The 72089-nt window shown below is 38.6% G+C and overlaps 3 protein-coding genes and 2 pseudogenes across 3 annotated transcripts; 2 read left to right on the forward strand and 3 right to left on the reverse strand.

Moving 5' to 3' along the window:
* Positions 1-893: 893 nt before the first annotated feature.
* On the forward strand, positions 894-41417 carry LOC147544239 (lysine-specific demethylase JMJ26-like; annotated as a pseudogene).
* A 625-nt stretch (positions 41418-42042) lies between these two features.
* Positions 42043-42987, forward strand: LOC147544240 (uncharacterized). Its single transcript, XM_086635663.1, has one exon. The coding sequence runs from the start codon at positions 42043-42045 to the stop codon at positions 42985-42987; it is 945 nt and encodes a 314-aa protein (XP_086491789.1).
* Positions 42988-47092: 4105 nt separating this feature from the next.
* LOC147544241 (DNA-directed RNA polymerase II subunit RPB7 pseudogene) lies at positions 47093-47632 on the reverse strand (annotated as a pseudogene).
* A 5307-nt stretch (positions 47633-52939) lies between these two features.
* On the reverse strand, positions 52940-57678 carry LOC147544242 (DEAD-box ATP-dependent RNA helicase 52-like). The gene is made up of 6 exons (XM_086637201.1): positions 56847-57678; positions 56677-56760; positions 55477-55723; positions 54471-54661; positions 54139-54252; positions 52940-53796 (listed from the first exon to the last, which is right to left on the reverse strand). Exons 1-6 carry the CDS (start codon positions 57003-57005, stop codon positions 53284-53286), a joined length of 1308 nt encoding a protein of 435 aa, XP_086493327.1. The 5' UTR covers positions 57006-57678; the 3' UTR covers positions 52940-53283.
* An 8341-nt stretch (positions 57679-66019) lies between these two features.
* On the reverse strand, positions 66020-68274 carry LOC147544243 (uncharacterized). Its single transcript, XM_086635664.1, has 4 exons — positions 67878-68274; positions 67500-67817; positions 66311-66827; positions 66020-66212 (listed from the first exon to the last, which is right to left on the reverse strand). The coding sequence occupies exons 1-4, from the start codon at positions 68272-68274 to the stop codon at positions 66020-66022; spliced, it is 1425 nt and encodes a 474-aa protein (XP_086491790.1).
* Between the last annotated feature and the right edge of the window lie 3815 nt (positions 68275-72089).

Genomic DNA, 72089 nt, shown 5'->3' on the forward strand with positions numbered 1-72089 from the left:
ATATTTATAGATATACAATAGACCCTAATTAAGGTTGTTACTTGATTTACAAGACACAATTTAAACAATACTAAGAAACCATATATTATGAGATATAGAGAATTATCTTAGAAATCCACAAGATTATGGAATCACTAAACTATGGAAAGAGGATATGAGATTCTCTCTTATCCTAGTAAATCAGTATATCCAATATCCTCAATTACTTCCAACCGAGTACTACGAACTGAAACCAGGTGTAGAAGTGGATTCAAGTAAGAGGTAGACTAGGATGCAATCTAACTTGGATTAAACCAAACCAACTAAACAAGTTCAAAATTCTCAAACACATAGCTTTGTGAGGTGCCACTAGTACCCGTTTACCCAAAAGATTCATTCAATTAATAATGTTGTAGAAGCTCTAGAGGATGCTACAGGAGAACTGAGGACTGCTATCTGGAAGAACTATTACCTTCTAGGACGGTATTTGTATATCGTTCGCCCTTAATGTCCTACGTAATATGTTGTTAGAGTATGTTCTGTTCTTAAAAGTTGTTGCATTAACGGTTATATCTCGCGTCAGAATGTGGATCCTCTTCCTTGCTTGTGATCTTACATGTACAGTTTGACATGAACAATCTTAGAAACCTCATCCACAGTCGGTAGGTACAATCTAAAAGCCAATTTATTTGTGATTTATTTTATTTTTCTCAGTTGTGTTGGCAAATCTCCATCCGCTCACAGCAAACATTGTACTGAAATTGTAAACATCAGTTGTAACAGTTTGATAATGCTGTTGTACTGTAATCTAAAATTTATTAATGGATAATAGGTACCCTCGTATATCTATTGAGGAAATTTCGAAGGCTTGCCCATTTTGCAATAGAAATTGCAATTGCGAAGCATGCTTGCAGATGAACTTCAGCGTCAAGGTTGGCATCGAAGGGGGTGATAATGATGTTGTTTTCCCGACAGACGAATTGCGTTGCTGTAGCTCTGTCGAGAATGGTCATGGGTGCAACAACCGGATCCTTAAGGGACAGAGCCTCTGCCAATATCACTACATTATAACGCTTGGTAACAAATCACAGGTTTCTTCTGAGATGTGCTATATGAAACCTTCCGGTGGAAGTAAGATGAAAGAGCAGTGGAAGTCCAAAAGCAAGAGCAGGAATGATGATGAAGACGATGGTTATGAAGATGTTAATAACGGGAATGATGATTATGATGATGACGATGATGAGTGGAAAGAAAAGGGAAAATCTAAGTTTGTTGTTTGGAAGTCCTTGAGGTGTCACCAGTGCCAGAAGAGCGATAAAGAGAAAGTTGTTCAGTGCGAGAAATGTAAAAGGAATCGATATTGCTTGCAGTGCATAACGCGTTGGTAAATGTCTTCCACAAATTCGAACTTCCATTACTTTTTCTGTTTTATGATCTCATAATATTTTTGCCTCTGTTCTTCTTGACTTTATTACAACCTATAAGTAGATGAAAGATTAAGTAATTTAGCTTAAATCGTATTTGGGCGTACTTGCTTAGTTGTTGTTGCGCAGCTTGCGCCTTAGTTTTAACGAAACTTGGAAATTTAGTTACTCTTCAACTCTGATGATTGCCTTTGACCATGAAAACTTATTACAGCTTTCATAGCAAAGGGGTCGTTACTTGTGTTACTTGTTATCTGAGGATTGTGACCTCACTAGATATGGATATTATCCATAGTTGCTCTTGTACCATATTAAATATTGATGTTTTAGAAGCTTAATAGGTAATATTCGAGGAAACTCGATTATACACTAACTTGAAATACTTAATAGGAGATATATGTACCTTTAATATCTTAAATAAGTGAAGTAATCTCTTTATCTTGGAACTTGATGTTGTAGAATCTAGGATATCTTGGAGACCTTGGATGTTAGTCTGTAAGAATGTCAACAAAATACTTGTGCTTGTGTATTTGTGTTGCATTTACTTTTGTGTGGAGTGTGGTGAAGCTCTTTTATAAATTTTAATAAATATAACAATCGTTTATTTTTTGAAAATTTTATATTTCACTGTATCATAGAAGGCTCTTACTGAATAGTTTGATCTAATTTTGAGGGCCGACAGAACCTATTCCGTCATCTCCAAGCATGAAAACCTGGAATTTGTAAATAGTATCCCTTAATATTAATTCAAATTGTTAAAAAATAGAACAATCAATATTTTTGGCAAACAAACAGTGTGCAAAAATGTTTAAAAATTGTAGAATGTTGTCTTGGGGGGTCCTCGAGTGTTGACTCAGTTTGTCAAATTTGAAGATTAATCGTTCTTTTTGAAATTTAAGAACACTTTGAAGTTAGAGAAGCTCCCAGAAATGTGGGTGGCACTTTCTCCTTCCGGACAGTTAAGCCAGTAGAACGTTGTTTATGATAAACAGCATTGACTTCCATTTTCATGCAGACGCGACTCTTTTCGTTAAGATGTAGTGTGATTTCTAAAATCTTTCCAGTGGAGTGCAGCAAACTGAGACCTGTTACAGTATGAGAGATTGACTACTGTGGAATCTAACTTAGTTAACCTTCTGGCTGCAGTTTATATCGATCAGTCCTACTGTCTTGGATTATGTGTTAGTTGTATCTTATGTTCTTAAAAGTTGTTGGATGATGGTGATTGAACTAATATCTGGCATTGAACTGGGGGGTCCACTTTCCTTGCTTGTAATTTTACTTGTACTGTTTTACTTGGATAAATCCTAGGTTTTTTTAGCCAAAGTTGGTAATAATCATCTAAAAGGCAATACATTATGAATTTATTCAATTTTTCTCAGTTATGTCGCCTATCTCCATCCTGGTCTAGCAGACGGCGTACTTAATTATAAACGTAGGTGGTAGCAGTTTGACTAGTGTTGGGTTACCATAATCTAAAAATTTCTTCGTGGAATTTGCATCGAATATAGGTACCCTGGTGTATCTACTGAGGCCGTTTCAAAGGCTTGCCCATTTTGCAGTGGAAATTGCAATTGCAAAGCATGCTTGCGTATGAACTTCAGCTTTGAGGTTGGCTTGTTTTTTGTGACACTTCAAAACTTTTTTACTGGTCAAATTATGTGACATTTTCACCTTACTAATGATAATTTCTCCCTTGCTCTTGATTCATTTGTTGGATTGGAAGACCTCAGCGCTGCAGATGAAGGTAGGTGAAAAGGTTAACTACTCTAAACATATTCTAAAAGCTCTTCTTCCAAACCTGAAACAAATTGCCGCAGAACAAATCCTAGAAAAGGAGATCGAGGCTAGGATTCAAGGTACTTTGATTAACCTTCAGTGCCAGTAAACGCTAAATTTTCTTTAAGATCATACTTTCCGCTGAGAAACAAATTGCATTTCCATACCATTAGAAACACCACAGGAGGACAAAAAGGATCATCTGATCAAGGATGATATTAATGAATTAAATCAATTGCCAACTGGTCTTAGAATGCCAAGTCACAAAAGTACATAATATGAGTGTATTAGATATGTCTTCATAAGATGCATCCCATGATAGTCAGATAGTGCACCGAAGCACCGAGCTATGATTGTTTAATTTTCCTTTTTCTGGCTTGACATTTTGTTTGGACAGATTTACCACTTCCAAAGGTGAAGGTAAAGGAGAAAGTTTGTTTTGCTGATGAGCGTGTTTACTGGTACATACATATTTTTAATGACATTGTTTTTGTTCCTTTCAAACTATTCAAAGACTGAAGTACCATATTGGTTCTCGCAGCAACTACTGCAAAACATCTATTTCTGACTTCCATAGAAGCTGTGCGAACTGTTCTTATGATCTCTGCCTTACCTGTTGTCGGGAGATTCGTGATGGTTCCCTAAAAGCCTGGACAGAGGAGGTATCCATGAAATATATCAACAGAGACAAACCTAATTTGTTTGGTGGAAAGCCTTTATCATTGTCGTCAGGGTTGAAACATGGTTCAGACTCTTCAGAGCCATCTCTTGATAAAAGCTCTCATAATAATGTGCAGCTGAAATCTTGCTGGAAATTGATGAAAAATGGTAGCGTCCGTTGTCCGCCTAAGGAAATGAATGGTTGTGGTTCCAATCTTCTACAGCTGAAGCACATATTTCCTGAAAATTGGGTGTTGGAGTTGGAAAAGAGAGCAGAAGAAATAGCAACAAGATACAACTTCTCTTATATTCCTGTGACTCCTACTGAAAAGTGCTGTTTCAACTCAATTGGCGAGATCGGCTTTGACAGAAATAACTTGCGGAGAGCTGCTTCTCGAGAAAATTGTGACGACGATTATCTCTACTGCCCAACAGCTGAAATCCAACAGGAGGACCTGGACCACTTCCAAAAGCATTGGCTTAAAGGTGAACCGGTGATTGTACGTGTTATAACTAAAAGTCGCGGAAGCTATCGAACCTATCCTAGAAATTGATCCGATTATGAAGATTAATCGAAAAACTAAGCCAAAATCAAATATGCGAACAGAATTTAACGAGGTTCGGCTTTAAAGCCTACGTCCTCGGGCGAACAAGAAATCTTTATTGAAGGATAGATGAAGACGAATAACACAACCCGCAAGTTCGTCCCAAGATGGTACCGTATAGAATTTAACCTTCTATACTAGATCTTCGACGACCGAGAAATTTAACACCGCTCAAAACTATGAACAAAAAGTTTCTCTCACTCTTGCTCTCTCTCTAGCTCTCTAAAGAAGAGTTGTTGTTGCTTGTGTTGATGATTGGTTACAAAGCACTCAACCCCCTTTTTATATTATTATACGCCGGTGGAAAAATTGGAAACCAAAACCTAAATTGAAACCGCCATAAGCATAAACCGCCCCATAAGCCTAAACTGCCAATTTCAATTTGAAATTTTAAGTAACTTCCAAAATTTAGCAGTTCTCACCAAACCGCCTAACACCACCAACCGCCTCTCACAATTCTCCACCTCGTACACAATTTGAAATACTTCAAATTTTGGACGAACACCAGGATACTCCTTGTAAGATATATCTGCTTCTTGTAACTTCATCCGACTGCACCATATGACCATGGTTGCCTACGTACCCTTTTACAGGATCAAGCCTACCGTAGTTCTACCAACCCTTCACATAAAGATTACCTTGCTGCCATTACGCCCTTTCGGGCAACTTAACACGAGCCGATTTGTAGCAATTCCAGGCAATGCTGAAACTTGCTACATGTCACCACTTTAGTCAACATGTCCGCGGGATTCTCATCTGTGTGTACCTTCATGAGAGAAACATCACCTTCCTCTATGACATCTCGTACAAAGTGATACCTGACATCGATATGCTTAGTACGAGCATGATGGACCTGATTCTTCGCCAAGTGGATCGCACTTTGACTATCACACCATACATCCACGCACTCCTGCTTAATCCCTAGATCATCCAGAAGACCCCACAACCACAATGCTTCCTTCACATCCTCGGCCATAGCCATATACTCGGCCTCCGTAGTAGATAACGCAACTGTAGATTGTAACATCGATCGCCAACTAACTGGAGCACCATGTACCCTAAATACATAACCAGTAGTAGATCGTCTTCTATCTAGATCGCTAGCATAATCCGAGTCAACATAACTGCTTACCTGACATGTGTCTCCACCAAAGCACAAACTCGTATCAACGGTACCCTTCAAGTACCTCAAGACCCACTTCACAGCTTCCCAATGTGTCTTCCCCGGGTTTGCCATAAACCTACTAACCACACTGACGGCTTGTGAAATATCCGGACGAGTACACACCATAGCGTACATCAAACTGCCAACTGCACTAGCATACGGTACACGATCCATATGATCTTCTCCACCGTAGTAGTGGGAGATTGTTTTCCCGAGAGCCTGATCTGTGGTGCCAAAGGTGTTGACACCGCCTTCGCATTCTGCATCCCGAACCGAGAAACTACTCGTTCGATGTAACCTTTCTGATTCAAGTACAGTTTCTTACTTGACCACTCTCTCTTAATCTCCATTCCCAGTATCTTCTTTGCAGCGCCCATGTCTTTCATCTCAAACTCTTGACTGAGTTGAGATTTTAACTTATTTATCTCCACCATGCTTCGAGAAGCAATAAGCATGTCATCCACATACAAAAGGAGATAAATAAAGTCACCTTCGCGAAGCTTCTTGATGTATACACAACAATCATAGTCACTTCTGCGAAAACCATGCTTTAGCATGAAAAAATCAAATCGTTTGTACCATTGGCGAGGGGATTGTTTCAATCCGTAAAGAGATTTCCTCAAACGACATACTTGATTTTCTTTGCCCTCAACCCTGTATCCCTCAGGTTGAGCCATATAAATTTCTTCTTCCAAATCACCGTGCAAGAAGGCGGTTTTAACATCGAGTTGTTCCAGCTCAAGATCCCTCTGAGCAACAATACTCAATAGCACCCGAATAGAAGTATGCTTCACGACCGGTGAGAAAATCTCATTGTAGTCGACCCCTTCTTTCTGTGCATAACCCTTGGCCACTAGTCTTGCCTTATACCTTGTACCCTTGATTTCGGAAGAATCCTCTTTCTTCTTGTACACCCATTTACAACCAATAACAGACTTACCTTCGGGCAATGGGACAACCTCCCATGTCTTGTTCTTGTGAAGAGACTCCATCTCTTCTTGCATAGCAACCAACCAACTCTCTCTTTCCTCCGCGGTAATAGCTTGTTTGAAGGTGACCGGCTCGTCGTCTTCCACCGAGAGTGCATATTCAACCAGACTTGCCTGCCCATAATGCCTAAGAGGTTTGTCTGACCCTAACCTCTGTACCGGCTTATATAACCGTTTCGGCCTAGTGTGTACCGAAACATCCTGCTGTTGTTGTTGTAAAACTTGTGTACCTTCCCCTTGAACCTCCTCATGATCGGGTTCATCAATTTCCTCATCCTGAGTATTATCCTGATGCTCCACCTGATCATGATTCCTAGAAACCCGTTGGTCTTCGATTTCTACTTCCACTACTTGAGCTTTAGTAGACCCAACATCACCACAACTAGGCACCGTAGCTTTCGCCATAGCTACAATAGATGACTCATCAAACACCACATCTCTGCTGATTACAAACTTCTTGTCTTCCGTACACCATAATCGATAACCCTTGACTCCTGTAGCATATCCTAAGAAAATTGCCTTCTTTGCTCTATTGTCAAGTTTGTTACCTTTAACATGGTAATAGGCCGTACAACCGAAAACCTTAAGTCTCCCGTAATCTGCATGTTCACCTGACCACACCTCGTAAGGTATGCCGCCATCTAAAGAAGAATGTGGAGACCTGTTCACAATATAACAAGCTGTAGCAACAGATTCTGCCCACCATTCTACGCCTAATCCCGAATTGGAGCGCATACATCTAGCCTTCTCAAGTAGTGTACGGTTCAATCTCTCTGCGACTCCATTCTGCTGAGGTGTGTTTACTACTGTCCAGTGCCTCACAATGCCTTCCTGATTACAAAACTCCTTGAATGCCCCATCCGTGTACTCGGTCCCATTATCCGACCTTAACGTCTTCAGCTTTCGACCAGTTTTGTTCTCAACCATTGCTTTCCACACCAGGAACGTGTTGAATTCTTATGCTTCAGAAAATAAAGCCAGACAAATCTCGAATGATCATCAACGAATGTAACAAAATACCTGGAACCACCCTTGGAAGGTAACTTTGCCGGTCCCCAGACATCGGTGTGTACGTAGTCTAACACCTCTTTGCTCCTGTGCTTGCTTGTAAAGAACGTCACCCTGTGTGCCTTCCCGAACACACAATGCTCACAAAACTCCATGCAAGGCTTCTTCATGTCCTTCAACAAGCCTTTCCCGCACATCAAAGATAGACCCTTTTCTGACATATGCCCAAGGCGCATATGCCAAAGCCTCGTACTAGCCGTTGGATCCCTTCCACTGATTCCTACTGCTACATCTCCCGTAATTGTTGTCCCCAAAAGTTTGTATAAATTACCGTAACGAGTACCTCTCATTACCACCAAAGAACCCTTAACGACTTTTATGGAGCCATTCTCTATAATTGTCTTACAGCCGTTCCGCTCCAACACACCAAGGGAAATTAGATTTTTCCGCAAATCGGGTATGTGTCTTACGTCCGTCAATGTTCTCACCACTCCATCGTGCATCTTGATCCGTATTGTTCCGAGTCCCACAGTTTTACATATACTATCATCACCCAGTATAACTGTACCACCATCTATACTCCTATAGGTAGTAAACCACTCCCTATTTGGGCACATATGGTGTGACGCCCCTGAATCAAGCATCCACTTATCGAAGATCTTCTCAGACACCTCTGTCACCGAGAAACATTCGTCCGCCTCTTCTGACACATATCCCGCCTCTTGCATCTCTTGTTTCTCCTTGTAGCCTTCGTTCTTTTGCTTCAACTTTCTCTTTGGACAAGCCGCTTTAAAGTGGCCAAACTCACCACAACTAAAGCACGTTTTCTTGAAAGAGCCTCTAGATTTCCCGCCCTTTCCCTTTCCCCTTTCATTACTCCTCCCCCTCGTTACAAACAACCCTTGTGCTTGATCCTTGTCTACTCCACCCGACGCCATACTGTTAGTAGCAACCTTACGAAGGTCATCCGCTAATAACGAATTTCTCGTCTCTTCCATGCTTAGACTATCACCAACAAGCATCAAAGTTTGAACAAGGTTCTCATAGGATTTAGGTAATGAAAGTAACAATATGAGGGCTTGGTCCTCATCCTCAACCTTAACATCAATATCCTTCAAATCTGAGATAATCCTGTCAAACCTATTCACATATTCCTGAATAGAAGAACCCTCTTCCATTCTACATGTGAATAATTTGGATTTTAAGTAGACCCGATTCGTTAAAGTTTTCGTCATGAAACTGCTTTCTAGCTTTAACCACACACCCGCCGCCGTTGTTTCTCCATCTACTAGGAACGCCACGTCCCTCTCAAGACACAACATAATGGTAGCCCGTGCTTCGAGATCTAACTCTTCCAATTCTCATTTGACATATCTCCTGGTTTCTTTCCCGTCAACGTCTTGTGTAATTTTTGCGAGATTAACAGATTCTTCATCTGCATCCGCCAATAAGAAAAATCGTTTTTCCCATTGAACTTCTCTATCTCATATTTCCCTGCTTTGACCGTACCACTTCTCGATCCCATCTTCTTCTTCGTTCAATCTCAACAAGGCTCTGGTACCAATTGTTATAACTAAAAGTCGCGGAAGCTATCGAACCTATCCTAGAAATTGATCCGATTATGAAGATTAATCGAAAAACTAAGCCAAAATCAAATATGCGAACAGAATTTAACGAGGTTCGGCTTTAAAGCCTACGTCCTCGGGCGAACAAGAAATCTTTATTGAAGGATAGATGAAGACGACTAACACAACCCGTAAGTTCGTCCCAAGATGGTACCGTATAGAATTTAACCTTCTATATTAGATCTTTGACGACCGAGAAATTTAACACCGCTCAAAACTATGAACAAAAAATTTCTCTCACTCTTGCTCTCTCTCTCTAGCTCTCTAAAGAAGAGTTGTTGCTTGTGTTGATGATTGGTTACAAAGCACTCAACCCCCTTTTTATATTATTATAAGCCGGTTGAAAAATTGGAAACCAAAACCTAAATTGAAACCGCCATAAGCATAAACCGCCCCATAAGCCTAAACCGCTAATTTCAATTTGAAATTTTAAGTAACTTCCAAAATTTAGCAGTTCTCACCAAACCGCCTAACACCACCAACCGCCTCTCACAGTACGTGATGTGTTGGAACTTACATCTGGTTTGAGCTGGGAACCAATGGTTATGTGGCGTGCATTGCGTGAGATAACAACCTCTAAAATGTCAAAAGATACGTCAAACTTGGCTGTCACCGCTATTGATTGCATGGATTGGTCTGAGGTTAGTTTAGCCATAGAAACCCGGTGTATTTGTACTCACAGGCTTTCCGAGTTTTTATTTTGAACTGATAATAATTTATTTATATATTTCATCTTCGCCTCATTTTTATATAGAATGGTGAGGAATATTTAAATTGAGGCTTGCAATAAGTTCTAGTTTTAAGAAACACCACCATTACGTGTTAACTTGATGCGAATACTTATATAAACAATTTCGTTATGCAGTTCGAGATTAATATACACCAATTCTTCAAACGATATTCAGATGGTCGGCGACACTCAAACTTGTGGCTTGAGATGCTGAAGCTGAAGGATTGGCCACCATCTAATTACTTTGAGGAGCGCTTGCCACGACATGGTGCTGAGTTTTTTAGTGCTTTGCCATTTCAGTTGTACACAAATCCTAAGTGTGGATTTCTTAATCTTGCTGCGCATCTGGGAAACTCTCAAGCCAGACCTGGGGCAAAAGTCATATATTGGTTATGGGGCTTCTGAAGAGCTAGGCCGTGGTGACTCTGTAACCAAGCTTCACTGTGACATGTCTGACGCGGTATCAATTTTTGACTCGCCTACGTTTGTAATCCTTGTTGCGGAGAATTATCGCATGATGAAACTACGTATAGAAATAGCACATGGAATTTTCAATTTTGCTAATTCCAATTTTGCTTCTGTAATATGTCGTGCGTGTACATCTTTCTTCTTTTCTTATATCATATAGGTTGGATTCAGCACTGGAGGACACATTTTGGCATTATATTATCTCATACGTTGTTCCAGTATTTTATTCAAATAATTTCTGAATCATGGTTGCCTTCTATATCTTTCATTCTAATTCTGCTTCTTTTCACTCAGGTTAATATTTTGATGCACACACAAGAAGTACCCCGCGATAGTTTGCAGCTTGATGCCGTTGAAAATTTAAAAAAGAGGAACAAAGTTCAAGATCAAAAAGAACTTTTTAGTCTTTCAGGGGAGTACCATAAGGTTAACTATAACCAATCATCATCTACAGGAAAAATTATTCGAGACCCAGTGGCCACTGAACCTCTAGAAATGAACATTAATGAAGGGTCATTGTTTCAATCATCTACGTCAGACAAGAAAGGCAGTTTATCTTCGTCTATAAGAAAAAACGGAAGAGAGGAATTTGCTGCTTTTAATTTGCTAGAGAAGGAAGTAAGGGAGAACGCTGTGGCAGAAGAAACCAAGAAGATAATAGAAAAGAGTAATGGTTTGGGAGAACAAAAGAGGAAGCATGAGGAATTACTAACGTACGTCAGAAAAAAGAGAAATAGAAATACAACTGAGTTTTCTCCAAGAGACCCTCAAGAAAAGGAGAAAATTGAAACACATGATGAACATGACAACAATTGGAATTGAGACGAGAGTAAGGTTGCTTTCTCTTATATTTTTTTTTGTTGAAAGTAGGTTGCTTTCTCTTATAAAGAAGTCCAAACAAGTGGTGCACCAGAAATTGATCAACCAAAAATAGTAAATCGGAATTCTGGTTCAGTGGCAATAGATACTTTAAGCAATAAAAACATAACTTGTGCTTTGACAAAGAATGATGGTGGTGCTCTGTGGGATATCTTTCGCAGAGAAGATGTTCAAAAGCTTGAGGAATATCTAAGAAATCACTATAGAGAATTCAGACACACCCATTGTTCTCCAGTGCAACAGGTAAGAACTGCTCGGTCAAGTGTGAATTATTTAAGTGAGAATTCATATAAATATTATAATGTTGGGTTTATACAATGGTTGGGCCCATTTGGGTGATTCCATGGTTGGACCCATTACCATCTAATAATTAATTGAGAAGTGAGCCTCACCCACTCACTACTAGTCAAGACAATTTGTCTTCTAGTTAGCACATGGGTGGGGTCCACCTCTAGATGTAAGATGGCATTCAAAGCTCTCTTTCTCTAGACAATTAATGTCCCACATCTCTCAACTAGTGAAACTAAATGTGCCTTATAATAAGTTGCTTGACAACTCATTGTAAAGCACATGGTGGAGTAGAGAAGGCTCCCACACGCGCGCGCACACATGTGAGGCATTTGGGCTTTTAACCAATTTGGTCTCTTTGGCTATTTGGGCTATTTGGACCACTTGGGTTATTTGGGCTATTTGGGCCACTTGGTTTGTTTGGGCTTATGGGCCTTTGGGCCTTTGGGTCGTGGCCCGTGCGCCCGTGCGCCCGCGTGCTCGGGTGCTGGGGTGCTGGGGTGCTTGGGAGCTTATAGTGAAAAGACTCTTTTGCCACGAAGAGTAGTTTTACTCAAACTCGGATTTTGACTAAGTCGGTGGGATTAACCTAATCAGTATTTGAGTATATCTCTAACTGATTTCGTAGGGTTAATCAGTTTCCGAGTTTATCTCCCACTCCCTTAACTTCTCTACCACGTTTCCTAGGCGGTTAGGGTTTTCTCAGAGGCTATATATACCGGCCGAACTCAAGAGAGAAAAGACACAACTCAATTTCGGCTATCTTCCTCTTTTTGATTGTTCAAGCTTTCGAGTTCTGTTATCTCCATTACTATCTCTGTTAGTGCAGACAGAGGAAGTAAGCTGTGGTCAATCCTTGGGGAGTGATCGGAATCAAGTAATTAGCACCCCGGTTACTCCGAAATCACTTTCAAGGCAGTGGCCTCCATACCACGACACAGTGAATTAGTTGTTTTCTATCCGACAGTTCCATTGATCTACCCTAGTTTTCCAACAATTTGAAAGTGATTTTCTGATCAATGGCTGCTGTTAATCTCAAAACCCTACCTGATATGTCAAAGATGATCCCTCTTGATGGAACTAACTACAAGAGGTGGTCACGGAAGCTGCTTATCTTCTTCGAACAACTCGAAGTTGATTATATTCTGTTCGAGGATTTATCCACTGTTTCTTCAATCGACATCGATATTACCCCTGTTAAGGATATGTCTTCTACTTCGAATGGTGATGTTGTCAAACAACAGAAAGACAACAAAATCGTTCGAGGACATCGGCTGAATCATATGGACAACAAGTTATTCGACTTGTTTGTCAACTACAAATCTGCTAAGGATATCTGGGATACCCTTCAAAAGAAATACGGAGCTGACGATGCTGGGAGGAAGAAGTACATCATGGGAAAGTGGTTACAGTTCCAAATCAACGATGACTCTTCCATCATGGAGCAGGTTCATGTCTATGAGAACCTGGTTGCTGAAATACTTGCTGAAGGCATGAAGATGTGTGAAATCCTTCAAGCCAATGTTCTGCTGAAAAAGTTTCCTCAATCCTGGAGTGACTACAGAAACCATCTAAAGCACAAGAAGAAGGACATGTCCCTTCAGGAGTTGATCAGTCACATGAGGACGGAAGAGACAAATCGCCTCAAGGATAAGTTTGCTAACCTCTCTCTGAATTCCCCTTCTGCTAACTTGGTTGAATCTGTTCCCTCTGGAAACAAAGACAGGTCCAAAACTAATAAGAAGAAGAAGAAGTCTGGAAAGAGTAAGACTGGAGGAGTCAAGTCAAACTCGAAGATCCAGAAATCGAAAGGTCTCTGCTATGTCTGTGGAAAATCAGGACACAAAGCATACCAGTGCAACCAAAGGAAGGACCAACGCTCAAACGTTGCTGTACTGAATATCGCTGAACCTGAAGAGATCATTGCTGTAGTAGCCGAGACTTGTTTGGTGGAAAGCAAACATGAATGGGTGCTAGACACAGGAGCTTCCAGGCATATGTGTGCAAACAGAGAGATGTTTCAGACCTTCGAGGAGATGAACGATGGATCCAGCGTCTACATGGGCAACTCTGCAAAAGCTGGAATCGTGGGCAAAGGAAAGGTTCTTCTGAAACTCACCTCTGGAAAGAATCTGTCTCTGAAAGATGTTCTTTACGTGCCCACCCTAAGGAGGAATCTGATCTCGGGATCTCTTCTCAACAAAGCTGGTTTAAAATTAGTTTTTGAGTCTGATAAAATTGTAATTTCTAAGAATGGAGTCTTTGTTGGGAAGGGATATCTGAGTGGGGGCCTTTTTGTAGTGAACGTCGATTCAGAAATTAATAATACTTCTAGTTCTGCTTATATCGTTGAGTCTTCTAATTTATGGCATGGTAGACTAGGACACGTTAATTACGCTTCTATCAAGAAACTTAAAGAGAATGGAATCATCAGTGCAGACGATCTTGATGATCACACTAGATGTCCCATATGTGTAGAAGCTAAACATGCGAAACTGTCCTTTAAGAATGTCACAATTAGAACGACAGAACTTTTAGAACTAATACACTCAGACTTAGCTGATTTCAGAAACCTAGCTAGCAGAGGAGGTAAGAGATACTACATTACCTTCATAGATGACTACTCAAGGTACACGAAAGTTTACCTCTTGAGGTCTAAGGATGAAGCTGAAGAAGCTTTTCTGAATTATAAGGCTGAAGTAGAAAACCAACTAGACAGAAAAATTAAGAGGTTTAGGTCTGACAGGGGAGGAGAGTACAACTCTAACACCCTTAAATCCTTCTGTGAAAAACATGGAATCATCCATGAATTTAGTGCTCCTTATACGCCACAACAGAATGGTGTTGCGGAGAGGAAAAACAGGACACTCAAAAACATGATGAATGCCATGCTTCTAAGCTCAGGATTACCCGATGAACTGTGGGGGGAAGCGATCTTATCTGCCTGCCACATACTCAACAGAGTACCCCACAAAGGGCTAGACAAAACACCTTATGAATTATGGAAAGGTTATGCACTTAACCTGAAATTTCTAAGAGTGTGGGGGTGTCTGGCCAAAGTGGGTATACCTGACTTTAGGAAAGTCAGTGTCGGACCAAAGACAGTTGATTCTGTATTTATTGGTTATGCTCAAAATAGTGCAGCATATAGATTCATGTTATTGGAAGATGAAACAATAACGGAATCTAGAGATGCTGAATTCTTTGAGCATGAGTTTCCTTTGAAACTACCTGTTGAAAATATTCCTATGAATGATTCGTCACTTACTGATTTACCCACACATGACGAAGTGCCTAACAGTATGCTCCCATCTATCTCCACCACAGATAGTGTAGAAGATGGAACAGGACTTAGGAAAAGTAAGAGACGTAGGATAGAGAAAACTTTTGGTCCCGACTGCATTACTGCTTTTCTATCTGAAGGTGTAGACTGGCTTAACGATGAGTTTGTATCTAGTTTCTTAATTGAGACTGATCCAAAGACTTATCATGAAGCCATAACTTCAGTAGATGCAAGCTTATGGAAAGAGGCCATAAAAAGTGAGCCAGACTCTATCCTAGTTAATCATACGTGGGAGCTGGCCGACTTACCTAAAGGGTGTAAACCCATTAGCAGTAAGTGGATCTTTAAGAAAAAGATTAGGCCAGATGGGACCATAGATAAGTATAAAGCCAGACTGGTGATCAGAGGCTTTACACAGAGAGAGGGACTTGACTACTTTGATACCTACTCCCCAGTGACTAAAATCACCACAATTAGGTCTCTTATCGCGTTGGCTGCCATGCATGACCTGGTAATACATCAGATGGATGTTAAAACGGCCTTCCTGAATGGAGATCTAGATGAGAAGATTTATATGTCTCAACCAGAGGGATTCGTAATCCATGGTCAGGAGAGTAAGGTATGTAGACTGAAGAAGTCCCTCTATGGTCTAAAACAGGCACCCAAGAAATGGTATGAGAAATTCGATGATACCATGTTGAGCAATGACTTCACTGTGAATAACTCAGACTCATGTGTATATTCTAAACGGTGTACGTCTGGATATGTCATCATATGTCTGTATGTTGATGACATGCTCATCTTTGGTGCCAATGAAGATAATGTGAATGAGGTAAAAACCTTTCTGTCATCTAAGTTTGAGATGAAGGACTTAGGAGAGGCAGATGTTATACTAGGGGTTAAAATCAAGAGAACCCTAGATGGCATCTCTCTGAGTCAACCTCATTATGTTGAACAGATACTGAGAAAGTTCAACTCCTATGATGTGAATCCTGTGAGAACTCCCTATGACCCTAGCACAACTCTGGTGAAGAATGAAGGACTAGGTGTCTCACAATCCGAGTATGCTAAGATCATAGGAAGTGTGATGTTTCTGATGAATCACACAAGACCTGACATAGCATTCGCAGTAAATAGACTCAGTAGATACACACACAACCCTAGTGAAGAACACTGGAGAGCACTTCATCGCCTGCTTAAGTATTTAAGAGGCACAATTGATCTAGGCCTGCATTATGGAAAGTTCCCAGCAGTGCTGGAAGGCTACTGTGATGCTAACTGGGTCACTGACAATGATGAAGTCAGTTCAACTAGTGGTTATGTTTTTGTGTTGGGTGGAGGTGCTGTGTCATGGAAGTCTTCCAAACAGACATGCATAGCACGTTCCACTATGGAGTCTGAGTTGATTGCTCTTGAACTGGCAAGTCAGGAGGCAGAGTGGTTGAGGAGTCTCTTGGGAGACATACCACAATGGGGAAGGGAAACTACACCAATTTCCCTTCATTGTGACTCACAGGCTGCCATTGTTGTTGCAAAGAATAATGTGTTCAATGGCAAGAAGAGACACATCAGGATAAGGCATGCTGCAGTGAAGCATATGCTGAAAAATGGTGTAATAGCCTTGGATTATGTGAGGTCAGAACAGAATCTGGCAGACCCACTTACTAAAGGCTTAACGAGGAGACTAGTTCTCGAGACGTCTAAAGGAATGGGGCTAAAGCCCCTGTGCTGATTTTCCATTCCTGTGACGTGGAGCGGAGTCAGCTAGAGTGACACTAGCAGAGCTCCATTAAGGGGTCAGAGTTGGACCTGAGGATGAGCCTAAGGCTCTTAATGTATTCATAGCCCTTTGTGGTGGTTCTAATGAGACGGACTTGATGAATACACCGATAGCTAATATATCCATTACCGTAATGGTGGTCCTATTGAGACGGACTATATGGTGTTTAGCTGCTGATGATGATGATAAGGATGAACTTCCAAAGTTCTTAATGATTTCAAGACCCGAGTAAGGGGTCAGAGCCTGCGATGAGGTAGACTCAAAGAGATCACCTAAGTGAGCCCGAGGGTGTAAGGCCGCCCTCTATAGAAGACAGACAGCAGTCTTCTTAAAACCTCACCAGTCCCAAGGTATGTTCAGGGCCTACTTAATGAACATGAACGAATCGCGGAGAACGCAGAACTCACCGGGTATCGTATGTGTTGTGGGGGTCTCAGCCAGAAATCTCCAAGTTCAAGAGTAATTTCACTTGGTTGCTTTATTTTTGGTTGTTTCCTCACTCCACTATGTGTCAATTCAAATCGAAAGATATTGAACACTTAAGTACATGTCCCACTTCTAGCTTAGCAGTCAGAAGTCTTTTATAGCCATCTTGTGGTGGATTGTTGGGTTTATACAATGGTTGGGCCCATTTGGGTGATTCCATGGTTGGGCCCATTACCATCTAATAATTAATTGAGAAGTGAGCCTCACCCACTCACTACTAGTCAAGACAATTTGTCTTCTAGTTAGCACATGGGTGGGGTCCACCTCTAGATGTAAGATGGCATTCAAAACTCTCTTTCTCTAGAAAATTGATGTCCCACATCTCTCAACTAGTGAAACTAAATGTGCCTTATAATAAGTTGCTTGACAACTCATTGTAAAGCACATGGTGGAGTAGAGAAGGCTCCCACACGCGCGCGCACACATGTGAGGCATTTGGGCTTTTAACCAATTTGGTCTCTTTGGCTATTTGGGCTATTTGGACCACTTGGGTTATTTGGGCTATTTGGGCCACTTGGTTTGTTTGGGCTATTTGGGCTTATGGGCCTTTGGGCCTTTGGGCCGTGGCCCGTGAGCCCGTGAGCCCGTGTGCCCGCGTGCCCGCGTGCTCGGGTGCTCGGGTGCTCGGGTGCTGGGGTGCTCGGGTGCTGGGGTGCTTGGGTGCTTGGGAGCTTGGGAGCTTATAGTGAAAAAACTCTTTTGCCACGAAGAGTAGTTTTACTCAAACTCGGATTTTGACTAAGTCGGTGGGATTAACCTAATCAGTATTTGAGTATATCTCTAACTGATTTCGTAGGGTTAATCAGTTTCCGAGTTTATCTCCCACTCCCTTAACTTCTCTACCACGTTTCCTAGGCGGTTAGGGTTTTCTCAGAGGCTATATATACCGGCCGAACTCGAGAGAGAAAAGACACAACTCAATTTCGGCTATCTTCCTCTTTTTGATTGTTCAAGCTTTCGAGTTCTGTTATCTCCATTACTATCTCTGTTAGTGCAGACAGAGGAAGTAAGTTGTGGTCAATCCTTGGGGAGTGATCGGAATCAAGTAATTAACACCCCGGTTACTCCGAAATCACTTTCAAGGCAGTGGCCTCCATACCACGACACAGTGAATCAGTTGTTTTCTATCCGACAGTTCCATTGATCTACCCTAGTTTTCCAACATATAATAAGTTAATTTACCTTCTAAATCTCTTATTTGAGTATTATAAGTGGTAACTTGCTTGGTTGAGCTGCAGATAGCTATCTCAAGAAGTAGTTAAAAGATCTATATATTAATTGATGTCTCTTATTTGAGTATTATAGTGAGAGACATATAATTATAAGAGCTATATACTAAAATCATGGCAAATAGAGAGGTTTAGCCCTAAATATCACTGTAATACATGAATCTAGCATGGAAATGTAAATGAAGGTTGTATGGTTCATCAAGTATGTCATTATAGCAAATATCCTCAAAATCTAACACATAGATGAGATTCAAAGTGACAAAAAAAAATGAGTTTGTACAAATATAGATCTACTACTTCTAGCATATATTTATGTCAAGAACCCTAATCTATGTTCAAGTAATACTAAAATCTAGGGTTATAGTGTTATCTAATTTGTTTAGGTTTTCTATAAAAATGGCGATTCAATCCCTAGAGAGATAGAAATCTACCTTAGATCCAAAGCAAACGAAACTCCACACCAAGAACAACAAAGAAGAATCACCAAGCTTGATCCCTTCTTCTTCTCCTTCCTTTGCCCTAACTCTCTCTCTCTCTAGAACCAAAATCCCTCTCTCTCTAGCACTATTTGGCTCCTACACTCAAGAAGAACAAGGAGAAAATAAAGAAACCAAAAGAAGGGAGTAGGGTTTTAGGGATTTAAGAGTTTAGGTGGTTTGGGGGATGGGAAGGGAATAAATCCGACCTTCTCACTCTACAACCCACGGCTAGAGAAGAAACAAAATGGGGATTAGGTTTTAGTAAATGGGTTATATGCCTATTGCTATTTACACCTAATTTTTTTTTTCTAGGGGCACTACATTCTCCCCACCTAAAAGAAAATTTCGTCCCCGAAATTGGGCGTACCTGATGAGAGGAAAAGATGAGGGTAACGAAGTTGCATATCATCCTCGCGCTCCCAAGTAACTTCTTATCATTGTGATGATTCCACTGAACCTTGACCATGGGAATAGTCTTCCGGCGAAGCACATGCTCTCTACGGTCAACGATGCGAGCGGGTCCTTCCTCATATGCTGCATCTGGTTGGAGTTCTAAGTCATCGTAGCCAATAACTGAATGTTGCTCTTCATCTCTCATATGCTTCCGAAGCATCGATATATGGAATACGTTGTGCACTCCTGCCAAGCTTACAGGCAAGTCAAGACGATAAGCTACTTTGCCTACCTTTTCCACTATTCTGAAAGGTCCAATGTATCTCGGAGCCAATTTTCCTTTCTTACCAAACCGTAAAACACCCTTCATAGGTGACACCTTCAATAACACCTCCTCTCCAACGATAAACTCCAAATCCCTACGTCGTTTGTCACCATAACTCTTCTGACGGCTCTGAGCTGCTTTGAGCCTACTCCGAATTAACGCAATCTTTTCAGAAGTATCCCGAATCACCTCTGGTCCTTCTAGTTTAGCATCTACTATCTCTCTCCAACATAATGGTGATCGACAAGGCCTCCCATATAATGCCTCGAAAGGAGCCATGCCAATGCTAGATTGGTAACTATTATTATATGCGAACTCTACCAAGGGCAAGTGATCTTGCCAAGTACCACCAAGATCTAGTATCGAGCACCGTAACATATCCTCGAGTACTTTGTTGACTCTCTCTGTCTGCCCATCGGTCTGAGGGTGAAAGGCTGTACTGAAGTGTAATGATGTTCCCATAGAAGCTTGGAAGCTCTTCCAGAACCGAGAAGTAAAGGATGAATCTCTATCTGACACAATAGACACTGGAACTCCGTGCAGCCTGACAATCTCCTTAATGTAAAATTGTGTCAGTCGATCTCCACTATCTGTCGTCTTCACTGGTAAGGAGTGAGCCGACTTAGTCAGCCTATCAACTATCACCCAAATGACATCAAAGCCTCGACTCGAACGCGGTAAACCTGTGATGAAGTCCATCGATATGTTCTCCCATTTCCACTCTGGAATAGGCAGCGGTTCTAGAAGTCCCAACGGATGTTGATTTTCTGCTTTCACCATATGACACACCTCACACTTCCTTACATGTTCAGCAACATCTTTCTTCATTCCGGACCACCAATATTGCCTCTTCAAGTCTTTGTACATCTTGTTACCACCAGGATGAACAATGTACTTACTCCGATGTGCCTCGTCTAATATATCCCGTCTCAAGACCGGATCTGCCGGTACAAATAACCTCCCTCGGAACCTCAATCCTCCGTCCTGTCCTGTACTGAACTCTGTTTCAGTTTCTTGCATTAACGAAACCTGTTTCTGGCACCACTCATCGTTAACTTGTGCATCCAGAATACGGTTTAGTAAGGATGGTCTAACAACCATACTACCCAGAAATAAGGAGCCAACTCCTGACCCAACCATATCAATGTCATATGTTGCCACATCGTCCAACATCTTCCACTGATTCATCATCAATGCGGCTATGATACCCCTCAGTTATCGACTTAATGCATCAGCTACTACATTAGCCTTACCCGGGTGGTATTGTAGCGAGAAGTCATAGTCTTTCATCAACTCTAACCATCGGCGTTGGCGCATGTTCAACTCCTTTTGCGAGAATAGATACTTGAGGCTCTTACGGTCGGTAAAGAGATCAAACTTTTCTCCGTACAAATAATGTCTCCAAATCTTCAAAGCAAACACTGTAGCTGCCAACTCTAAGTCATAAGTTGGATAATTCCGCTCATGCGGTCTCAACTGCCTCGAAGCATAGGCAACCACCTTATCACTCTGCATAAGAACACAACCCAAACCCTGAATTGAAGCATCAGTGTAAATCACTAACCGAACACCACCCTCAGGAATGGTCAAAACTGGTGCAGTAGTCAATCTCGTCTTTAGTTCTTGAAATGCCAAGTCAGACTTTGTAGACCATCGAAACGGAACTTCCTTCTTAGTTAGGTTCGTCAAAGGACCTGCAATACTCGAGAACCCCTTGATAAACCGCCTGTAATATCCAGCCAATCCCAGAAAACTACGAACCTCCGTCGCAGATGTGGGTTGCTTCCAATTAAGCACTGCCTCGACCTTAAAAGGGTCGACTGATACTCCGATGCTAGAAATAACATGACCCAAGAACTTTACTTCTTCTTGCCAAAATTCACACTTCTCGAACTTAGCATACAACTGATGTTCTATCAGTCTCTCTAGTACTTGTCGCAAGTGATCCTCATGATCTTCCTTAGTTCTAGAGTAGATAAGGATATCATCAATAAATACGATGACAAACTTATCTAAGAAATCTCGAAATACCCGATTCATCAAATCCATGAAAACTGCTGGAGCATTAGTCAAACCAAAAGGCATAACCAAAAACTCATAAGAACCATAACGTGTCACAAATGCAGTCTTAGGAATGTCTTCTTCTCTAACCCATAACTGATGATACCCTGATCTCAAGCCAATCTTCGAAAACCACTTGGATCCTCTCAGTTGATCGAATAAGTCATCGATCCTCGGTAAAGGGTACTTATTCCTCACAGTAACCTTATTCAACTCCCTATAATCAATACACAACCTCATCGACCCGTCTTTCTTTTTAACAAAAAGAACAGGCGCACCCCACGGGGAGCTACTCTGGCGTATGAAACCCAAGTCAAGTAACTGTTGAATCTGGTCCTTGAGCTCACGTAGTTCAACTGGAGCCATTCGGTAATGAGTTTTAGCTATCGGTGCAGTACCCGGTTCCAACTCTATGCAGAAGTCAACCTCTCTGCGTGGTGGCAACCCTAGTATATCGCTGAACACCCCATGGTACTCACATACCACATCAATCATCTCTAGCGTCTTACCCATCACCGGATGCTCTATCAATTCCACGTTACCCAAGTGCATCTCCCTCATCTGTCTCGTAAGTCCAGACACAACCAACACCTCTTCACTCGGAAGAGAAAATGTGACCGTCTTGGCAAAACAGTCCACAAGTGCATGATATGAAGCAAGCCAATCCATGCATAGGATGACATCATAGTAAATTAACTGAAGTACAAAGAGGTCTGAAGCAAACTCTCGTTCACCTAACTTAATAATGCACCCCCGACAAATGTGGTCTATCACTATAGACCCACCCCAAGGTGATGATACAACAAAAGGGCTCACACATCGATCTAACACAATAGGCAAAGTGCGTACAAAAGAAGTAGAAATAAATGTACCCATGGCACCAGGATCAAATAATACTCTTCCCAGATTACTATGAATAAGAAATGTACCTTCAACCACCTCAGCAGGTGCTCCAACATCCCTAGGAACTACGGCATTCAGCTGCAACTGCTGACCCCGTCCCTGCAACCTCCCTTGTTGATTATGATCATGTTGTCGCCCTTGATTACCAATTCGAGTCTCATTCTTCTTAGGACAATCAATTGCTCTATGACCCTGCCCATGACAAGTGTAACAAATTCCCTGGAAAGCTCTCTGTCTTCCCCAGTTGCCATTCAGTGGTTCTGGTTGTCCACCAGTTGCTACCACTGCTCTATCACCCCGATCTGTACGAGGCCTCTTGCCATCACGCTGTCCATGATAGCGGTCACTTCGATTCTTACCACCGTTCTTGTTGTTATTACCACTCCATTTCTGGTTATGTCCCATCTCTCCCTTGCCACTCCTCTGCTTCCTCATCTCGTGAATGTAGTCATCTTGTGCCTTATCACATGTCACCACTTTCTGATAAGTGTCAAAACTAGGTTGCCCAATGATTTGTCTCGCAATGTTAGGTAACAACCCATTCACAAACCTCTCAATCTTATACTGTTCAGTAGGGATCAAGTGAGTTGCAAACAATGACAGTCGATGAAACTCCTACTCATACTCTAAGACTGTCTGATTCTCTCCCTGCTTCAAATTTTGAAATTCTCTTGATACTTTCTGTTGTGTTGAATATGGAAAGTAATTTGCCTTGAATACATCCTTAAACTGTGTCCATGTCATAGCCATAGGATCTACTAACCGAGCCTCTGTATCTCACCAAGAAGCGGCATTTCCTTCCAACTAAAACACTGCCATTCTCTGCTTATACACATCTGAGCACTCGAGATTCTGTAAAATCTTATCCATCTTCTGGCACCATGCATGTGCTCCTAAAGGTCCCGCGGTTCCATCAAATACAGGTGGCCCCATCTTCGTGAAATGGTGATAATGTTGCACCCAAGTCATCTCAGTCGGTGGTCTCTAATTCACCACAGGTACCACAAGACCTCCGGTTTCCCGTGTTGGAACCTGAACCCGATCTCGCTCCCGCATTTTAGCCTCTGCTGCAATGTTAATCAAATCTTGCAATGCAGTTGCGTCAATGGTCACCGTTGCCCCTTCATTCCGATTTTGAACTGGAGTTGCACTGCTCTCAGCCTGCGCCGTTGTACCCACAGTTCCTGTTGATCCTCTTTCCTCGGCAAGGACTCCTCGACCTATCGCCTTGCCTGCACCTCGGCCTGTCCCCCTGCCTACACCTCGGCCTGTACCTCGACCTCGGATGCGAGCACTACGACGTCCCCTACCAATAACTCCATCTCCGTCCATGAATCTAATCAAGAGAAGAATAAGGAGATAAACTAAATTAATGTCACGCACAAAAACCAAGGAAAGATTAAAGTGCCACTACTGCTTCTAACTGTCTAATAGCCCTAGACACAATCCTTAGGATTTATGAACCTAGAGCTCTGATACCACTTTTGTAACACCCCAAATCCAGATTTCCACGTCGGCCGCCATGAAAACCTAAACTTAAAGCATTTCTTCGCAGAACAGTAAACATATACGATATACTCATCAAGGAGACAAATATTATCGAACATGAAGCTCAAAAAGTAACAATAAATCAACTACTGAAACTTTACCAAGTTTCTCAAAACTCATAGGATGTCTCTAAATCATCGACACAAATGTCGGACAAGATAAAACATAAATAACACCAAGTGTTTAGGAGATACAACTCCAAATAACTACCTAAAGAAAATCAAGAAAATCACTAAAGAAACTCCTCCAAGGCTAACTATGACTCAAGCAGGTGGCACTTCCCGATTTCCTTGTCCTGAAAAATAAAAGGTTGGGTCAGACCCCAACAAGTAGATTTTGAAACCTCTAAAGCCTCAATAGACAGTTTCAAGAGCTACCAAAACAAATAGACAACCACTTATCATGAGAAGATGTCCAAGTATAGTATCCGAGTTATGACCATTAGAAATAAAATGTACCACATATGTAACAAACAACAAAAAGCGACATGACGAGTTGGTGTCCACCTTATGTAAGAGTGTGGCCCACAAGGTCATCCATTGTGTTAGCGCCAACCCCATACGCTCCATACTTATATCACATCCGGTAGAGAGGGTCGAACCAACCACAATACTCTTACAACCCTTCACCAACTCCATCACGTCGCACATACATAATATCACACCATTTGTAATAAACAACCAAAAGCAATATGACAAGTTGGTATCCACGTTGTATGAGAGTGTGGTCCACAAGGTCATCCATTGTGTTAGCGCCGACCCCATACGCTCCATACCTATATCACATCCGGTAGAGAGGGTCGAACCAACCACAATACTCTTACAACCCTTCACCAACTCCATCACGTCGCACATACATAATATCACACCATTTGTAATAAACAACCAAAAGCAATATGACAAGTTGGTATCCACGTTGTATGAGAGTGTGGTCCACAAGGTCATCCATTGTGTTAGCGCCGACCCCATACGCTCCATACCTATATCACATCCGGTAGAGAGGGTCGAACCAACCACAAAACTCTCACAACTCTCCACCAACTCCATCACATCACACACCTATAATAGCATCACACCACAACATACATAAATCAAAATCATATTCGATAGCATATTACGACATACGAGTTCCATATTTGTAATTTTGCAAGTAATGAATTAATGATGATAATAGCCAAAAATTCTCATATCATGTTGAGTTCTAGGGCATGTTCGTGTATCTATATAAAGAGTATTGTCCAATAGCGAGAGACATATAATTATAAGAGCTATATACTAAAATCATGGCAAATAGAGAGGTTTAGCCCTAAATATCATTGTAATACATGAATCTAGCATGGAAATGTAAATGAAGGTTGTATGGTTCATCAAGTATGTCATTATAGCAAATATCCTCAAAATCTAACACATAGATGAGATTCAAAGTGACCAAAAAAAATGAGTTTGTACAAATATAGATCTACTACTTCTAGCATATATATTTATGTCAAGAACCCTAATCTATGTTCAAGTAATACTAAAATCTAGGGTTATAGTGTTATCTAATTTGTCTAGGTTTTCTATAAAAATGGCTATTCAAACCCTAGAGAGATAGAAATCTACATTAGATCCAAAGCAAACCAAACTCCACACCAAGAACAACAAAGAAGAATCACCAAGCTTGATCCCTTCTTCTTCTCCTTCCTTTGCCCTAACTCTCTCTCTCTCTAGAACCAAAATCCCTCTCTCTCTAGCACTATTTAGCTCCTACACTCAAGAAGAACAGGGAGAAAATAAAGAAACCAAAAGAAGGGAGTAGGATTTTAGGGATTTAAGAGTTTAGGTGGTTTGGGGGATGGGAAGGGAATAAATCCCACTTTCTCACTCTACAACCCACGGCTAGAGAAGAAACAAAATGGGGATTAGGTTTTAGTAAATGGGTTATATGCCTATTGTTATTTACACCTAATTTTTTTTTTCTAGGGGCACTACAAAGTCTCTGTTATTTCTAAATATCCCACCACAACCAGAAACCCCTGGATTACCTCTCGATGAACCGTCTGTGTTGACTTTTACCCAGCTGGCTAGAGGCATGTGCCAGTCAACTTAATAATTTTAGGTGCTTTTCTTAGGCGCCCTGTCACTTTAAAATAACGAAGAATGGTAGTTTCTCTCATTGAATTTTGCATAGAACCGCTAACCAGCCGCCCGGACTCAAAAGTAAGACGACGAATGACCGAGATAGCTTTGAAGATATCCGGAATGGTATTTTAAAAAATGCAAAAGTTCCTGGTCTCCCAAATAGTCCAGAAAGCCGAGATTACTATCGATAAATATAAGCCTTCAACCTGCTCTGAGAAGCCAGCTGTGAAGACTCCCTCAATCAATTCTGAGCCAGTTGAGTGTTTGATATTACGACGAAATACAGGATCGACCCAAGCCCAAAGCTTTGATTCAAATGTACATTCATAAAATAAATGAGATATACTCTGTCCCATCTGACCGCAGAGGGAACACCGAGATGCTAAAGAGCAACCCATTTTCATAAGAATATCTTCAGTCGGAAGGCGATTATGCATAACTCTCCATACTAAAAGCGATCGGCGGGGGGGTACATATTGTCGTCAAGTTCTCTTACCCAGCTCTACTGCCGAATGGCGAGGACGCATAAACTCATAAGCATCTTTAAAACTCAACTCACCTGAAGGCAACAAGTCCCAAACTAACTTGTCTTCATGTTGTGTTATAGGGATTACAATATCCTTAATTTGCCTCACTGGTCTGGAAATTGTAACTCCAACATATTCGGAATAGACCAATTACCAGATGTAATGAAAGAGGATACTGTACAGGAAATTGTAACTCCAACATATTCTGGAAATTGTCTTCTATTATGGGCAAACCACTTTGTAATTAGTTCACATGCAATGGGTGAAATCATGTTACCCTTATAGCTGCATTTATACTAGCAATGGCAATCCATAAGTTAAGCCTCTGCATATCTGGAAATATTCACAGCATGTCAAGCAAATAACCACTGCGTTAATAAGATTGTGAATTTCTGCTTATGAGGCAGCTTTAGTGGGACTAAATAGCGAAAAAGCCGTAAGTGGAAGCGACCTTAGAATTCAATACCACCGCAAGAAAGATATCAATGTCATATGCTTCAAAAGTTTAATATTGCATCTCTATACTTCATTCTCAGGTTGTTCACCCCATTCATGACCAAGTTTTCTACCTGAATTCGGAGCACAAAAGGAAGCTGAAAGAGGAATTTGGTTAGTTTATATATATCTAGTAGTCTAGGGTATCACTTTTTCTTCAACTCAGTGCACTTTGGTATCTATTAGTAACTTACTCATATTTCACACAGGAATTGAACCTTGGACTTTCATACAAAGACTTGGAGAGGTAGTATTGATTCCAGCTGGTTGTCCTCATCAAGTTAGAAATCTTAAGGTATGTATTGACGAAGGAATGAAACTTCTCGAAATTTCGTGAAACGTTTCCTAAAATGAGATTAGGTGCACGAAATAACACTTACAACTATTTCCGGCATAGTTTCCACCGACATGATCACAATTTCCACCGACAAAGTAGAAATGTAGCAAAAAACCGGAGAAACTAATACTAGAAACATATCCCTTCCTTCGTCTTTTTCATCTTCATTTCTCTTAGATCTCTCTTGATTTTTATGTTATGTTTTTAATGGTTTTTAAATCTATTTGAATGATTTACGCCTTGACTTAACCGCCTAAATTGATTTTATTTTAGTAACACCCCTGATATAACTGTGTAATCGATGATACCTTCTCAAACTAACATAGTTTGTTAACTATTAATTATTATCAGTAAGAATGGTATCTTTTGGGTGTTATAGCCAAAAACTTATTCAATTTATCCCCGGAAGTAACTGTGTAATTGTTAATACTCCCTCAAAGGCTCAAATTAATAGAAAATGTAAAACATCATTTTTATGTTTCATTATGGTTTAATAATCTTGTTATACATAATTGCATCATATTTCTATTATTTCTGTAAATTTGTAAGATTTCCACACTGACCGAAACGTTTCTACGAAGAGTTTCCACTTTTGGACGACCAAAATTTACACCGAAACCGAAATTTCATTCCTTGGTATTGACACAATAAGTTTATGTGAACTTGAACTATGCATCTGAAAATAAGTATATTCTAACTATCAGTAGTATTACTGAGAATACCTCAGTGAGTTTTATTTACAGCTGTTCAACAAAAAAAAAATATATTTACAGCTCCTTTATACGGAACTTGATCACCAAAATGATAGTGAAACTTGTAGTAAATTATATTCGAGAAACTTGATGTAGAAAACTATGAGTTGAATGCAGAAATCTAATAATCCCTTCTTGTTGGCAGGGACCTACATATGTAGCACAGAATCAACACTTCAGTAGGCACTTTCACATAATAATGTGAGATTTTGTGCATGTAGCCAAGCGTGATAAGACAAGAAAATACCTTCTACGTTAGTGTCCTCCGTGTATGGCATGAAAACGTTTTATCTAGAGGTACAATTTGGGAAAGTGAAAAAGTAAGGACATATCTAGTAAAAAAAGTATTTTTAAAACCTTGTTCCCATGTCTTATACTCTCGTTAATGTTAGGCACTAGTTTGAACAAGATAGTCCAGGTAGTAAAAGTAGCATGGTGTTTCAATCTTTTAAAGTAGTAACTAGAATATCTTTCATTGAAATGTTTAACAAGCCATGGAAATACTGACCTTATTGATAAATGTGTATGCTCATCACAGGCGTGCTAAGACTTTGAAATGGGGAGTGTACTGATAGATAGAAAAGACTTACATTATATAATTGTTGACTGACTTATTACATTATATTTCATTACTTAGTTACTTATTAGCTCTTCTTACTCCACCATTTCCTTCGATTTAATCTTCTTAACTACTCCATATTTTATATGCACATTTAGATCCACAAGTAGTTAGTAAATTTATATCTGCAGCTGAATTTATGGACCATTAATCCGTATACAACTTCCATTTTATCCTGTCCAATTTGAAATATAGTTGAAGTTTTTTTGGTTTTTGTGAGTCAATTGTATCTGGGGAAAAAAACAAGAAATTTTCTACAGTTTCTTGTTTACATTATTCTCGGCAAATTCTAATACTCCATCTGATATTCATTTTTTACTCTAAAGTCCTGTATAAAGGTCCCAACAGACTTTGTGTCCCCTGAAAATATTCAAGAATGCATCCCGTTAACCGAGGATTTTCGCTTACTTCCAAAGAAACATTGGGCAAAGGAAGACACATTAGAGGTATGATTTTTGTTTCTTGCTTGATAGTATGATGACCCTCTTCCTTTTTTTTATTTATGTGATAATGTGATTACAGAATATCTGTATAAAATCAAAAAGACTTACCCTGAGGTCTACCTAGCTCATGAAACATCCACTATGTTTTAGGAGATTGAACTGAATAAAGTTGTTCTTTTTCATTTTTGAAAAATCGACTACGATATATGTTCGTCATTACACGACATTGCTACATCATCAAGATGTGATAAGTGTTAGAATATAGCAGTTTTGCTATTATGTAAAGTTGTTAATTATTGTAATATTCATGAATAGGGAAGTTTCCCAAGTTTCCCAATATTCATGAATAGGGAAGTTTCCCATTATTCCTAAATTACTTCTATATGTAAATCCCTTGTAAACCTATAAATACTTGTGTAAATCAATGAATAAAACACACAGAGAATTCTTTCTCACATCTCTCTCTCTCTCACTCTCTCTCTCTCTCTCTCTGTGTTCAGTTAACTGTTATCTCAATTATTCAAGAGGTGATTTACCTCTTCACATGGTATAAGAGCCAATTCAATTTTTTTTAATAATCAATTTCTTCTATCATGACTACTACTGAAGTCGATTCTGGAGATTATACTCCTAATTCTCCACCTAATCCGGTGTTTGATGTTCATCATTCTGATTCACCAACTACAATTCTCATCACTCCATTGTTAACCGGAGATAACTATGCCTCCTGGTCAAGAGCCATGAAGATGGCTCTTCGGGCAAAAGATAAATTCGGGTTTGTAGATGGTTCTATTCCCAAACCCACTTCTCCAACTCAATTACACTCATGGGGAAGGTGTAATGATCTTGTTAGTAGTTGGATTATCAACTCCATTGCTCCGGATATTCGGTCTTCCGTTTTATACGATGAAAGTGCCGCCGATATTTGGCGTAATCTTTATGAAAGGTTTTTTCAAACCAATGCCCCAAAAATTTATCAATTGAAACGGGCAATTTCTTCCTTCAAACAAGAAGGACATGATGTATCCTCCTATTTTACTCAACTCAAATCTCTACAAGATGAGTTACAATCCCTTATGGTAATCGATCCATGTATTTGTGGTCAAGGGAAATCATTACTTGATCGTACTAATCAAGAACGTGCTATGGAATTTCTTCAAGGGCTTCATGACCGTTTTTCGGCAATTCGAAGTCAAGTTTTGTTAATGGACCCTTTTTCTTCAATCCTAAAGATTCATTCTCTTGTCAAACAAGAAGAAATCCAACAAAATATCATGGCCGCTACTTCCAATCCACCGGAAGCCGCCACCCTTGCAACATACAACAATGATCAACGAAATTTTCGAATGGAGAAACCAAACGCTCAACGTCCTAAACGAGCTCGTCCCTTTTGTGACTATTGTCAACAACATGGCCACGTCCGGGCTACATGTTATCAATTAAACGGTTATCCAAACCGTTCCAACTCGGGTGCTCGGCCAAATCGCCCACCACGACCGACCGGTCCACTTGCCGCCACCGTAACCGAGACGGTTGATCCTCCTACGAGAGCACCTCTAGCCACCTCATTAACTCAAGAGGAATATCAAGGTCTTCTTTCACTTCTCGATCACCAACGCCATTCTAACGGCACTTCCAATCCTACTCAAGGATCTACCGACGCAGGTATTAACTTTACAGGTATTCAATTCCTCTCTTCTCCTTGGGTTATTGATTCCGGTGCCGCCAAACATATATGTAGTTCTTTATCTCGTTTCTCACATTATGTTGATGCTCCACCTCAATGTTTTGTCCGTTTACCGGACGGTAAACGTATTCAAGTACGTCACATTGGAACGATGGTTTTCAATTCAAATTTAATTCTCAAAAACGTTTTACATGTTCCGGAATTTAAAATCAATTTAATTTCTGTCTCCCAACTCACCAATTTTCTTCGATGTTTAGTAACATTCGATTTTTCTTCATGTGTCTTTCAGGATCCAGTGACGAAAACGAGGATTGGACTTGGTGATCTCCATGAAGGACTATACTTTCTCCGCACAGATATTAGGATTTGTTTCTTTTCAATTTCTAGTAATAGTCTATATAATAAAGATGTTTCCGATATTTGGCATTCGCGCCTCGGACATCCTTCTTCTTCTATTTTTAAGTCTTTAATTTCAAGAACTCAATGTATGAAATCAGTTTCATTCAATAAAAATGCGTGCGAAATTTGTCCCTTGTCCAAATTTACACGTTTATCTTTTCCGTTAAGCAATTCTACTTCTTCTCGTCCCTTTGAATTAATTCATGCGGATTTATGGGGACCTTTCTCCGTCCCCTCAAACTCTGGTTGTCGTTATTTCTTAACTTTAGTGGACGATTTTACTCGTTGCACTTGGATTTTTTTTAATGTCAAATAAATCCGACACTACTCAATTTCTCAAGAATTTTTCTAATTATATATCAACTCAATTTGATTCTTCCATCTCCAATTTACAATCCGGACAAGGAACGTTTCCTATTCCGAAAATTCAATCAATCCGATCTGATAATGGTATGGAATTTATGAATTATGAACTTCAATCATGGTTCCGTAAGAAGGGCATTATTCATCAAACTAGTTGCCCTCATACTCCTCAACAGAATGGCATCGTCGAAAGAAAACATCGACACATTCTGGAAGTAGCACGCTCCTTACGTCTTCAAGCCCATCTCCCAATTTCCTTTTGGGGTGAATGTGTTCTAACGGCAGTATATCTCATCAACAAATTGCCAACACCAACATTACAAGGCATTTCTCCTCATGAAAAACTCTTGGGTTCTCCTCCCAAATTTGACCATCTTCGGGTCTTTGGATGTCTATGCTTTACTAGACGTCCTTTGGTAAAAACAAAGTTAGATTCCCGAGCATCTCCGGGTATTTTTGTTGGCTATCCCCACAATCAAAAAGGATATCGCGTTTTCGACTTGAATTCTCGTAAAATAATCACCTCTCGTGATGTCCTTTTTTACGAAGACAAATTTCCGGTGTTGTCTAAACATCCGATCTCTTCTCCTCCTCCTTACCGACCGATGGTCTCCATCCACGATGATGATTCCTTTAATTTTCCGAGGACATCACCATCGGCTCCTCGTCAAGCATCTCATCAAGCGTCTGATGTGCCTATAGGCACTCCCTCACGGCTTTTCGGCTCTGTCCCTTCCGCTTCGAGTCAGCCCGACAGCGACTCCTCTTCGGGCACTCCTGGGCTCCTCACAGACCAAAGCCAGAGCCCGGCTCCCTCCTCCGTCAATCACGCACCCACATCTCTAGGGACGCCTCCTCCCGATGGTCCAATTCATCCTTCACGGCCATCCCGCAACCGCCGACCACCCACTCATCTCAATGACTACATCTGTCACTCTTACCCGGATTCTGGTGTGGTCTACCCTCTTACTCAATATCTAAATTTTGAACAATTCTCGGGTTCTCATCAAGTCTTTCTCAATTCGGTAATCACAACCGTTGAACCCACTTCTTTTTCTCAAGCCGTCAAATCACCTCATTGGTGTGAGGCAATGTCTAAAGAAATTGCCGCTTTAGAATCAAATAACACATGGACCATTACAGACCTCCCTTCTAGAAAAATGGCCATCGGATGTAAATGGGTCTACAAAATCAAATTCAAAGCCGATGGTTCCATTGAACGCTACAAAGCCCGTCTTGTAGCAAAAGGATACACACAAATCGAGGGTCTCGATTTTCATGACAACTTTGCCCCCGTCACAAAGTTAGTTACTGTACGCGTTCTTCTATCAATCGCGTCTATTAAAGGTTGGTCTCTCCACCAACTAGATGTAAATAATGCCTTTCTCCAAGGCGACCTCGATGAAGAGGTCTTCATGAAATTACCTCCCTGTTTCTCCAAACAGTGGGAGTCCAAAGTCTGTCGCCTTCAGAAATCTCTCTATGGCCTTAAACAGGCATCTCGTCAATGGTTCTCAAAATTTTCATCCGTCCTTATCAAGAAGGGTTTCACTCAATCCCTCTCTGACTATTCATTATTTTCTCTCTGCACATCTTTCGTACATCTATACGTTCTAGTTTACGTAGATGATATTGTCATCACTGGAAATGATGAATCTGCCATTTCCAAACTTAAATCCTTTCTCCACGCCACTTTCTCTCTCAAGGATTTGGGTCCTCTTAAATATTTTTTAGGGATCGAGGTCTCCCGATCCTCCAAAGGCATATTCCTTTGTCAACGCAAATATGCCCTTGACATCATTAAAGACTCTGGTCTTTCGGCATGTCGTCCTTCTCCTTTCCCAATGGAACAGAAACTTCGCCTCAGTCCTTCTGATGGTGATCCTCTTCCGGATCCCACCGTTTACAGACGGCTGATTGATCGTCTTCTCTATCTCACCGTAACACGTCCTGATATCTGTTATGCGGTCAATAATCTTAGTCAATTTCTACAAAAACCCAGCATTACTCACCTTGATGCTGCTCATCGGGTCCTTCGTTATGTCAAAGGATCCATTGGCCATGGCCTTCTTCTCTCTTCTTCCAGTTCTCTGCACATCACTAGATACTGTGACTCTGACTGGGCTGGATGCCCCTCCACTCTTCGTTCTACCACGGGTTACTTCACTATGTTGGGTTCTAGCCCTCTCTCTTGGAAATCCAAGAAACAACCAACGATTGCTAAATCTTCTGCTGAAGCAGAGTATCGTGCGCTAGCACATCTCACTAGTGAGCTTCAATGGCTGAAGTACCTTCTCAAAGATCTTGGCATCACACATTCTTCACCCATGACGGTTCACTGTGATAACAAAGCTGCTCTCCATATCGTCGATAACCCAGTCTTCCATGAACGAATAAAGCATATTGAGATTGATTGTCACTTCGTTCGGGAAAAGATCAAAGCAAATGTCAGCGCTCCTCGTTTCACACCAACTTCTGAACAACTAGTGGATATCTTTACCAAACCACTAGGAGCTGATGCATTCAAGACGATTATTGGCAAGTTGGGCCTCACGTCCCTTTCGGCTCCAACTTGAGGGGGAGTGTTAGAATATAGCAGTTTTGCTATTATGTAAAGTTGTTAATTATTGTAATATTCATGAATAGGGAAGTTTCCCAATATTCATGAATAGGGAAGTTTCCCATTATTCCTAAATTACTTCTATATGTAAATCCCTTGTAAACCTATAAATACTTGTGTAAATCAATGAATAAAACACACAGAGAATTCTTTCTCACATCTCTCTCTCTCTCACTCTCTCTCTCTCTCTCTCTGTGTTCAGTTAACTGTTATCTCAATTATTCAAGAGGTGATTTACCTCTTCACATGGTATAAGAGCCAATTCAATTTTTTTTAATAATCAATTTCTTCTATCATGACTACTACTGAAGTCGATTCTGGAGATTATACTCCTAATTCTGCACCTAATCCGGTGTTTGATGTTCATCATTCTGATTCACCAACTACAATTCTCATCACTCCATTGTTAACCGGAGATAACTATGCCTCCTGGTCAAGAGCCATGAAGATGGCTCTTCGGGCAAAAGATAAATTCGGGTTTGTAGATGGTTCTATTCCCAAACCCACTTCTCCAACTCAATTACACTCATGGGGAAGGTGTAATGATCTTGTTAGTAGTTGGATTATCAACTCCATTGCTCCGGATATTCGGTCTTCCGTTTTATACGATGAAAGTGCCGCCGATATTTGGCGTAATCTTTATGAAAGGTTTTTTCAAACCAATGCCCCAAAAATTTATCAATTGAAACGGGCAATTTCTTCCTTCAAACAAGAAGGACATGATGTATCCTCCTATTTTACTCAACTCAAATCTCTACAAGATGAGTTACAATCCCTTATGGTAATCGATCCATGTATTTGTGGTCAAGGGAAATCATTACTTGATCGTACTAATCAAGAACGTGCTATGGAATTTCTTCAAGGGCTTCATGACCGTTTTTCGGCAATTCGAAGTCAAGTTTTGTTAATGGACCCTTTTTCTTCAATCCTAAAGATTCATTCTCTTGTCAAACAAGAAGAAATCCAACAAAATATCATGGCCGCTACTTCCAATCCACCGGAAGCCGCCACCCTTGCAACATACAACAATGATCAACGAAATTTTCGAATGGAGAAACCAAACGCTCAACGTCCTAAACGAGCTCGTCCCTTTTGTGACTATTGTCAACAACATGGCCACGTCCGGGCTACATGTTATCAATTAAACGGTTATCCAAACCGTTCCAACTCGGGTGCTCGGCCAAATCGCCCACCACGACCGACCGGTCCACTTGCCGCCACCGTAACCGAGACGGTTGATCCTCCTACGAGAGCACCTCTAGCCACCTCATTAACTCAAGAGGAATATCAAGGTCTTCTTTCACTTCTCGATCACCAACGCCATTCTAACGGCACTTCCAATCCTACTCAAGGATCTACCGACGCAGGTATTAACTTTACAGGTATTCAATTCCTCTCTTCTCCTTGGGTTATTGATTCCGGTGCCGCCAAACATATATGTAGTTCTTTATCTCGTTTCTCACATTATGTTGATGCTCCACCTCAATGTTTTGTCCGTTTACCGGACGGTAAACGTATTCAAGTACGTCACATTGGAACGATGGTTTTCAATTCAAATTTAATTCTCAAAAACGTTTTACATGTTCCGGAATTTAAAATCAATTTAATTTCTGTCTCCCAACTCACCAATTTTCTTCGATGTTTAGTAACATTCGATTTTTCTTCATGTGTCTTTCAGGATCCAGTGACGAAAACGAGGATTGGACTTGGTGATCTCCATGAAGGACTATACTTTCTCCGCACAGATATTAGGATTTGTTTCTTTTCAATTTCTAGTAATAGTCTATATAATAAAGATGTTTCCGATATTTGGCATTCGCGCCTCGGACATCCTTCTTCTTCTATTTTTAAGTCTTTAATTTCAAGAACTCAATGTATGAAATCAGTTTCATTCAATAAAAATGCGTGCGAAATTTGTCCCTTGTCCAAATTTACACGTTTATCTTTTCCGTTAAGCAATTCTACTTCTTCTCGTCCCTTTGAATTAATTCATGCGGATTTATGGGGACCTTTCTCCGTCCCCTCAAACTCTGGTTGTCGTTATTTCTTAACTTTAGTGGACGATTTTACTCGTTGCACTTGGATTTTTTTTAATGTCAAATAAATCCGACACTACTCAATTTCTCAAGAATTTTTCTAATTATATATCAACTCAATTTGATTCTTCCATCTCCAATTTACAATCCGGACAAGGAACGTTTCCTATTCCGAAAATTCAATCAATCCGATCTGATAATGGTATGGAATTTATGAATTATGAACTTCAATCATGGTTCCGTAAGAAGGGCATTATTCATCAAACTAGTTGCCCTCATACTCCTCAACAGAATGGCATCGTCGAAAGAAAACATCGACACATTCTGGAAGTAGCACGCTCCTTACGTCTTCAAGCCCATCTCCCAATTTCCTTTTGGGGTGAATGTGTTCTAACGGCAGTATATCTCATCAACAAATTGCCAACACCAACATTACAAGGCATTTCTCCTCATGAAAAACTCTTGGGTTCTCCTCCCAAATTTGACCATCTTCGGGTCTTTGGATGTCTATGCTTTACTAGACGTCCTTTGGTAAAAACAAAGTTAGATTCCCGAGCATCTCCGGGTATTTTTGTTGGCTATCCCCACAATCAAAAAGGATATCGCGTTTTCGACTTGAATTCTCGTAAAATAATCACCTCTCGTGATGTCCTTTTTTACGAAGACAAATTTCCGGTGTTGTCTAAACATCCGATCTCTTCTCCTCCTCCTTACCGACCGATGGTCTCCATCCACGATGATGATTCCTTTAATTTTCCGAGGACATCACCATCGGCTCCTCGTCAAGCATCTCATCAAGCGTCTGATGTGCCTATAGGCACTCCCTCACGGCTTTTCGGCTCTGTCCCTTCCGCTTCGAGTCAGCCCGACAGCGACTCCTCTTCGGGCACTCCTGGGCTCCTCACAGACCAAAGCCAGAGCCCGGCTCCCTCCTCCGTCAATCACGCACCCACATCTCTAGGGACGCCTCCTCCCGATGGTCCAATTCATCCTTCACGGCCATCCCGCAACCGCCGACCACCCACTCATCTCAATGACTACATCTGTCACTCTTACCCGGATTCTGGTGTGGTCTACCCTCTTACTCAATATCTAAATTTTGAACAATTCTCGGGTTCTCATCAAGTCTTTCTCAATTCGGTAATCACAACCGTTGAACCCACTTCTTTTTCTCAAGCCGTCAAATCACCTCATTGGTGTGAGGCAATGTCTAAAGAAATTGCCGCTTTAGAATCAAATAACACATGGACCATTACAGACCTCCCTTCTAGAAAAATGGCCATCGGATGTAAATGGGTCTACAAAATCAAATTCAAAGCCGATGGTTCCATTGAACGCTACAAAGCCCGTCTTGTAGCAAAAGGATACACACAAATCGAGGGTCTCGATTTTCATGACAACTTTGCCCCCGTCACAAAGTTAGTTACTGTACGCGTTCTTCTATCAATCGCGTCTATTAAAGGTTGGTCTCTCCACCAACTAGATGTAAATAATGCCTTTCTCCAAGGCGACCTCGATGAAGAGGTCTTCATGAAATTACCTCCCTGTTTCTCCAAACAGTGGGAGTCCAAAGTCTGTCGCCTTCAGAAATCTCTCTATGGCCTTAAACAGGCATCTCGTCAATGGTTCTCAAAATTTTCATCCGTCCTTATCAAGAAGGGTTTCACTCAATCCCTCTCTGACTATTCATTATTTTCTCTCTGCACATCTTTCGTACATCTATACGTTCTAGTTTACGTAGATGATATTGTCATCACTGGAAATGATGAATCTGCCATTTCCAAACTTAAATCCTTTCTCCACGCCACTTTCTCTCTCAAGGATTTGGGTCCTCTTAAATATTTTTTAGGGATCGAGGTCTCCCGATCCTCCAAAGGCATATTCCTTTGTCAACGCAAATATGCCCTTGACATCATTAAAGACTCTGGTCTTTCGGCATGTCGTCCTTCTCCTTTCCCAATGGAACAGAAACTTCGCCTCAGTCCTTCTGATGGTGATCCTCTTCCGGATCCCACCGTTTACAGACGGCTGATTGATCGTCTTCTCTATCTCACCGTAACACGTCCTGATATCTGTTATGCGGTCAATAATCTTAGTCAATTTCTACAAAAACCCAGCATTACTCACCTTGATGCTGCTCATCGGGTCCTTCGTTATGTCAAAGGATCCATTGGCCATGGCCTTCTTCTCTCTTCTTCCAGTTCTCTGCACATCACTAGATACTGTGACTCTGACTGGGCTGGATGCCCCTCCACTCTTCGTTCTACCACGGGTTACTTCACTATGTTGGGTTCTAGCCCTCTCTCTTGGAAATCCAAGAAACAACCAACGATTGCTAAATCTTCTGCTGAAGCAGAGTATCGTGCGCTAGCACATCTCACTAGTGAGCTTCAATGGCTGAAGTACCTTCTCAAAGATCTTGGCATCACACATTCTTCACCCATGACGGTTCACTGTGATAACAAAGCTGCTCTCCATATCGTCGATAACCCAGTCTTCCATGAACGAATAAAGCATATTGAGATTGATTGTCACTTCGTTCGGGAAAAGATCAAAGCAAATGTCAGCGCTCCTCGTTTCACACCAACTTCTGAACAACTAGTGGATATCTTTACCAAACCACTAGGAGCTGATGCATTCAAGACGATTATTGGCAAGTTGGGCCTCACGTCCCTTTCGGCTCCAACTTGAGGGGGAGTGTTAGAATATAGCAGTTTTGCTATTATGTAAAGTTGTTAATTATTGTAATATTCATGAATAGGGAAGTTTCCCAATATTCATGAATAGGGAAGTTTCCCATTATTCCTAAATTACTTCTATATGTAAATCCCTTGTAAACCTATAAATACTTGTGTAAATCAATGAATAAAACACACAGAGAATTCTTTCTCACATCTCTCTCTCTCTCTCTCTCTCTCCCCCCCTCTCTCTGTGTTCAGTTAACTGTTATCTCAATTATTCAAGAGGTGATTTACCTCTTCACAATAAGCACGATAACCGCCTAAGCTAAACCAATAATTAAAGGGGCCTCAAGCCCAACAACATAGTGCCTAAAGCCCGACAAGCTTATTATTATTTTATATTATGTTTTCACTCCTCTGAAAATCAATAACCATGGATTCCACCAAGAGCGGAGCCAGGAATTGAACCCATACCGGACTAGCCTAAATTTTTTCGAATCAAATTCTTCTTACAGTAAGTATAGGTCGAGTTTTTTCCTTCCTTTGGATACTTAAAGGATCTACGGGCATACAATTTTTGGAGAAGACCCAACTTAATTATCTTGACAATACTTAATACTTTAGAAGAACACTTCGGATTTGCTGTCCAAACTTAGAATCAAAAGAAACGGACAAATCGAAACTTTTAGATGAATGCTAGTGTAAGTACTCAGAATGGGTTCAACAAAAAAAAAATACTCGAAATGGTTGAAATTGGGGGCACCCAATACACATTTTTAATCACAAAAAGTAGTCAAATATCAGATCACATAGGATTTTCTATAGATGATTAGTAATCAGAAAAAGTGTAAAAGAATTCTTAGCCAAGTGTTTCTAGATGTAGGGTTTTATTTAAGCAATGAAGAATATGAGGATTCAATTTGGAGAAGAAGAAATGTTGTCTTTCATGGATTTATTATTAATCAGAAACATATAGAGTTGCTAAAATTCTATATGATCTAATGGTATACTTGAGTGTCAAATTTTCAGCAACTTTCTTTTGATTAACATCACTACATGTACTAATGGTGGTGATGGCACACAAAATTAGATAGATAGAGAGAGAGAGAAAATTTTCTCACAGATGATAAAAGGTTGGAATCCTAGATCTACTTAGTTATTTCAGACTCATCATCAAAATTATAGACATAATAATGCTTAAAGAAACATTGCTTACCTAGATAGTAGATAATCAAGTGTTAATCACTGATTAGTTGATTTATGGTTTTTATTTACAAAATAAAAGATGAAGAACCCTAGATTTCACTTTGAATCTTTAATTTATATAACCATTAGAAAGAGATAATAATGTTAGGGAAGCAGAGAAGGGAAAACTGATAAAGTTGTGAAGATCTCTCAGTCATATTCAAGATTTGATCTCTCTATCTTTCTCTTCGATTGGAATGAAGTCGCCCACGGCTCTTTCTCTCTCTAGTTCTTCCTTCTTAGCCGAGATATGTAAAACAGAAAGAAAGAAAAAAAAAAAAAAAAAACCTGGCTTGCTTTACTAAATTGACCATATCCCTTTGACAATTTAATAGAACTACCCCTGGCTTTAGCTAGGGATAGTCTACTAGTGGCTCCGCCCTTGGATTCCACTCCTCTGAAAATCGAACCTGGGACCTCCAGGGTTTTCAAGTTTATATTAACGCTATCACCCACTTGGGCAACCAAGAGTTGACATAAAATTGTTAGTTTAAACATTGTTATTCAAGACATCAGGAGTCAGGAAACAATTCATTAAATTATGTTTTCTGTCCTGTTGATGAAATATACTTCTCCGACCAAATCAGTTTGCTACTGTCATTTGTGATAGACTTCACGACTTTAACTAACTTTTATTAGTTCCCAACAGGTGAAGAAAATGATCCTCCATGCCATCAACAAAGCTGTGAATAATCTGGAAGTGCATCTCAAGTAAGTCACTCTGAACCTATGGTTTTGCCATGAACTTCAAACCAATGTGGCATACATAGTTCTATGATCCAAAACCCAGTTTGTGAATCAACTTTATTTTATTCAACCATGGAATTAATGATGTTTTAATCTTAGTTCTGACTCTAAGATGATTTTTAAGGTATGATAAAGCGGTTACGAATCGTTTCAATTAGAAAGTTTTGAGTAGTAATCCTGGAACCACATACTGAATTCAAGAATGTTTTCTTTACATTTTCAGGTACGAGGATGAGGCTAAGAAACAGTCAGTCGTATGACGCATAATTTTCTTAATCTGTTAATACTAGAAGAACATGAAGACTTGAAGAACAACTAACTATTAGAATCAAGTACAGAATTAAACACGAAACTGTATAGAAGAAGAGTAAAGGATAATTAACAGAAAGTAGAAAGATATAGTAACTTTTTTGTGAGCAACAAAGAATTCCTCTTATGGTTTCAAAATTGTAAAACTTATACTACAGCATATTTATGTGTTGATTTTCAGACTATTAGAGTCAACGATATGGATCGGTCACCCGATCCATATACACAACCGACCGACCCGGTCGGACAAAGGGGAACCGGCCCCACCCGGTGGAAAACTCCAGAAGACTCCTATTGTATTTATGATTAACATCAATCTTTGTAATCTCTATCCTAGATTTACCCTAATACTGTATCCCATAAGTCTATAAATACTCGTAACCTATTTTGTTATTAATACATAAGAGAAACATTAATCTCTACATAGCTTCTTCTTTACCATTAAGTTATTATCTTTCATTGTTCGACTAACATTCGGACTATCGAAGAGATAGTTCTCACATGGTATCAGAGCCACACGTTTTTTTTTCTTTTACAAAAACGTTTTTTTTCTTCTCTTTCTCTATTTTATTCATCATGTCTGCACCTACTGAATCTGCTTCGGATTACTCTCCCACCACTCCTATGCATTCTTCCGCAATTTTTGACATTCATCATAGTGATTCAACTACCACTATTCTGATCACTCCTCTTCTTTCCGGAGATAACTATGCCTCCTGGTCAAGAGGAATGAAGATGGCTCTAAGAGCTAAAGATAAGTTTGGTTTCGTCGATGGTTCAATTTCTAAACCGACGACCCCCATTGATTTACATGCATGGGAGAGATGTAATGATCTCGTATCCAGTTGGATAGTCAACTCAGTTTCTCCTGATATTCGTCAATCAATTTTATACGATGAATCTGCTGCTGACATATGGAAAAATCTTTATGACAGATTTCATCAAACCAATGCACCTAAGATTTTTCAATTGAAACGTGCAATCTCTACACTGAGACAAGACGGTTCTGACGTCTCTACTTATTTCACTCATCTCAAGTCTCACCAAGATGAGCTCCAATCTCTTCTCACTGTAGAACCGTCTTTATGTGGTCACGGTAAAGCTATGATTGAACGATTGAATCAAGATCGGGCCATGGAGTTTCTTCAAGGACTCCATGACCGTTTTGCTGCGATCCGTAGCCAGATTCTTCTAATGGATCCCTTCCCATCGGTTCTAAAGATTCACAGTATGGTTAAACAGGAAGAGATCCAACAGAATCTTACCAACTCGGATCTCGCCGTATCTGACGCCGCCACACTCGCCGTCGGCAATCGATCCGATCGTTATGATCGGCAAGATCGCCCTCGGCCGAAGCGAACTCGGCCATATTGCGAGAACTGCCATCAGCTCGGTCACGTGAAGGACACATGCTACAAGTTGCATGGATATCCCCCACGTAACCGTCCCAATCAGCTCGTTCGGTCATTACTGGATCGGTTTCTGACCCGTCACAGGGGGTGCCTGCAGCAACGTCTATGACACAGGATCAGTACCACCATCTCGTCAGGTTATTCGAGCACAACAATCCAGCTGTTGGTTCTGCCTCTACAGGCACCTCCGACCCACTTGTCAACCTAACAGGTATAACCCCTTATCTCCTTCTATGGGTCGTGGATTCCGGCGTCGCTAGGAATATATGTGCTACTCTATCATCTTTTACTTCTTATACTACGGCACCATCTAATTATTATGTTCGTTTACCGGATGGTTCACGTTCACGCGTTCTTCATATTGGATCCATTCCTTTTACTAAGGATTTCTCTCTTGTTAATGTCTTACATATACCGACTTTTAAGTTTAATCTTATTTCGATTTCACAAACCACAAAATCTCTCAATTGTAATGTTTTATTTACAAAATCATCTTGTGTTTTTCAGGATCCATTGACAACAAGGACGATTGGACTTGGTGATCTTCAAGATGGACTCTACTACTTACGCACGGAACCTAGGATTTTATCTTCTTTTCCTTCTAGTAATTCTAGTTGTTTTAATTTATGGCATTGGCGACTTGGCCATCCTTCTTTAGAGCGTTTATCTTTTATTTCTACTAAATATCCATGTATTAAGAGTGGATTAATAAATAAAGTTCCGTATGATGTGTGTTCTATCTCTAAACAACCTCGACTTTCCTTTTCTACTAGTTTGTCTATATCTTCACGTCCTTTTGAACTAGTACATGCCGACATTTGGGGCCCTTTTAATATACCGTCTACTTCCGGTTGTCGCTACTTTTTGACATTAGTAGATGATTTTTCTAGATGTACTTGGCTTTATCTCATGCACTCGAAATCGGAAACTTTTAAATTAATTTCCAAATTTGTCAATTACACAATAAATCAATTCAACACTAACATTACTAATATGTGTTCGGGTAGTGGTACTCTTCTTTCTCCCTCTTTACAAACGTTACGATCCGATAACGGTTCTGAATTTCTATCCCATGAAATCCAAACCTTTTTTAACGATAAAGGAATTATACATCAAAGGAGTTATGTTTACACTCCCCAACAAAATGGGGTTGTCGAGAGAAAACATCGACACATCCTTGATGTGGCTAGGGCACTTCGTTTTCAAGCCCATTTACCACTTAAATTTTGGGGAGAATGCGTCCTCACGGCCGTGTATTTAATTAATAAAATTCCGACTCCCATCCTCAATGGTCGATCCCCACATGAAGTCCTCATTGGTTCCCCACCCTATCTCGATCACCTTCGCGTTTTTGGTTGTCTTTGCTATGCACACAACACAAATATCCGTCATAAAATGGACGCTCATGCTTCTCCTGGAATATTCATCGGCTATCCCTACGCCCAAAAAGGCTATCGAATCTACGATTTGAAAAGCCATAAGATTTATACATCTCGAAATGTCACGTTCCAAGAAACACGATTTCCGTTTCTGACCATCAAACAGCCGACGTCTCCTGTCCACACGCCGTTCATGAACATTCCGGACGACGGATCATTCTCTTTCCCTCCACCGCCGACTGGACAAAACCCGCAGTCCCTTGGTCGTTCTCTACAGACACTCCTGGACTCAATTCCAGGAGGCCCGAACAAACAACCTGCTGATCTGTCTCTGCAGGCACCCACCGATCAACTGCCTGTTGATCGGTCACTGCAGGCACCCCCCGATCAGCAGGCTATTGATACACCTCTGCGGGCACCCTCCGTCTCGGTCTCTCCTTCTTCGGTACCAACGGACCAGGTACATGATGAATTGGTTGATCACTCTTCTTCGGAGGAGTTATCGACACCCAATTCATCTAACCAATCAGATCCATCTCCCGCTCATCCGGATTTAGGCATTCTTTTTCCTAACGGACGACCAATACGGCATCGTCGTCCTCCCTCTCACTTAGCGGATTATGATTGTAGCAACATTTCCATCTCTTATTCAAATTCATGTTCCGATGTTTCCTATCCTTTAACGGATTATCTCTCAGTTTCTTCCTTCACCCCAGAACATCGAATTTTCTTGACATCAGTGTTATCTCATTCCGAACCAACCTCTTTCAAAGAGGCAATGACCTCCCCTCACTGGAGAGAAGCCATGGCTGCCGAAATCAAGGCACTTGAATCCAATCGTACCTGGACATTAACCCATCTTCCGAATGGGAAGAAACCCATTGGTTGCAAATGGGTTTACAAAATTAAGTTCAACGCTAATGGATCGATCGAACGTTACATAGCTCGTCTTGTGGCAAAAGGCTACACTCAGATCGAAGGACTCGATTATAATGACACTTTTGCCCCTGTTGCAAAATTGGTCACTGTTCGGGTCCTCCTCTCCATTGCAGCTGTCAAAGGTTGGACACTCCACCAGCTTGACGTCAACAATGCTTTCCTCCAGGGAGATCTGGATGAAGAAGTATTTATGAAATTACCTCCCGGTTTTTCATCTAAGGGGGAGACACGTGTTTTCCGTCTCCACAAATCACTTTACGGCCTCAAACAGGCCTCCCGTCAGTGGTTTTCGAAATTCTCTTCTGTTCTTCTCAAACGAGGATTTGTTCAATCACTCTCCGATTATTCTCTATTCACATATAAAAAGGGAAACACATCCGTCTATGTATTAGTATACGTCGACGATATTATTATCACAGGAAATAACAATGCGGCAATTACTTCCCTTAAATCATTTCTTAGCTCCGCTTTCTCCCTTAAAGATCTTGGCCGCCTTCAATACTTTTTAGGAATTGAAGTCTCTCGATCTTCGAAAGGGATTTTCTTATGTCAACGCAAATATATTGTTGACATTCTCAAAGATTCTGGACTCACAGCTTCCAAAACTTCTCCTTTTCCTATGGATCAGAAATTTAAACTCAGCTCGACGGATGGTCCTCCACTTCCTGATCCCACAGTGTATCGTCGTCTTATAGGACGTCTCATTTATCTCACAGTGACTCGCCCGGACATCACATTCGCAGTCAACAGTCTTAGCCAGTTTATGCAAGACCCTCGAACTCCTCACATGGATGCTGCTCATCGGGTCTTACGATACCTAAAAGGCTCCATTGGTAAAGGAATTTTGCTATCATCCTCCAGTCGTCTACTGGTCTCTGGTTCTTGTGATTCCGACTGGGCCGGGTGCCCCACAACCAGAAGATCTACCACGGGTTATATCACAATGCTTGGTTCCAGCCCACTCTCTTGGAAATCCAAGAAACAACATACTATCGCTCGCTCCTCCGCTGAAGCCGAGTACAGGGCACTTGCCACCCTCACTTGTGAACTTCAATGGCTGAAATCTCTCCTTCTCGATTTAGGTATTAATCACTCATCTCCGATGCCTGTCCACTGTGATAATCGCGCTGCAATTCACATTGCTGAGAACCCGGTCTTTCATGAAAGAACAAAACACATAGAAATCGATTGCCATTTGGTTCGTGAAAAAATCAAAAGCAATCTGATTTCTCCACTATTCACCCCCTCCTCGGAACAACTCGCAGACATATTCACGAAGCCGCTTGGTGCAGAAGCGCTCAAAACTATCATTGGCAAGTTGGGCATCATTGACATCCCTGCTCCAACTTGAGGGGGAGTATTAGAGTCAACGATATGGATCGGTCACCCGATCCATATACACAACTGACCGACCCGGTCGGACAAAGGGGAACCGGCCCCACCCGGTGGAAAACTCTAGAAGACTCCTATTGTATTTATGATTAACATCAATCTTTGTAATCTCTATCCTAGATTTACCCTAATACTGCAATCCCATAAGTCTATAAATACTTGTAACCTATTTTGTTATTAATACATAAGAGAAACATTAATCTCTACATAGCTTCTTCTTTACCATTAAGTTATTATCTTTCATTGTTCGACTAACATTCGGACTATCGAAGAGATAGTTCTCACACAGACTGAAGTAATTCATTTTCGTAATACTAATGATCAAAGAGATATCCTGATTACATAAATACCTAAGAAAGAAAAAAATAAGAGACTTCAAGATTATCACATATTCCCTATCCTCAATAAATAGAATCTGCTACTTCATCACTTAATGGTGATAGCTTCCCCACTCAAACTTCCATTAGATTGCTCCCCGAAAAGTGATTGTAGCCGTCGCTTGGATTAAGAACTAGCAACCGGATCATTGATGACACCCAAGAAATCGCCTTTTATGGTTCCAATACAAAATATCTCTGTAGCATCAACTCTAGTTCCAATTATCTTTAACCTCACTTGATCACTTTCTTTTTTAATCTTCACAGTTCCATCTGAAGTTGTAAAATTTGGTATATCTCCTCTAGATTGAAACTCCATATCGTCCGGTATGAGATGGTTGGATACAAAAATCTGCGCAGGCCCAGCTTCAGCAAAAAACCCCATCTTATTAACATTCGTCACGACAGCTTCAAGAATCTCTCCTTTAAAAGGTCTGAAAACAACACACTGATACTTAACAGGGAAAGTCGCAAATCCTGTTCCATCACGAGTCATCCCTTTCCCAATACTATCCACACCTGTTATTGCTACTACGAATCCGTGTACGCCACTGCAAGTTCCTTCGACATCTTTCGTGAGTTTTTGGACTAACTTGTCACGTAGATTCGGCCCAAAGTGACGAGGGTGCAGTTGTATATTTCTTTCTGGCACTATATGGAAGAACATCTTAACTAGTAGCTTTCTTTGGACTGTGCACCTTCAAACTCCTTTTGATTTTTCTTAGAGTGATGAATTTGAGAGAAATGCTGAATTTGAGAAGTGAGAAACGGTAGCCGTCCTTAAATAAGAAAATGTAGCCGACCAATACCTTTTTTTTGTTGCAAAATGCAACCTAATACCTTAATCACTTATTTACGGAAATTTCTAAAAAAAAATTGACAGAAATTTCTAATTTTTTTTTTAAGAAATTTCTAATTTTAAGAAATAAGAGAAGTGCTCAATTTTAAATACTTATTTAAGGAAATTTCTAATTTTAATAGATCCAAATTACCCCTAAGGCAAGTTTCTAACTTTAAGGTATTAAGTTGCATTTTGCAACAAAAAAAAGGTATGGGTTATTTTCCAAATGGCCCCCAACATTGTGACCAGCTTCCTGCCTAGCCCCCTAAATTAGCAAAAAACCCATATGACCCCCTTTCTCAGATTCCGTTATAACACCCGTCAACTAGTCATATTTTCTCTATCCTCCATCTCATCTGTTCTCTCTACCACTTCATCTTCTCGCCACCTCATCATCATCTTTAAATGAAATGTGACTTTATACATTAGGTTGGTAACATAGTAATTGTCAAACCGACAGTTGGAGGCAGGGAACAGTTGCTTGTCGAAAGAGCATAACTGACTACAGGTTGGGTTTTTCGACTACCCATGAAAGAGACTATATTTTGCACAAGGGTTTGGGCCTCTAAAATCACAAAAAGACTACACTTTAGTTTATGATCACAAGCTATTTTGGCTCATTTCTTTGTCAAATTCCTATTTGGCTTCCTTTTCTAAGGTGCTGTTTGTTTTTTTATTTATGTCTGAATCTGAATTTGCTGAACTGAATTTGTTTCAGCATTATATATGTACCCAGTCCTTGATATTAATGTGTTCCACGTAATATACTGCTTCTTGAGGTAGTCCCAATGGTTCCTTAACTTTTTTTTGTGTTGCAGGACATTTATACTTCTCTGATAGCTTCTTCCCTATCTTTTCCCATGAAGAAGGTTTTAGCGAAGACCCTAAGTAGCCTGCACTGTTAACTTCTTCTATACACCAGATAATAAAATCTTTCCTATACTCGGGGGTATTTCTAAATGTAACTTTTCCCATGCTTGATCCATCATCAGTAGAGTTCTCTTCTATATCATGTTTCTCTTTTGTATTACCTCCCGTCGTTGAAAATTGGTCATCCATACCTACGGTTTATAATAATACAAACATTAAATTGGTGATCTTTAAGGATAACGCTCACATTCATACAAAAAAAAATCAGACGATCATCAATCACCTTATGAATAAGTACTCAACATGTTAATGGCAATCAACACCCACAAGTATAACGGACATAAAGCGCAACTACCCACAAATGGAGAGAACATGAAAGTGTACTCACCAAATTATATTTTCATATGCTTCTCTTCCATTGTTGAAAAATTATCAATTTCTCTCACCAAATTATATTTTCATATGCTTCTCAAAACTATACTAGCACTAGCATATAAGTAGTATAATAAAAAAAAACAGAACCAATGGAGACCTTCAGTACAATTTTAAAGAAGAACCAAACCCCATTTCAAATAGAATTTTTGGGTTTATAGCCCAAAAAATGGGCCCTAATAAGACATTTAGTCCTCTCTAATCCTATAAAGGGTTTCAAAACCAAAAAAATAATTAAAATGGATATCTAGTCCATTTGGTGTCATCTAGAGAGAAAACACAAATCCCTATAATACATATTAATTTATAATACCTATACTAACCTTCTTTATATATAAAATCTGATTTACATTTTAAAATCCAAAATATCTTTTTCCATTTTTACCTCCCACCTTTCTCTCTCCAATCACGTTTTTAAACAAAGTAACCGTGATCTTCATTATCTTTAGTAACCGAAACTTGCTTATTTTCTCTCTCTCTACACAAAATAACCATTTGATAATCATCCATTAATCTCAGAAATCTTGTTTCTTCTTCATTAAACCAACTGAAATCATCTTCTTCATCGTTTATCAGGTAAAACACATTACAAAAGTCATTTTTCATTCCATTGAAACAGATTCCGAATCAGATTTAATATTGCTTTTCACGTAATGTTAAAGGTTTTAGTTTCTTCTTTTATGTTTAATTTTTGTCGTCTTCATCTTTAACTTTGTTCATGAATTTCATTATAATCAAATTTCTCTCTGTATCATCTAATCAAATCTTTATCATTATTTAGTATTTTCTCTCTCTAAGATTCATAACTGATTTTATGATGTTAATGTTAAATCCGTCTTTACAATTCATTTTATTCGATTAAAAAGTGTTTGTCTCTATGTATTTTGTTACTTTTTAGTTGTTTTAGGTTATTGATTTTGATTTTTAGATCATTTTTTCAAATCTTCATCAAGGTTTTCGTACAATTTTTGATGCAGTTAAGATATCGAACGATTTGTTATAACTGAATGCAAACGATATATAATTTAAAATAAATTACGGATCGTTTACAATAAATTACATATCATTTTTTATCCAGAGAAGATCTAGTACGATTTGGTTATAACAGAATGTAAACGATATATAATTTACACGACATTACATAATGTTTACTGAACATAACACATACAAAACGCAAACATCTTCTGTACGATGTTTTTATAACAGAATGTAAAATATATGTATTTTGTTACAAATTATTCATATTTTATAAATAATATAAAAAACATCTTATAAATCGGCATAAATTATATATAATTTATTCAACATTACGCATACTTTTTCCCCAAAACAGTTGTTGTTTATAGTACAATAAATGTTCCAAAAATTATATGTAATTGATTGCACATTATACATATTTTTTCACATAACAGTGACCTTATGATTCAAACTAAAGTTATGTTTGTCTCCTAACACACTATGAAGTTTAACAAACAGTATGCATAATTTATTCCATTATACATGTCGTTTCTAGTAAATTATATGTTTTGTTGACAAATGTATATGTTTTCTTTTTGTAGTTTTGCTGTTACTTATGGAATTTCCTACTGAAGTTGGTCATTTGTTTTTTGGTGGTGCAAAAGCATTTGGATATGCTCTTCGACAATATAGTGTGAATGTTGTTTGTCCTACTCAAGACTACATATGCTCTACGACAATATAGTGTATACGATTTTTTTGTAACAGAATGTAAACGATGTGTAATGTAAAAGAAATTATGTGTAATTTATTGAACACGACACACGTACAGTTGATAAATTACGTTGTGTACATGACAAATGTTGGTTTCCTCGTCATAAATAACAAATAATTTACGTATTTGTTTCATAATTTGTATTCTATGTGTATTTATGTATGAGTAAAAACAAAAACAAATGTTGTTGTAATGTTCCCAGAAAAATATACTATTTCCAAATCTGAAAATTAAGTGAGAGAAAGTGATATATACGTTTTGTATATTAACCCCCAAATCACGCTAAATTGATCTCAGAAAATATACTCTTTCCAAATCTGAAAGTTTAGAGAGAGAAAATAAATTTAATTTACAAATCTGTTTAGAGGAGAGAGAAATTATGATTTGTTTCTATCCGTTTTTTGCTAATAAATTCTCCAAATCACTCCCAAATTTGATTTCCTTCTTTTCAGCGTTTGATTAGTTTCTGGTAATGGCGTTTCGAAGATTTAGGTTAGGATTTTTGGAAACGTTTCGTTTTGGGAAAGTTTCGATTTTGTTTCCTATAATTTATCCCAAATTCACGGTTAATTAAGTTGTTGGAATTTTCGGTCCGGCCCCACAATTTAAAATCCCGTGAAAATGGTTTGGGACACGAAAAGAATTGTTTTATAGATAGTATGGGTTTTTAGACCCAAGAGCAAAAGGACTAAAAATTCATTTTTTGACAAGATTGGACCCTAAACCCTTTTTGAACATTATTTTGGTCTGTATACCCACGGACCCTTTCAAATAACAGATAAAACATTTTTCTTAATCAAACAAATATTTATCTTCTTTGTGGCATTTAATCAAACAACAAGTATGCAGTTTCAGTCCATATCAAACATATAGCAGTAACAGCATAAAAGGGACCAAATCATCTCAAAATTTCAAGGGTTTTCAGTTAAATGGGTTCATAAAGACTATAAACATAAACAAGGAACATAAACAAGGAAGCTAACCAGGGAAGAAGAGTTTGATTTTAAAACTTATAGCAGAAATTTGAACTTTCTAGAGAGAGAAAATTACCTGAGAAATGTAGCAAATGATTGAAGAACGCCGAATCTATAGAGAGAAAGCGATCAGCAGCTGGAACTCCGGTGGTCTGGTGTCTCGCCAGGAACCCTAGGGTTTTCGTGAAGAAGCGGAGAAAAGAAGAAACTCGTTTCTGGTTTTGATTTCTAATTTTTAAGAGGGCTAAATTCGTCATTTTATCAATTTCAGAAGGTGTCCACAATTTTCAGACTTGTTTTGAAGTCTGAAAATATGTGGACTTATTTCAGCCGAATTCAGATGTTAGGACTATTCAGACATCGTTTCAGATTTTGTCAAAAAAAAAACAAACGTCTGAAATCTGAATTGGTCCTCAATTCAGATTTCAGATCTGAATTAATAAAAAAAAAAACAGCGGGACCAATTCAGATTTCAGATCTGAATTAATAAAAAAAACAAACAGCACCTAAGTCTTTCATCTCTCAATCTGAAAATCCTTTTCTTTCAAAACCTTATTAATGATGTTTAATTTTCCAATTTGCTTGTATTTTTTGTCTAAATAACCCAAGTCCTACACCCCACCACGTAAGGGTGGATTTGAGGAGAATCTTACAGGTAACTTTTGTTGTGATGACGGACAATCAAGAAAGTAGTAAAGAAAGTAAACAATGACGGACGATCAAGAAAGTAGTAAAGAAAGTAAACAATCACACAAATCAAACAAAACACAAGAGATTTATGTGATTCGATGTATCAAACCTACTCCACGTTAACGACAAACAATGACGCTATGGTTTCCACTATGAACGAAAATCAAGTTACAAATATATCTCCACGGTTTCATTTTATATAGTCTACCAGAAACAATAATGTCACTGACCACACCACCTCTTTCCAATTCTTAAAGATAAATTGACCTCAATTCATAAACATATCCCCAGTTTGGATAAAAGCACGAGGAGCACTCAGAATCATAAGGCCCTCAGGTATATTATGTAGAAAAATCACAACCCAAAATTAACCTCGAGGTCAAAGCTAGGAAAGAAATAGACACAGTTTGGTAAGAGAAGAAAGGTGGAGAGAAATGGGAAAACAAAATCTTGCTCTACTGGTTAGTCTGGTCTTCAGAACAAGTTGCACCACAACAAAACTTACTACACTCTCAACTTCATTTAACAATTTAGTAACACTTTTCCCAACAAAACTAATGGGAGAACAACCCATAACTAAATATTTCTTTTGAATAAAGTAAAAACGAAAGACAATGAGTACTAGTCGTCGCCGTCGTCATCATCGACCTAGGATAAGGGAGGGAGAAGAACAAAAAGAAGATAAGGAAATTCAAGTATGCAACCCTATTTCAAAATTATAATTTCGTGAAAGACAGAACAAATACCACGTCGAAGTTATGTACCCGTCCCAAGTCTAGCTAATCCCATGCACTGCTCACTCCCGCTGCACCATATCCACCACCACCTCCACCATACCCACTTTGTGGTGCACCGTATCCACCACCACTGTTGCCGCCACTATAATAATCTGCGTCCCCACCAGGACCACCCCTATTAAAAGAGGTATCCCTTCTGAAGTCACGACCATCAAAACGGCCCCCACCTGAACGGCGGTTCTTTCCTCCACAAGATGAACGAGCAGCATAACGAGAGAGCCAAGCAGGTACTTCTTGGTTAGATTCGTGCATCAGTTCTGCCAATGATCTTGCCATAGACGAATTGTTCTCGTTGAAGAACGCAGTTGCTAAACCTGATTTTCCTGCTCGGCCTGTACGCCCAATTCTGTGGACATAGTCGTCGATGTCGTTTGGAAGGTCAAAATTGACAACATGTGCAACATGTGGGATATCAAGACCACGGGCAGCCACATCCGTCGCAACCAATATAGGGGTTTGTCCACTTTTGAACGATCTCAAAGCATACTCTCTCTCCTGTCAACATTAGTATATATAGACACTTAAGTATAGACAGATAAAGAATGTAATTAACTGGAACGCACTTATAGATTTTCAAGTTCTCCATCATGGATTAACAACCAACTAGATGGTTGTAGTTTCATGCATACTGTAAGAGAGCGGTTACTAATCCAAAGACGAAAGTACAAAGAATGGGAAAACAACTAGAGAAGAGTGATCCTATTGAAATAGAAATTCTCCAAAAGCTAACATATGTACACTAGTGACGAGTCTCATGAAGCACTGTCTTGAAATCACATTCAGATTGAAGCTAAGGAAGAAGACAAATACGACAAGCATAATGTTGCTCAAACTTACCTGCTGACTTCTATCTCCATGAATAGTGGTTGCAGGAAATCCGTTCATGCATAGCCAGTGTTCCAAGGAATCGCCTCCTTTCTTTGTCTCCACAAAAACTAATGTCAGAGCTTGCTGCAACATCATAAACAAAATACTGATCATACAATATATATCAAAAGAAAATATAGAATCTACACAAATATGGAATTGAACATTCTCAAAATTTTGGTGGAAAGAGGGTCAGGCCCCTAACCTGCTGACCAATTCAAAAATAAAAATTGGTCGAAAGGGTATATGTGTAACATAACCTGTAAACCAGCTAACCAAGATGACAGGTTTTACATTACTACCTTTCCATGAGCTCCATTTGCCATTTGGGCATGAAGAAGATCCATGAGGTGGCTTCTCTTATCTGAATCATGAACAAATTCAACTCTTTGGACAATCAAATCAGTACTTGAACCAACCCTTCCTACAGCCAAGAAAATGTAGCTTGAAAGAAAATCCGAGGCCAATCTTTGTAAATATAAATCAACCACAACTTGCATGAGTTGATATAATCTGAGTAAACAGTAGAGTATGGAAAAAATGAACGTCAAGAAGAGGGTTAGTGCACATCTCTAAACAAAAATGCTTATGGTTCGATAATAACCTGCAAGAGCAGCTCACTACGACATATAGGGCAACAAATATATTAGGTCAACAACATGACTTTTGTATCCAACCTGATCGACAAAATCAAGGAAAATCTGATAATAAGCCGATCTGGTGTAGTATAAGATTCTATTAGCACACCTCGCAAAATGGTGTATTTACACTGCACACTTGTCATAAACACTGTCTGGAGTCCAAGTCTTACTTTCATTTAAATATACACAATGTAACATGGACGTTGGTATCGGTAACCGAATCAAATATCCACTCAAGGTTCAAAAAACCCTGTACAGGAGAAACGTATATGTAGACATTGTATATATATATGGCATAACTTTCTTCTGTTTGGACACACTAGCTACAGTTTAAGTTCTTCCGAAATCAGTTTGTACATGCTCCAACTATTTATGTTTTTATTAGGTAATTGGCTTTCAAGAGAGAGAAAGGGAGGGAAGCGAAGAGATGGGCAGAGCTGCAGACATGAAGAGAGGCCAAGTAAATATCACAAGTTTGTTCTTGTCCTCTTGTCTTCTTCCTATGAGTTTTGTCAATGCTGATGTTGACACATCAAAAAGTCGGCAAAAGTCTATCCATCCTTGTTATAAGGATGTAAACTTTCTCATATTCGAACAGACATTTGCGGCAACAGAACTGTTAACCGGCAAGAATCATAAACCAGTGACAGCAAATAGACTTCGGAACAAACCTGTATCTCTTTTGGAAAAGTTGCACTAAACAGCATGGTCTGCCTCGCACCTCGTGGAGGCATGTCCATTTGTTCAACAATCTTTCTGATTTGTGGCTCAAATCCCATATCCAGCATCCTATCTGCTTCATCTAGGGCCAGATACCTAATCATCTGTAACGACACCCTGGCCCTTTCAAGCAAATCCACCAATCTTCCTGGCGTCGCTACAAGAATATCAACACCTCTCTCCAGTTCCCGCAACTGACAAACAGAGGAAAACTCTATCAGCAAACAAGATCGTCATAACAGAATTGCAAATTGTGCTCAGTTTGGACCAGCAGTGAAACTATCATCACATCTACAGACATGGGAGAGAGGTGGTGGGGGACAAATATGGCAAAGACCCGGAGCAATGGGCTGTTAGGGTACGCAATGCACCTTTCGGTTGTGGCGTGTGGAAAGGAATCCAAGGCTTTCTTACCAGGTTTCGTAGCCTAACCAGGTGGGATGTAGGTAATGGCGGGAAGATTAAATTCTGGTCGGATGTCTGGTTGGGTTCAACTAGTCTTATGGCCCAGTTTCCTTTGATTTATGATATTGCTACAGACAAGAAGGCGTTGGTGCAGCAAATGTTCAACCAGGAGACTCAAATTTGGGAAGTCAATGTTAGGAGGGCACTAAACGATTGGGAAATTAATTCGTACCTGGGTTTACTTGAGGTTCTACAATCAGTTCATTTAGGCAATGAGGATGATAAAAGAGTATGGAAACACGATGCAAAGGAGTCGCTATCAGTTCGTGAAGAATCCACTTTAGCCTACCTCTTCTTTTCTTTTCTTTCTTTGGTGCTGCTGTTGTATAGTTCTTTTTTCGTTTTAATTCAATCAAATTTTCAAAAAAAATAAAAAAATCTACAGACATGGGTCACCATTGATTTCAACTACTACTCTACTAGTTAAGGCATCTAGTTGCATAATAATGTTTCCAATTAAGACTTAAGAAATAGTAAAGGCATCGTAGTACTTAATGGTTGGTGTCCCATATGATGAGAACATAGCACTGTAGCAGAGACTTTAGACATGTCAAAGACATGGTTAACATGGATTTAAACACCTAAAAACAACCTTCAACGAGTTATGAGTCTGATTACAGCTTACGCTATAAGACCAACAACCAGTAAGACAGTCAAGTGAAGAACACATAAAATACAGAACCTGTTGATTAATTGGGGCACCTCCATAAGCAACAACTACCCTAACACCAGTTTGGTAAGAAAATTTCTTTGTTTCCTCGTGTATCTGTGAATTAGAAAACAGAACACATTAAAATTGTCTTTATTGGAACATCAAGATTAATTTCATGTATGGACTACGCACAAACTCACCTGGCATGACAGCTCCCGAGTAGGGGAGAGAATAAGAGCTAGTGGATACACTGTCCGTTCACCGCGTGGTCTCTGAGCAATCTGCCCAGTCATAATCCCACTGATAATTGGAAAACAGAAAGCAGCTGTCTTCCCAGACCCGGTTTGTGCACAGGCCATCAAATCTCTCCCTGCAAGAGATATTGGAATTGCATGTCGTTGAACAGGTGTGGGCTTAACATACTTGCATCTCCTTATATTAAGATTAAGTGCTTCTCCTAAATCGATGTCGGCGAAAGTGTTCACTGGTGGTGGAACATTTTCACCACTGGTCTCCACGGGAATATCTTCGTAGGCGTCAAAGTTAATCCCAGTGTTTTGATCCGCATTATCTCCACATCATTATCAGCATCATTTCCAAAGGGGTTGACCTCCCGATCTCTCCCTCGATCCCATCCACCACTCCTGTTATTCCAACCACCACCACTAATGCGGCCACCACCAAAACCTTGCTGCCCTATATCTGCCCTCGGACCACCCCACCGGTTACCACTAACTGGAGCACCACTATATCTATCATTAACCGTCTTAGGACCATTATAGGCCGCTGCAGGTGGTTCGGATGAAGGAGGCCGGTTACGGAGATGAGGTGGAACATAAGAAGATCGGCCTGCACCTTGAGTATTGCTATTCCCAGCAGCTGAGTTCTCAGCTTCAGAGTTCGCAACAGAATCTGCCCATGAAGTTGGCATAATTAACCTTTTCTTACAATTCTTTCAGAAACCCTATCAAATTCTTGTCCAGAACAACAACTTCCCTAAAAGCTAAGTTTCAACTTAGAACTAAAAACCCACCAAACTTCTTCTCCAGTAAACAACAACCCTGATTTAAATCACAAACTAGAATAGAACTTAACAGATAATCTTCTTATTCTTCTTTCCTAAGTAGCTCTTTATGAACCCTAGACAATAAAAAGAAAATCAAAGATCTCCAACTTAGAATAATCAATCAAACCCAAAACAGAAACAACTCATAAACAACAAAAATCTAGCCAAAGGAAAACTAAATGACAGAACATAACAAACTTTGCATGAAATATAAAGAACAAGAATCTTCAATTATTTTAACAGAAAGAGCAGATTTGAAAGTCAACCCAGAAAAACCCATGTCAAAAAAAATAAAAATAAATCAGTTCCCATAGTTCTTCCCTAAAATCAAACATAGATAGTTAGATATAGAGAAGAAGAAGAATAGAATATACCTGGGTTAGACGATGAATCGAAACGAAACGAAACCCTATAAATTGGGTTTCTTTAGAGAGAGAGAGAGAGAGAAAGAGAGGAAGTGTTATGAGAATGGAAGAAACCCCTAAAAAGCTCCGCAGTGAAATCTGAGTCGAAACAACAAAACGTGAAGGAAGATGGACACCAATACAGAAATATCTCTTCTTTTTCTTTCTTTTCTTTTCTTTTCTTTTTCTTTTCTTTTTCTTTTTATTTTTCAATTTATTTTCTTTGTTTTTTCTTTTTCTTTTTTCGAGTTTCAACTCAGAAATCCCTTTTCTCTCTCTAGAAAAACCTAATTTGTTTCGTTTATTCTTTATTTTTAATTTAAAAATTAAAATTACAAATTTAGAATAAAACACCAAAAAGGGATTCATCAAATAAATGAGGGGCTGACCTCATAAATGAATTTTAGTGGTTTAAACTGAAAAAACGTTCCCCATTAAAGGGAGAAACGTTAAAAAAAGAATCACAATTATAACCTAACACACATGAATTTTGGGAATCTTAGATTTAGGCCTACAAAAGAAAAGCAAAGATTGGTCGATCCGAAAGGTTTTCTAGTTTGTGGCCTTGAAAATCTCAAGGGACTGACAAGCTCATTTGTGGGCAGAAGATGAAAGGTTTTCAAGGTTTTTTGTATAGAGTTAATTACTATAAAGGTCAAAAAAATATTGGAAATAGTTGGAAAGACATAAAAAATTTGGAAATTATTAAAGAGGTCAAAAAGATCCCGAGAGTATCCCGAAATTGCGAATTTTCGGCATTACCCTTAACAAATTGAAAATGACGCGTGTATCCTGTCGTATATAAAAGAATTTTAAGTCATAAAAAAGTCAAATTTCTATTTCCCTCGCGCGAGAACAGTTACCTTTCTTCCCCGACTGTTCGTTCATCTTCTTCTTCTTCTTCGAGATTTAGGGTTTCTACCTATCAATTTCGCAGAAATCTACTACACAAACAACAAGTAAGTATATCTTAACTGAATATTTAAGTTTCTTTAGATTTTTTTTCAAACTTTCTGTCTCTAGCGAAAATAGGGTTTGTAAACCCTATTTTTTTTGTTTTTTGGGTTTATGAATGGCGTTGCAAACAAGTTTTGTAGAATCAGATTTACCAAATATGTCTTTAAAATCTACTATTTTTGTTAATCTTTGGCTTTGCAAACCCTAGTTTGTAGATCTGCAAATAATTTGTCTTTAAAACCTACTATATTTGTTAGTGGTTTTCGAATGGCAGATCTACAACTGCAACTAGGGTTTTCAAAACCTTTTTTGATAATGATTTTGGGAATATATTGAGTTTTACAAGTTGTTCATGCAGGGTATGCAAGCCTTATTTGCAGTATAAGATCTGCAAATGGGGATTCCATACCCTTAATTGTTTTGTGTTTTTCTAAATGGATTTTGCAAACACTATTTGCTGTAATATAACTGCAAACACTATTTGCAAACACTATTTGCAGTAATAAAAAACTGCAAATGGTTTTGAAAAACAATTTTGTTGTTTAGTGCTTCTGCAAATAGTTTTTTCAAATGTATTAGCAAAAGTTAAACAAACTGTTTGCTATTAAATTCACTTGATTATTTATGCAGAAAATGGTGAAAGCAAAAAGAGGGGAAAAACAACTAGTACCCTCAGATAGTACTGAGGGTGCTAAATCCGAAAGCACTGACATGGTGATTTCTGAAGGTACAAAGGAGATAAAAAATGATAATAAAAAAGTAAAGAAGGAATATGAAACGTACAACTACAGGAGTACGATGAAGAATACAACGATGTTCATGAAAAAAATAGGTGCAAGGATGAAACTTGAACATTGTATGGCACTATCAGAAACTCCATTCGGATCAATTTTCAAAGCTTTCTATAATGATGAGATAGTACCAACAAATCTTGAAAGGCCAATAGCAATAATCTTTGAGTTGGTGAAAAGATACAGTAGAGAGAAAGGAAAATTTGAGTTTGGTGAGATAGATTTAGAATTCAAAGTAGATGATGTGGCAATTCTGCTTGGAATGCCAAAAGAAGGTGTGCTGGTTTCACCCTTCTAATGAGTCATGAAGATGCCTCATTTGAATCTCTTAATTTGGGCTAATTAGTCTATTTCGAGCAGTTACTCTCATGAATTACTTGTTTCTCTTTTCCAGGTGTCTTTTACGGAGTTCGGTGCGAAAAATTGCTAAAATCGAGAGAAAGACACAATTGAGGGGCATTTTGGTCAATTGTTGGTTATGCTAATCTTGGTTGACTTTAATACTTGGATGAGAAATAGAGTCCGAGACGAACCCAACGCCGAAAGCAGAAGTCAAATCGGAGTCCGGATGGACGAAATAGAAAAGGTCAAAGTTCGAGCCAAAATCCATTGATCAAGGTCAGCATATATATTAAGCAACACGTGGCGAAAATCTAGTGGATAGTACGGAGCGATCTGGACGTGAGTGGTACACCGGTGGGCATGTGTTGGACGGCCATTAGGGTTTGTATCCCATCACCCTAACGGCCAGCTACTAGGTCACGGGATTTCTAAGGTCTTTGATTCCCTGTGACCTGACGCAGTATAATGCCGTACACCAACAGGCATCTAACTATCCCAAATTACTCCGCACACATGGACACATCAGCAACAGGCGCTGCATCTCTTTTCATCTGGCCGTCAAGCAGCAAATAGTCCGCCCATGACACCTCACCTCACGTCTTCCCTTTTTTATCTCATATTTCCTCAATTCTCCCTCTTTTACCCTTATCTTCCTAACCACTTCTTTTAGGAAATTGACAAAAGAAAAAAAAAAGGAGAAGGTGGAGTGAGAGAGAGCATGAAACAGAGAGAGAAAGAAACTTATCTAGAGAGAGAAAGATCGTGAGATGGAAACAGAGAGATTGTAGAGGTTTTGGTAAGAAGATAATCTCTTGTGAAAACGAAAGATTGACAGGATGAAGAGGAGATTAAAGGAGGATATTTTCCATCATTGCTTAAGAACAGAATCATGAAGATATTTAGAAAATGGAAAGAGAGATTAGAGAGGATTGATTATCACTCTCGGCTGAAGAAGAATGAAAGGAAAGAATAGCAGATGATTGAGGGAAATTTCTGCTGCTGATTTGTTTACTTCTCTATTTACAATAAAAAGATTGATGGAAGGATTGTGAAGATTTGACAGAGATGGGAAATGCCTTTTCTTTGGGCTGATCTTGCTGGTGTCGATTGATTCATGGTGAGAAGATTTCAGAGCTTGATTTCTTTCTATAGAGTGATTGATGGGGAAGATATTTTACAGAGAGAGATAGAAGAGAAGGGGTCGACTGGTTTGGTGATTATAAAACAGAGAAGAACTAAGTTAATGAGGAGCTCTGTTTTGGAGGGGAAGATCTTCTCAAGCTCAACCTATAGAGAAAATCAGAGAGAGAGAGAGAGAAACACCATTATCATCCACTTCTTTTCTTCTTCTTCTTGTTCTGTAATTCTTTTAGTGAGAGAAAGAAACAGAGAGAGAGAGGGAAATATTTGTAGTGAGAGAAAGGAGTAATTTGTAGAGAGAGAGATAAATAATCAATTGCTTTTATTTCTTCTTCATTTTTGTTTCTCTGGAGGTTCCTTTATTCATGGTTGTATGAGAGATAAGTACTGGAAGAAGTTTAAAACAATAGTTTAGAGATTTGTTTTTCGAAATAAACAATTACATTGTTATAGATTAGTGGTTTTAAACGAAAACATCTTCCGAAATTAAGATAGTTCATTATCTAAAATTTCGAGTTATAAAAAAAGGAGAATTGATTATTTAACTATTTGTTCTAAAGATGATTTTATGTGGTAGATTCCGAAACCCCTAGACTTCTCCCCCCATTTGAGTTTATCTTTTTATTTGTTTTAATATTTTATATATTTTAATTTATTACCAAAACCTCATCAAAATCAAAAACCGAGTTACTTCCAAGTCTTAGAATAGATTTCACTTAGTCTCTGAGGAACGAACCGGACTTACCGGAATTATCACTTGACGCCCGTATACTTGCGGGTGTAGACCTATTTAGGGTAACCTTTCTAGGCCCATCACCTTCAAAGGGAAAAAAGATGAGGAATTTGTTGCTACATATTTTGGGAAGTCGTATAAGATTTCTACAGCAACCATAGAATCAACAGTCGAGAGGTTTTTAGTAGAGGATAATGACAAAACAGAAGATTTTGTGAAGTTAATGATAATGCATATTTCTTCTTCTTTCCTGTTTGCAACACAAGCTGGAACGACTATACAAACGTCGTTCACAAATTTGTTGAGAACAATGGAGAAGATTAACTCAATTTCATGGCCTACTGTAATTCATAATTACATGATGAGGTCGATTGAAGAAAATGTCGACAGACCAGCAAAAGCATCAAGATGTCTTCTTCTTTTACCGGTAAAATAATTTTTAATCATGATTCAATTGTGTAGTTTGCATTTTTTGTTTTTGCAAATGTTATTTGCATTATTTGTTTTCTTCAGGATGTTTGAAATTTTTTTGTTTTTGGAGATGTTTGCATGGTTTGATCCTTCTAATATGTTTGGATTCAATATATGCAGTTCTGGTTTTGTGAGCACTCAAATCTTTATAGAAGATTACATGATAAAAAAGACAAATGTCCTCGCATAATTAGATGGAGTCTTGACCATATGAAGTTGGATTTTCTTGAAGCTCTAGAAGACGTGGCAAGTAACCAGGTATAATATATTTAATTTTTGCAAATCATTAACTTGTATACTAGGGTTATGAACTGTAATTTTCAAAGATTGTTTTGCAAAACTGTTGAATGCATTCTGTAATTTAAAATACATTGTTTGACTTTCAGCTGTCTGAAGATTTTTTTGTGCCACTTTCGGAAAGTGAGGAAAATCTAATTTCTGGTGGGATATTGACTGTGGGTAATGAAATTGATGTTTCTTATTTGAAACATCTTGAAGATCAAGTTAAAAAGTTAGAAATTCAATGTGAAGATCAAAAGAAGGAATTGAGTATGGAAAGTGAAGAAATCGAGAAGTTGAAGAAGGAATTGAGTATGAAAAATGTAGAAATGGAGAAGTTGAAGGAAGAAATACAATGTGTAAGAGAATCAAGCATGATTCTAATGAAAGACAATGAAGAACTAAAAACAGCAATATTAGATAAGTTCGGTGAGGAGATTGAGGAGAACACCTCAAAAATGAAGAAGAGCCCTGAAAAAAAAGTGGCTTAAAAAACAAATAGAATCAAGATGAGTGAGAAAAATCTTACTGTTAGTCCTGAAATGACTAAAAAACAAATTTTGAAGAGGTTGATATGTCTAAGTATCAAAAATAAAAGGTTGACGAAACTTCTGACTTTCTCACACCAGAGAAACAAGTCTAGACAAAGAAGTTAAAAGTTATGAACAGCAAAACAAGAGGTTCATCAATTGAAAAAGTTAGTGTTCAAAGTAAGGGAAGTACAGAAAAGAAAGCAAGTGAAGAGAGTAAGAAGGAAACAGAAAATGGTAAGGAAACAAAAGATAGTAAGAAAGGAAGTGCATATAGTAAGAAAGAAGGTGAAGTTAGTAAGATGGGAAGTGAAACTAGCAAGGAAATAGAACCTAGTAAGAACAGTGAAGAATTCAAAAAATGGGAAAGTTCTGAAATATGGAATCTATTCACTGAAGAGGAACTGAGAACAATTAAAGGATTCTATGCATTGGCAAACAGGAAGTAAGTACATGTCTACTTTAAAAAGTTTTACAAGTGAATTGCAACCAACTATTATTTGCAAACAGTTAGTTGCTAATACATTGCATGCAAACAATTAGTTGCAATTCTTTATCTGCAAACAGTTGGTTGCAACTCTGTATATGCAAACAGTTGGTTGCAACTCAATGACTGCAAACATAGGGTTGCAAAATAGTGTCTACAAGTGTGGTTGCAAAAATGTTGATTATGTTGAAATTTTTTGTAGTTCAATTGCTTGGGATAAAAACAAAAGCTTGATCATCACTGGAGATCAAATCGAGGGTTTGATTATGAACGAATTTGTTGATAGTCAAATAATTGATTGGTATCTAGAAAACAATGTGGGACGATACTAGAATATGGTTGTTTTTAGCTCAACCATATGGGTAAGATCTTTCAAACAACTATATTTTGTATTAAGTTTCATATTATTTATCTAATTAGATGAACATTAATTTACATGTAGACTTTAATGAAATTTGATGGTTCGGAAAAGAACATGTCTGCAATGCTAACAAAGAAACTCAAAGAAGCTTATAAGAAGAAGTGTAACTGGTTCCTATTCCCATTAAACACAAGTGCTGAGGAAAAGAGTCACGAAGGTTGCCATTGGCATCTTATTGCATTTGATAGAATTGATGACAGTTGGTTTCATTATGATTCCTTGAAGAAAACTCCAAAAATAAGTATAAGAAGTGCAAAGGAAGCAAAGAGGTTTGCAGTCTCATTGGTGAACATAATTAATGCAGCTGGGCTAACTAAAAAACCACTCAAATCAAGTCCAAAGCTAAACAAAGTTGACTGCCCAAAACAAACAAACTCGTAAGTATAAAATCTATTTTGATTTCATTGTTTTGGCATATAAAATGATGAGTACAAATTAGTTTATAATGTATTGTAGGATTGATTGTGCTCTGTATGTGCTTCTGTATGCTGATGTAATCAGAAATGAAGATAATCCTTTGTTTAAGGCAAACTGGCCGGAAGGAATGTCAGAAAAGGCTTCAAGGAAAAGAGCTGAACTTGCAGCTGCAATTTTGGATGATTCGACAAACAAACCTTGGGTTGAAGGAACAGTTAGTGATGATGAAAATACTAAATGATGTTTTAACTTCTTGTATGTGAAGACTGAGAACAAGTGACAAACAAAAATGATACTTATTTTGATCTTAAATTCTGATAATGAAAAAGCTGATGGATGTTTGCATAATCATGTTTTGTTTTCATCAAGTATACAAAAATATGCAACCAAGTGGTTGTATTCAGCAAACAATGTTTGCATTATTTTTGTTTACAGACTGGTTGAAACAGAATGCAAACACTTGGTTGCATTGCTGCAGTTATTTTTTGTGTGTTATCTTATGTGTTGTTAATCTGTTAGTGATTAGGGTCTTTGTTTTGGTTCTAGTCTTTGTTGCTAGAGTTTAGTTGTCTTTTTTGTTTCCATGATCAATATACAGATTGTTTCTTTTTGTTGTCTATAGAGAGTTATGGCTCTTTGTTAGGAGCAGTCTGATAGTTTAAGGCAAAACAATATTTGACAATTTAATTTCAATAAAATCGGGGGCTAGGCCCCCGAACCCCCGTAAAAAAAATTCAACTATTTACTTTTAAAATTGGGCAACTCACTCCAATCAATATAATTTTTATAAAAAATGTTAAGAGCAGAACACTGAAATTTTTTCTAAAACAAAACGGGGGCTACGCCCCCGAACCCCCGTAAAAATATTTAACTTAATTCGAGGGCAACAAAAAAACCATCAATATTTTTGTAGACAGAACGCTTCATACAAGTTAGTTGGAAACAAAAACTCGTTCACAAATTTGCAACATACAACTGCAAACAAGTTTGCATAGGTGTAATGTGCAAACAAGTTTGCAGAGGTGTAATGTGCAGACAAGGTTGCAGAAGTGTAATGTGCAACCAAGTTTGCAGTGGTTGAATATGCAAACACGTTTGCAAAGGTTGAATATGCAAACAGATGTTTGCGTACCACATGTTTGCATATCACACTGCAAATAGTTGTTTGCATAACACACTTCCAATCAGTTGTCTGCATACAAAACCTAAAAAAGTATACCTGCAACAGTTTAAAGTAAATTATCTTTGCATAAATTTAACCAGAATAAAACCATATACAAATTTCAAATAATCCTTTATCGAGTAACAATGAATAAACGAATGTCAAAATTAATCTTAATTCAATATTGCTGCACATGTTCTCTTGTTATGATGCGCTAACTTGCCACAACGTCCACATTTTCTCTTCTTCTTAAACTTGGCTGCTCCAGCACTCTCAATTCTCACACTCCTTGGCCTACCAGGTGCTCTCTTGTTTGATGGTGGATTGATTATCGTCTCATTTGCTGCAAACACCTTTGGTTCATCACTGTTTGGAATAGGTATAATGGCGTGTTCATAAGTTTTCTTGAAGCTCTCGTCGTAAAATATTGTTCCACAAATGTATCCATTGGTCGTCCATCATACTTGATAGCTGTAATAGCATGCTCACATGGAATGCATTCAACTTGCCATTTCAAACACGAACAATAAAACGAACTCAAATCAACTAATTGACTTGGTGTTGAAAAGATTTCATATACAAATTTCGATGATTTAACAACTTTCCATATAGAACCGAACTTACGCCTTTGTCTTATGATTTTATCTATCTCCGGACACAACAAACTAGTCCATTTTTCAGCTAGTTCAAGTCTTGTTTGCATCATTTCCATCATTCGTATACGAATGGTTTCTAACATGAGAACTACCGACATGCCCCTTTCCTCCCTAATCCATGAATTATAACTTTCGCATAAGGATGAACATACCTCACCATATCTTTTACCGACAAAATAAGCGTTTGCCCATTTTTCAAATGGGCAATTCTTAAAGAAATCCGTCAAACGTCTACCACCTACTAACTCCATCTCTTTAAAATGAATGATAAATTCATCCTTAGTCAACGCACGAGCAACCCGATATAACAAAGACTCTATGTAATCTGCTCTTTGAGAACCATAACCAATTGCATTAACTAAGTTGTTTCTAATGTGCCACACACAATAACTATGGTGTGCATTTGGAAAAAGATCACCAACTCCTTTGATAATACTCGGGTGACGGTCAGACAAGAAAGTATATGTACGACTTTTATCAACAACACGAGCCAAATTCTCCAAAAAACCAATTCCAATTTGAATTGTTTTCAACACTAACAACAGCTAAAGCAATAGTAAAAAATCCTGAAAAGAAAACGTAGTTAAATAAATAAATTGCAACTAGAAGACTAGTTAGACAAAACTATATAAGTTCATCAACTTAAGAAACCATAACAAACATGTTTGAATGACATATATATGCAGAGGTTGAATATGAAAACATGTTTGCATGACATATATGTGCAAATATGGTTGCAGAACACACAGATGCAAACAACTGTTTGTATAAAAAACATGCAAACAAGTGTTTGCATACCACATTGTTAAATCAGGTGCCTGCATACAGAAACCTAAAAAAAGTACCTACAACAGTTTCAAAAGCAAACTATATTCGCATACATTTAACCAGAAAAAACTACATATTCAAATGGCAAATAATTCTTTATTGAGTAACAATAAACAAACAACTATTCATAACACAATACTATATGAATTCATTAACTTAGAAATCATACCTTCATTGCCATTCTTTGCACAAGCTGTTAGCAAAGTCCCCTTATATTTGGATTTAAGATGCGTCCCATCAATCCAAATAACAGGCCTGCAGTACTTAAAGCCATGAATACAAGCCTCGTATGCTATGAAAACCCTTTCAAACTGATAAGTGTCCATATCAAGTTGTAGCTGCACATAACTACCAGGATTCCACTTCATAATGGACTTCGTATACCAACCAAGTTTAGCATATCCAGATTCCTCATCACCAAATGCAGAATCAAGTGCTTTTTTCTTAGCATTGTAAGCAATATAGTACGGGATTTTAACACCATAATCTGATTGAAAAGTAGTAATAATAGCTTTGTTTTTCTTTTTCGGATCAACCTTTACTTCACTTTCTATCAAATTAGATACAACTCTAGAATGAACTGCTGGCTTGTTTATATCAGTAAAACCCCCACCGCAAGTGTGCTCAGGAACATATTTCTTCAAATAAAATAACGATGAAATACCAAACCTTGAACAACCATGAACCTTCCACCCACAACCCTCAACCGGACATACTGCTACTACCCGATGAGCATGGTTCCTCTTCATTCTATACCCAAAACCAAATTTGATGGAATACCTATTCAATGCAAACCTAAATTGATCGGCACCTCCTTCAAACTTCTGACCAACTTCAGTAAACACAGATCCCCAAGATTCAGACCTGAGAGGATGTTGGAACAACTTCGATGAACCAGCTTGACTAAAACAAGATGAAGCACTCGATGACTCAACTAAATCCATTTCCTGAACATCAAAACAATTCTATTAACAATGCTGCAAATACAAAAAGCTAAGTTATACTCAATTGTGCAAGCACGATATGTAGTTCTACCCAAACTTCTGACCAACTTCAGTAAACACAATTGTGCAAACACAATTTGCAGAACAAAATTCATCAGAAAAATAGATGTGTAAAATCATCAGAACCAACAAAACCATGTATGAAAAAATCAAAACACTAAAACATAAAGTAATCTATAATACATAATCTATAATACATAAAACACAAAATTCATATATACTATCTCCCAGATTCATCAAGTAGAGGAATATAAACAAAGAAACAAATCAAAAAGATAAATAACAATCTATTATATAAATAAAACTAGGTTTAGGATGAAGAAAACTAACTTACAGTAAAGAAGATGAAGAAGATGAACTGATGAAAACGAATGTGAATAGTTGATGAACAAATCACAGGCGAATACAAAACCTCCCGCAGAGATGGAAAAACCCTAATTATTTGTGTTAAAAGAAAACTAAGAGAAGATGAATCAGTGATGAAACTAGGTTAAGCAAGAGAACTTCATCATCGTCTTCTCTCCACCGAAATCGAAAAATCGGTGCCCTAGTTTCTCCACTTTTCCGGTCGAGCAGACATAAGGTAGAGAGAGAGAGCAAAATAGAACTAAAAGGGTATTAATGGAATATTTCAAAAATTCTTATAAAATTTTGACCTGAATAATAATTAATGAAATTATTTTAAACCTAATCACTAGTTAGCCTTAATATTTTGATAGCAAATAACTAATAGTTAATGATTGGGGCTTTTTTAGTTATTTTGAAATTATTTACTACCTAATAAGTCATTTTCTATTTTGTATACTCGTCTAGTCCGGGTTCTCTTGCTAACAAACTAACTAGACAGTCCAGTAAGGCGGTACTAGATTTTCATTTTCGATCTGGACTACCGGGAAACTTGACATTAGCGAACCAACCATGTGATCAACAAGATTTATTCTAAGTCACTTTAAATTTCTCGAGATCAAAACACAAAAGCATATTTAACTATTTATAAAGTGTAAAACATGTTTTTGTGGTAGATAAGAGCATGGGATGGAGAAGAAATGTTATAGGAAGTAGGGAGAAAGGTTGTGGGAGGGAAACGAGAAGGGGTTATGAGGGTTCTAACGACGCTAGTGTGGTTCTCTACGAAAACGGTTGATTTTTTTTCTAGTGGTGTGGTTTACAGCAACAAGAGTTTAAACAACCTAGAAGACTTATCAATCGAGTCTTAGAGATTCTTCGTTGGACTAAAGCTAACAGTGCACACGAGAGATATAATACCAACCTTAGAACTAAATTTAGGATGTGTAATCTTAGCCAAGATGATATACCTAGCTCTTCCCTAATTAAATATACTAGGTATAGCCCGTGCCTTCGGCACGGCAAAACTTGTTAGACGCACTATTAACTATTTAACAAGAATCGAAGTCGAGTAATTCTATTGGTATTCGTATATCGCAATTGTTGTTTTCTGAACTATTCCAATTGGTAAGAAAAATTATTAATCACATTAAAAGATAGGTTGAATATTTTGATAAAAAAGTCCAAAATAAATTCCTTAATAATTTTCAAAACAAAAAATGTGCATGTATTAAAGAAATACAAAGTTATATCTGAAATTTCTCCTAAAAGTAGATTAGATTGAAAGGTCGTCGCTTTGGAGAAAACAAATTTTCTGGAGTACAAATTTGTGGGCAGAATCAAAATTTTTGTTTTCCTCAGGCCCCACCACCCTTGTTTTTTCTTCACTCTAGCAAGAGACTGTTCGTCAACAATCTACCATCACCGACGACACTTCAAAAATAATCCTCATATTCTTCTTCTCTCTCTTCTTCGACCACCACCGCGCTCTCTCTCACTCTTGCATTGATCTTGATGTGAACTATAGTTACATATTGGTCACTAACAAATGAAACTCCACATTTATTCAGCTAATTCATCTTGCTTCACCCTTGGAAACACAATTAAGATCATCTGGATGTTAGTTACATGTACTGTAAAAGATCGATAAAATGTGGAATTAAGAGAATACACAAACATGCTAACCATAATGGCGCAGTTTTCCATCTATATGAGAACACATAAAATAAACTATGGGAGACCAAGAAGATTGGCTTTCGTTTGTTCAAACATAAGCTCAACGTCTCGCCTGTGCAAATACATCGAATGCATCATCTATGAACTACACGATATTACTACAAGACTCGAGAAAATAATATAATCCGATAGACAACACAAGACTACCGAGCTCTTACATGGGTCCATCCTTGTACAGTTGCCAACTCATGGTAGGGAAACGTCTGAGTTGTAATATAATCTGATAAGTTTGAGAATTACCTTCACTTTACAATAACCACATAAATCGTATCCACAAATTAACCATCGCCACATAAACAAATAAAACAGCCTAAAACTTTTGTACCATAACCCAAAAAGAAATTTGAAAATTACCGACAAGATAACTACAAATACCATCAATCGTCAACAACTCTTGAACAAATAACTGAAAGTAAAAAAGCAAAGTACAGACCCAGAGTCAAGGAGCACATACAATATTTCCATGATTCCATCACTTCATCTTTCTATCAGATTTAGACAATCGAACCTACTTTCTCCAATATGGCAAAAGTAAAAGGAATAGCCTCATCCACCCTGTAGCTAGGCTAAAATCAAACATTCAATAAAGATAAAATCAGGATTAAAGAAACCTAACAACAAACAAAAACATCATCAGCAAATAAAACGAAATGATCAAACGGAATCCAGATGGGGTTTAAATGAAACATGAAAGACAAAGAGAGGGAGAAAACCATGGAAGTCTACCTTAAACTTCAAGTAGATAATTACAAAATATTTTACAATTTAGTTGAACTATGGTATATCAGAACTTGGTTGATCATAATGTTAGAATCAGTTGTTACAAGTGTATAACTACAAATCTAAACCAGATCTTTGCCTTCTTTCCTTCAAACGAAATAAAGATCATCTTAATCAATTTCTCAACAAATTAATCTAATTAAAGTTGAATGATCATATAGTATACATACAAAGATCACAATAAAGAGATTTCCTGAATATGTGTTACATTGAACCTCTAATCATAACAATTTAAAAAATAAACATCACAAATTGATATGTAACACCAGATCGATATTATTGATTATGGCATGTAATAGTTACCTAAACATCGTAACCACCATGAGGCCATGATTAAACAAAGACTCAAAACCAGTTTTACATATATGTGACCTACCATTTGTACCAAGAGAAATTAGAAATCTCGAAAAGTACCAAAAACTAAGGAAAAACTCAAAAAAAAGATCCATTTTGTTGAGTAGAAGACTGGAATTGAAGTAAGAAAAAATGAACCTTAAATCATGAAAAACATATTGAATCATAGATGAAGCTAGATGTAACCTGCAAAAATGAAAACACAAATTAGTTTGATATTTATCGAAAATATATTGAATAAGAAACGTAACCAAATGTTACCTTTATAAATTGAAAATAAGAAAATTGTGCCAATTTATTCATAAATGTTAGACATACCAGATGTCTCGATGGAAAACAAAAAATGAGCAAGATGATATACCATCTCTTGTGATGGATTTTTGCAATTGAAACATAGACCATCCTCATATTAATTATTGTCTCCATTAATGCTGTAAAAATTTATGGTGAAGAAAAAGGTTTTGCCGTTTGATTACCTAATGTTATAATCATATTTTTTAGGGATATTTTGTAAAAGGGGCAAAGTAATGTTCGAAGTG

The sequence above is a fragment of the Eschscholzia californica genome, unplaced genomic scaffold, assembly GCF_041429995.1.
Source record: "Eschscholzia californica isolate CP2 unplaced genomic scaffold, dmEscCali1.0.p SCAF_4, whole genome shotgun sequence".
In the NCBI taxonomy this organism is placed as follows: Eukaryota; Viridiplantae; Streptophyta; class Magnoliopsida; order Ranunculales; family Papaveraceae; genus Eschscholzia; species Eschscholzia californica.

Coding starts and splice junctions, on each gene's coding strand:
- LOC147544242 (XM_086637201.1), bottom strand. CDS start 57,005: ATGGCCTGTGCACAAACCGGGTCTGGGAAGACAGCTGCTTTCTGTTTT. Junction 56,761..56,846: donor CTCGGGAGCTGTCATGCCAG/GTGAGTTTGTGC, acceptor TCTAATTCACAG/ATACACGAGGAAACAAAGAA. Junction 55,724..56,676: donor GTGCCCCAATTAATCAACAG/GTTCTGTATTTT, acceptor TCTGTTTGTCAG/TTGCGGGAACTGGAGAGAGG.
- LOC147544243 (XM_086635664.1), bottom strand. CDS start 68,274: ATGGATTTAGTTGAGTCATCGAGTGCTTCATCTTGTTTTAGTCAAGCT. Junction 67,818..67,877: donor TGTATCTAATTTGATAGAAA/GTGAAGTAAAGG, acceptor CTTTTCAATCAG/ATTATGGTGTTAAAATCCCG. Junction 66,828..67,499: donor TGCAAAGAATGGCAATGAAG/GTATGATTTCTA, acceptor CTCAAAGAGCAG/ATTACATAGAGTCTTTGTTA.
- LOC147544240 (XM_086635663.1), top strand. CDS start 42,043: ATGTCTGCACCTACTGAATCTGCTTCGGATTACTCTCCCACCACTCCT.